Below are 72,089 nucleotides of genomic sequence, written 5' to 3' on the forward strand. Positions count from 1 at the left end.
AGAAGAAGGAGAGGAGAAGCTGGGTGATGAGAGAGAGAAAGAGAGAGAAAGAGGAGGGGGCATGGAGGCAGATGTTCACGTGTCTCCACCAGTCAAAGATAGTTGATATATCTAGGTATGGTATTGGGTTACACTTTTGATTGAGCAATACCAAACTTATAAAGCCTTTGTTTAACATTTTAAAAAAATTGTATAAAAGCAAAAAGGGAAAGGGGGCATGGGATAGGGGTTTTCTAGGGAGGGGAAATGGGGAAAGGGGATGGCATCTGAAATGTTAATAAAATAGCCAATAAAAAAAGATATTCCAATAAAAAGAAAGAAGGTAGCCATCTGTAAGTCAGAAGGAAAGACCTCCCCAGAATTGTAAGAAGATAAGTTTTTGTCTGCTTTGTAAATTGCTTAGCTTGTTTAATGGCTATTTAAATAGCTATTCCTATTTTACTATAGCAACCTGAGGCAGCCGATTAAAGCCAATGGACAGAGCCAATAATCCTGGAAATACCAATAAGCCTCCAAACATAATTAAGAAATAGTCAACATTTACAAACAGATTCCAGAAGGACTGTAGATTAAATATTTTTGACCACTCCCTCAATTTTCACATCCTCACTCTATGACAACAAATATGGACAGTACTTCTCCTGTGTCCATTCCACCATTATATGTTGACACATGAGAAGAAATTAGCCTGGATCCTGAGTCATGAGGTCCAGATCTTAAGAGACACTACACGCAGAGAGACCCCAGCTTCAGCATCCACACCTGACTCAGATGTTAAGTTTCCAAACTTGGAGCTAATGCAGGGATGGAATGAGACTTTGGGGGACTTTGGCAGGCCATGCATCCTCTTGGAATGTGAGAATGAGGTGGATTGCCAGGGCTCAGAGAGCAAATTGTGGCCCGCAGGCAATGATCCCCTGTTCTCAGGGAGTCTTAAATTTGCATAATCTTCTCTTTCGATGGCTGGGTTTATTTGCACACGGCAGACAGAACTACAAGTGGACAAGTCTAACATCTTCCTGAAATTAAGTGACAAGAGGAACATGACATCTATCTGGAGCCCTCCCTCTCCCACTGACTCTAAGGTAACCTCTTCCATGCTGTGGATTCACATAATGGAAAAAAATACATGGCAGTATTCGACGTCTTTGGTTAATAGCCGCTGAGGACCAGAGCTCTGCCAAGCACTACATAAATGGATTTGGAGGCAGACACTCAGCTGGACAAGCCTTGCGATGATTTGAGCCCTAGACAAAAGCTTCATTGCAGGTTATGAAAAATCTTGATCCAGAAAAATCCACCTGAATCACCTGGATTTTGGACTCACAGCTCTGGGATAATGAATGTTTGGTTATTGTGGCCACTAAGCTTTGGTACAATTCCTTGTGCTCCAGAAAATAACTCAGGCATTTGTCATCATTGTATTCCTTCTTAAAATGTTTCCAATGTGCCCTTAAGTTTGTCTTCTATCTAACATTTACTTCTGCCCTCCACATTTTAGTCAATTAGGAGTTAATAGTTAGTCTTAAATGAGTTAAAAGTAAATATATCTATGACTTATACAGTTATTAGTGGTATAATATATTATAATCCATATTAACTATTTATATACTATATTCACCAAAGAGAAAAATTAGTTTATTAACAGCACATTGGGTATACTCAAGAGGAGAGTGGAAAACGCAATTGCTTCATGTACCTGTCACCCAGCTTTAATGCTGTTGTCAGTACTGACATAACAACTTGTGGTCAGTGACTTTTCATCTCTACCTCTTTCTACCCTTCCCAAAGTGTGTGTGTGTGTGTGTGTGTGTGTGTGTGTGTGTGTGTGTGTTGCTCTCCACCGGTGCATTAACACCATCAAGTAACCTTGAAGAACAAGCTGTCCAACAGTGAAGGTTAGATGACATCAAATGTGCTATGTATTTTATGTAACTCTCCTTCAGGTCCCCAAGTCCTTCAGAAAACTCTGATAGGGAGGAAAGAGTTTGGACAGCATAAAACACAGTGAAATAGTGCAGAAAAATGCCCTGACGGATAGGAAGTGAAAGCTGAGAAGAACTTGAGAATTCAATAGAGCAAGAATGAGAAGCCAGAGTTCATCAAAATGGAAGTGACATCCTCTCCCACCAACAGCCAGCAGGAATCAATGCAGCCATTGGTAAAGGCTCCAGGCTTCCAACGACATGTGAGAAGCAAGGCCAGAAAAGTTGGGTTTTGTTGTTGTTGTTGGCTTGTTTTTGTTTTGTTTTTTGCTTAAAGTAATGCAAGGAAAGGTAATTCTAGAAATAAAGAGTACATATAATTATATTTGTAAAGGGAAGAGCCTCCAAGAGGCTGTTTGTTTATACACCCAGATGCAGACTCATTTAAGACACAGTTATTATGATTTGAGTATGGTCTATGGGTGACTTCCTTCTATAAAGTTTCTGTGTCATATTCTAGGTCCAAATGAGGCTATGTGAAGAAGTGATGGAACCTTCAAGACATATAGAGCCTAGTGAGGACTCTTCAGGTAACTAGGGATGTGCTCTCAAACAGGACTGACAGAGTAGTCTTGTGATTTCACCTTTCCACATACTTTTACCACTGCATGTCATCCACTTTGGCCCTCGCCAGAGCAGAGTCAGTGCCAGTACCATGCTACAGAACTGTGAGATTTTATTTATGCAACATGTAGACACAGGTATTTCATTACAGTATCAGAAAACATTAACACACACTTCCTGTGCTAGAGTCAAGAACAATACAACTGCTAATGCTTGGTACATTTGTGATGAGATTTGTAAAGGAAGGGAGGGGATAATAAATTTTTAGATCTGGTTTTACTGTATCAGAGAATATGATTAAGAATCCATCATGTGGCTGGAGAGATGACTCAGCAGTTAAGAGCACTGGCTGTTCTTCCAGAGGTCCTGAGTTCAATTCCCAGCAACAACATGGTGGCTCACAACCATTTGCAATAGGGTCTGATGTCCTCTTCTGGCATTTGTCAGTGACAGCATACTCATATATATATAATAAACAAATATTTAAAACATGAGTCTATCATGGTGAGACAGCTTGAAAGCAAGCAGTAGGCATTCTGGCTAGAGCAGCTGAGAGCTCCTGGCTTGGTACAATACTAGCTGGGAATGTTGCATGAGTTTTTTGAAACCTCATACCCCACCTCCAGTGACAGACTTCCTTCAACAGGGGCACATTTTCTAATGGTCCTTCCAAATAGTTCCAACCACTGGGACCAAGTCTTCAAATATATTAACCTTTGGGGATCATTCTAATTCAGACCACCATGGTGTTATTTCAGTTCCCCATTGCCCTTAAATTTAGCATCCATGAGAGAAATCGATAGTACATCAGATATGATGGCGCCTATTATATATGCAGAATATATATGTGACTATTTAGCCACAAATTTCTCATGGAGGACTATAAACAATACAATAATGAACCAAGAGTGTTGTATTCGACTGACATTATAGAAAGAGTGTTGATCTCAGCTTGTGAGCTGGTCCAGCTAAGTGAGGTTGAAATGAATTAATACAACATCTAAAAGTTACAAAACCCCACAATAAATTAATCTGACTCACAATGACTCTAATTATTGTTAAACCCAGGAACTGCACACACAAACACACACACACACACACACACACACACACACACCTGAAACTGCAGAGAACAATGCTGTTTTATGTATGAGCTCTGTATCATGGCTTAAGAAACCTGGCTTTGCCCATAACAGCACTCATGAATCATGACTACACCTCCAACCAGAGAGTTTTGTTTCAATCACTAACTCACTACACTGAAGGAATACTTTATTTTTTCTTAGCTTTTATTGCCAAATACAGAGGGACAATATTACAGAGCAATTTCTTCTCTGCTTCCCTCAGCAATGATAAACCAAAAGTATGGACAAGCAAGGGGAAGGTAGCTATGGTCAAAAGACAACCGACTTTACAGTGTAGAATTCCTTTTTTAAATAAAAGAAGTATGCTTCTCTGGAATCAGTGTTAACTTATTCTTGATTTCCAGATTCATGATAGTTCAGTGGACATTGTCCTATGACAGCCAATACCTTACATCTTGTTGCTCCCTCATGGATTAGTAACTGTAGATTTAAAAGTTATAAATCATCCACTCCCAGCAGCCAATCAGTTTTGAGCCTAACAAAACAAGAACTAAACAACTTAATATTGGTGTAAGATAAACACTATATGGAAGTACATCTGTGACTATATATCTATATCATATAGTTACAAACTATATGCATGTGTATGTGTAGGATATAGATAAATGTAGGACCTAGAAGTGGGTGTGTATGAGTGTGTGAATATGTGTGAATCTCTCTCTCTCTCTCTCTCTCTCTCTCTCTCTCTCTCTCTCTCTGTGTGTGTGTGTGTGTATACTGGAAGGAGGACAGAACAAGAGAGAAGAAAGAGGCAGTGTGAGGGGGGATTGAGGTACACAATGCTCACACAGTAGGTGTTTACCTTCTCTATCAGCTTTGTGCCATCTTCATCTTGGCTATATGAACTATAAAATCTTCATTTCCCCACTTCTTATCTATTTTCTTTCTAACATTTAAGAGCCTTTCTGACTCTTCCTGACTCTACTGGCCCTCAGCATTCTCCTTGTACTCTGTGTCCTTCTGGCGTGCCGCTTAACGCACCACATGACTTAGCATTTAACAACACATTTTAGTTGCTCTCTGGAGGTTTCACCTGTCAGTTTTGTCTACACGGGCAGGGACTCTCAAGTATCTTTATGCATTACATATCTTCCTTTACTGTCTCTCTCATGGATGCTAAACTAAAGGACAATGGAAACGGAAATAACACTGTGGTGGTTGGCTTGGGATTGACCCCTGGGGCTAATAATATATTTGAAGATTTGGTTCCCAGTTGCTGAAATTGGAAAGGAAGAATTAGTAGATGTGGCCCTGTTGGAGGAGGTCTGTCACTGAGAGTGGGCTATGAGAGTTCAAAAAACCCATGCAACAATCCCCTCAAAGGTTGGACCAAAATAGAAGCTCTCAACCACTTCAGCCAGCATGCCTGCTGCCTGCTTCCATGTTGCCCCGCCATGACAGACTCTTAACTCTCTGAAACTGTAAGCCCAACTGAACACTTTCTTTTCTAAGTTGCCTTGCTTCTTGGTGTTTTATCACAACAGTAGATGAATAACTAAGACACGGTCCTAAAATTGTAACCTAAGACCCTTAGACTGTTTCTGTGCTACTCAGAGGCCCATGCTATTTACACGAGACACACCACAGCTTAGGAGTTGGTGCCACACTCTGAATTCCAGCTCTCCAGTCCTCCAGTCATGTGATCTTGAGCGGATCTCCTCTGCCCAGGTTTATTATCTACAACACAAGGATAATTGTGGCATCTCCCTCAGATTGCTGTGAGAACTAAGTAGATCAAATTAGGGAGCATTGTATCCAGTATCTGGTATACGGAAATCAGATTAAAGATGATGACTATTTTTCTTTGGATAAAAATCATAGCATAGATGCCCAAGTTGGCATCTCACACAGAGAGTTGGCTCACATTGATTTAAAAAGGCCAAAGTCGTTTTAAGATCAGCCTCTGGAATACATGTGATCTGTTTGAGCTAACTGGAAAGAGAGGTCCTCATTTAAAAGAACAAGGTTTATTGTGAGCACAGAGCAAAGGTGATTAAGGTTAGTCTATGCCCAAATCCTCAAGTAATATCCTTCCCAAATCCTAGACTTTTTTTTTTTTTAGATCCCGACTGAAAAAAAAAAACTTTAGATGATGTTCCCATGGTCAAATTGGTTGTAGGAGCATTCAGCCTAAAATCTTAACCAGTGTTCTATGGTTAGTCTGCCTAACAGTGCAAAACAGTGTGTTGTTAAGTTGGCGGAAATGCAGCTTATACTAAGAAAACATATGTAGTAAGCGTACAAGCATACAATTATATACAGTGTGTGATTTCATATATTAATGTAGCCACAAATTTATTGATCTATGAAGGGTGAAATAACTGCCTATATATTCAAAATTTGGAGTAAAAAAAAAAAACAAAAATAAAACCTATTTATCACAGGCTAAGATGTGAATGTAAGAATAATCTTTCTGAAGAACATGCACCATTACCTTGCAATTGCTCTCCAGGCCTCGGAACCAGGATGACACAACCAAACCAGTTTGCTGTGCTGAAATGAAATGATCCTGAAGAGTGGAGTGTAACCAACACAATATGGAATTTCAGCTCTAAGTGTGTGAGTAGAAATTCCACTTCCTAATAAAACACTTGCAGGAACAAGTTTTTTTGTGAAGAGATGCATTTGTGCGTCTCAGAGGCTTAAGAATCAGACAGGCTTATTTGGAAGTAACTTATGCCACAAACACGATCATAATTTAATGTCCTATGTTAATATAACCCCTAAAGTATATTTTGTAAAGATTATTTAGCATGTATCTGAAATACAAGAACAAACAAGAGGCATGTATGAACTTCACCTGCTTTACGCATATAATTACATTGAAGACTTACAAATAGGAAGCCATTTCTCTGAGCTTATTAAATTATCAGCTAAATGAAACTCAAACTTGAACCTCCTAACCATTCATTTCTAGTTTCCTTATTAATCGAAAAATATAATTAGATTTATTATGGCATTTTATGCACATATATTATATATTTCAAACATGTATCCTCCTCCATCGCCCTCTCTTGACCCCTTTCTTCCTTGTTGAAACTTTTCCTCGAATTGGTTCATCTGTTTTCCTTTTTTCTTTTAAATCTACATTCTTCATATAAGACAAAGCTTACAATACTTGTATTTCTGAGTCTGGTTTATTTTGCTTAGCATGATAATCTCTAGTTCCATACATTGTCCCACAGTCAAGATCATTTCATTGCTCATGGCTGAATAATATTCTACTGAATACATCTATATTCAGTATATATATATATATATATATATATATATATATATATATATATATTCTTTAAATATATATATATATTAAGACTAATAAAAATGCAAAGCAAGATGAAATTTTGTTGGGTGGAAAGTCTTTTTTTTTCCTATTTGTATGTGTGTACATGTACATGAGTGTTTGGGTGTGAGGGAGTAGGGAGTGCACATGGGCTGGTGTGTATGTGGGGTTTGGGGGAAGATGTGTGTGCACGAACACTTAAAGGGTGAACCTCGAAAATTCATTTCCTAGCTAAGTATGTTGGCACACATTATCTATAATCCCAGGACTTGGAAGTCTGAGGCTTCCTCTGGATCAGTACAGATGTTAGCAGCTGGCCTTTAGGTAAAACCGTATATACAGAAAGCATCACTCTTGGCTTCTTTCTCCTTCTAGATGAGTGCACTCTGAACCTGCTCTCCTACAGAGACTTCTCATGGAGAGTAGCTGACTGGTCTAATGCTGAGTTTCCTGGTTTCTGAGGAGTCTCCATCAGAACCTCCACCCACCCAAGTCAAGCTTTTCTGAGGACATGTCTGTTTCTTCACTCCCTGTTGCCCGGGGGGGGGGGGGGAGCAGGTGGCATCAGGAACCTGGACACTGTTATTAAATGTACAGTATGAGAAGGCATTTGCCTGGAAGAACTAGAAAGCACCATCCACAATTTGTCCTGATAGTGGACCAAAAACCTTCGTGGAGACTCCAGGATTAAAAAAACAAAAACAAAAACAAACAAACAAACAAAAACAAACCAACCAACCAACTAATTTCACCACTTTTTCTTAAGGCATTCCTTTAAGAACTTGAACTTGTTTAATCATAGTAGAAACCAATCAACTTGTACTTAAATGATTGAGTATGGGACCCCATGGGTCCCTTTAAAATATGAACACCCTTGCAGTAGAGTTCACAAAGCCACGAAGAGCTAGCAAGCTAAACTGAAAAAGAGCTGGCCAGTCTTTGTTTGTCCGTGTGAATGTTTAAATGTAAAACAATCCCTCCACTCGAATGCTTTTGTTTGGGTTTGCTTTTAAAGTAAATGTTTATTATACTAAATTCCACTTCTAATTGGCAAGGAAGAAAAGAGGAAAGTGTGACTCTTTAAAAAGCAAGAACTTCACGTATCTCTCATTTATGGGATTATGTCAAAGGGAATAAAAAATTTTCCATTTTAAGTATATTTATATATGGGCCAAAGGAGGACTGAAAAGTAAAATTTAGTCTGAAAGAAAGGAAAAATAATCCAAGGAAAATTCCTCTGCGGAGAACCACTAGTAATTTTTAACATGAGAAAGGCTAGTTAAGAAGAAAGGAAAGGACAGATAAAGGGGTCTTCAGAGAGGACTCTGGGCTATGAGTGTCTGCTGACAAAGTATAGGGCCCTGAGCTCCAAGCCTAGCACCAGATAAAACCTGAGCATAAGCAAACAGTACTTGTAACTCTAGCACTCTGGGTGGTAACAGCAGGAGATAGCTGGGGCTTGCCAACTGCCAGCCTAGTCATATGTACAGTAACAGAGCCATCTCAAGGAAGTCTTACAGAGACCTGACAGAGCAGGACCCCCAGTGTCCTCTGTGTTTCACACACATGTATGCACACTTCACACAGACACACACAGACACACACAGACACACACAGACACACACACTCCCACCGTATAACCACACATTCCTCTATCTCCCAATTTTTTTAATTTACAAAAAGATTTTAAAGGGATGGAAATAAGCCTCCCATCTTTTCCCATAAGAGCTCATAGCCTGGGCGTTTACTCTAGCCAGACTTTATGGCCTTAAGGATAAGTAGATATTAAGACATCTAACGAGAGTCAGTTCATTTATGCTGTGCAAAACATAACTATTAAATATTTGACAAGTTCTGCTAGCTTGAAAATAGAAAGGCATGAACGTCGTATCCCCAACATAAGCATGGGTCCAGGCCGTATAGTTTTCCTGTGGCTCTGAATCTCTAAACATCTCAGCCAGGCTCCTGCTCAGGGATGAGGGGTTCTGAGTCACCAGAACAATGTTCCTTTTACTGTGTCCTTTTTAAAATTTCTTTAATTTAATTTCTTAAAATGATGTTTTTTTTTTTTTTAAATTAGGCTTAAATGAATGGATCTTATTTAAATTCATCTTAAAAGCATCCTATGAAATGAAACTTTGGGTAGCTCTAGAAACTGGATTTCTTTCTTAAAATGTTGATACATTTCAATCACATTAATTTGGCATTATACTTAAAATAAAACTAGACCAACAAAAGCTACTGTGTCTAGAGGGGAAATGGAAACCCGAGGCAAACTTGAAAGCATCTGGGGAAGAAAAAGTAATCTAAATGTTCACTTCTTCAAAAGTTATTAGCAGCAAATAGTTGGCATTGGAACCTCTTTTGCCTGCAACTTAAATGCAAACTCCCTGAAAGCAAGGAGTGTGTTTGTCATCTTGGTAATGTTTCCAAGGCTCATCATGGTGTCTGATACTCGTTAGGTGTTTATCCTGCATGCCAATGAATGGCTGAGTGAAGAAGCAAAAGAAAACTAAATAAATGTGTCCTCACCATACGGAAATGTCTGTCTGCTAAGTGGTACAAAAAAAGCAGCCAAATCTAGGAAATGATCAGGTTATATAGACTCCAAGATAACAAGCGTGCATTTGTCAGGGCCAAAGGGGTCAGGCTGCTGGGAAGGTGTCATACTCTGAATCTTAAATGTCCTGTGAAGCTATTGAGAAGAGATGGGGCCTACGTGGAGAAAGTTAGCTAGCAGAGTGCACACTCTGGACTTTTCCTGTCTCTGTCTTTGCTTTCTGGCTACAGGCCTCTTTTGTCATACGTACCCACCTGTCTGTACTGTACTTACATCCCTGGAAGAATATAGTCAAAACACCATTGACTAAAAACCTCCGAATTTATGAACCAAATATATCTTTTTCTTCTTATAAATCTATTATCTCAGGGTTTTTGCTTTTGTTTTTGTTTGTTTGTTTGTTTTGTTTTGTCATAACAACAAAAAGCTAGCACTGAAGACTGGCTGCCCACAAGGCTACTCCATTAAAACTCAAGTGATATCTTACAGGATGTTGCCATTAAAGGCACCTCTCCAGAGATGCTTCTCTCACCGAAACCTTACCACTAAAAGCTGCTGGGCAATAACTTGACACCGTGGAAATCTGTCCAGTGTACCAAGCTGGGCTACCTGATTCCAAAGAGTCAACGAGATTCTCATCGCCAAAGGTTCCTTTCCAAGAGTTAGAGGACATGCCATTCTCATAGCTTGCCCCCGTGGTGAGGGGGTTTAAATAAACACACAGCTCCAGCCCTGGCCTCACTGGCTAGGAATTCTCTGAGACTCCGGTTACAGATCAGTCAGAAGAGCAACTTGACCTCCAGGAAGGCTCAGCCTTGGAACTCTTTGAGGAGGGTAATCTCAAGATGAATGTTTTCCCCATTTAAAACAGATTTTAACTAAAAATAGCAGCAACCGCCCCTACTTATCCCAGAGCTGGAGGCTGTGAAGGGATTATGCTGCTGCTAAGAAACAGTGGCCACATGGCTGGCCGGCAAGGTTGTCGTGGAAGGTGGGGGACCACGGAGTCAGCATCTGCTGCTTGCGCGGTCTGTCTCCTTTTAACAGTAAAAGGTGCAATTAGTTTGACTCTTTGGGAACAACAAACAGAAGTTCAGTACTTTCAACTATTCATATTTTGGCATTTAATACTCTTGAAGGGTTTTAAGCACTTGAAAGGTCATTGATTCATGGGCTGCAAAATTCCCATTTATTGTTAACATTTTTTTTGTGTGGGGGAAATGGAGGGATTTAATTGACATTACCAAGGTCATAAGCAAAAAAGCAGAGAGCCTCGGTGAAGCCTATCTACTTCTAATTGCTTTAAAAGTTGGCTCGTATAAAGAGAAAAGACAGTAGGATGAAAGACGGCTTTGGGGGATGAAAAAGAGAAACCTCGTCTTTCAATGCCTAGAGGTTTGTGTGCACTCCAAAGACGAACATTTTATTTTAGGCATAGAGCTTACAGAATGATCTTCACTGTTTGCTAGTTACCTTCCGAACTTGGAAAACCAGATGGAGTAATCTCGAAAGTGCTATTTTGTAACATTTACCTGCATGAGTCTAATTTGTCAAAGGGAGTTTCGCGATTTGAGAGCATATTTAAATAGCAGTATGGATCTTAAGAGGCACCTTCCCCATCATAGCACTTACTGAGCCAGCATTTACTGAGATCTTGTTAGGGGCTAACTTCATCCCATTTAATCCTTATAAATCACCGGAGGGGGAGGTGCTACTGATATTAGGTTCAGTTTAGTGTGTGTGTGTGTGTGTGTGTGTGTGTGTGTGTGTGGTGTAGGTATGTGATGTACACACACAAGTCTCTGCGCAGTATACATAACGATGTATATATGAAGAGGCCTGAAGAAGATACTGGGTGTTCTGCTGTATAGTCCTTTGTCTTATTCCCTCAAAATAGAGTTTAAGCTGATGCTGGTACTTGCCTGGCAGTCAGCAAGCCCCAGTGATCGTCCTGTCCTGACCCCACAGGCTGAGGTTACCGGTGAATATGAGACCAAGTCTCTGTGTTTTGTTTTGTTTGTTTTGATTTTGCAGAATGTTTTTGTTGTTGTTTTTTTTTTTTTTTACATGAGTGTGGGGATCATAACTCAGGGTCTCCTGTTTGAAGAACAGAGGCTCTTACTCACTGAGACATCTGCATAGTCCCCACTAAGTCCATTTCATGAGGGAAGAAATAAATAGAAATAAAAGCGTTCATTGATTTCCTAAGGTCACAAAAATGGTGAGGGTTAGAAGCTAAATGCAAGCAAGCCGAGCACTTGTGCAAAACAAGAGAGCCAGACCAGCATGCCAATCAACCCCACAGTCCTTGGCGAAGGCTGCTCTCTAGTCCCTAAAAATCTTCTTCTCCTGTACTTTCTAAAGCTCAACAATGATGATAACAGCTTTCACAAAACATTGATTCAATTCTGTGTTAGCTTTTATTTCTTGAGCTTTCCTTATTTCTGTGGTAGTCTTCACTGGCCTGATCTCTGGGGTTGTTCTACAGCTTCATACATATTTGTAGTGACGTGAATTCAAAACCTTACGCTATTTCACATGGGGTTTGTTGAGGGCATATGTGTAATTCTTCCAAGCCTCCTTCACACTGCATTCAGTGAATGGTCCCTAAAGTCCGAGCTAGGAATGCTTTGTTGGAAAGTAAAAGGAATTTGGAAATTAGCCTAAACTTCTCAGTTTACAACTTATGGAAGTGAGCCTGAGAGAAACAATGTTTTTCTTCCTCTGGATTAAGTTCAGGGCCTTGAACATGCTAAGCTTGTGCTTCACCAGTGAGCTTACTACACACTGAGGTCCTTAAGTAAGTTCTGGGAGCCTCCCACTGAGTTCCACATAGAATGATGTATCCAGGTTGCTGCAGTCCCATGCTTGTCCTCAGTCACTGCCTGAGCTATACCTCAAGTTGATGCACATGTGGCTAATATCCTTTTTCCTATGTGTAACCAGAGTCACAGAGTGAGAACCAGGTAGGAGCGAGGCCAAGCTGATGTGGGCAGAAGTCCCTGGTTGCTACCAGTGCTGTCTCCCCACAGTCCAGTTTGAATCCATGATATTTTATCTGCACTCTAAAAGGTACATAAATGTCACTTTGGGTTTCCTTGCCTTCTGGTGCTTGGTGCAAGCTTTAGGTAAGCCTTTGTGCTCCTTGGGGCTCTCTCTTTGAGCATCCATCTTCTTCAAGTTTTCCTCAGAGGCAGTCAATCTCTCTCTCTCTCTCTCTCTCTCTCTCTCTCTCTCTCTCTCTCCTCTCCCTCCCTCTCTCTAAACCACACTATCATTACTTAAGTATTTAATCATTAATGTCAGTAAGTATATATATGGCTTGCTGAGCCAAACTTGGAGAAGATACACAGTTAAGGACACAACTAATAAATATACCAGGGTACATCAGGTTATGAGGAGTTCCGAATGACAGAGCAAGGGGGATATAAATTTTAGAAGAACTTTCATTTCTTGACTGGGATGCAGGAGTCTACACAGGATTGGCATAGAGCTACCGGGTAGGGTCTGCTACAGAATAGGGTGAGGGGGGAGTGCTAAATTTTTACTTCAGGGAGTTAGAAAATGGCTAAGGGTTTATGGGAATCCTAAGGAACTCAGCCAATATGTGACTCCCCAAAGGATCCTTTTATCTTGGTCAATGGTACAAGTGGTTTTCAGAGCAAAAGAATCGAAATGCAGCAATGGGAGGAACACAAGGATGATATTCTATTGGATGGACTATAAGGAATATAAGGTGGATGAGCACACTCTGAGTGTGTTATCGTACTCCTGTGCACGAAACTGTCAAAGATCAAACTAATTTGATAAAAGATTTTCACTTCATTGAGAAACAGACTTAATTCAACTGACCAGTGACAATTACGTAAAGACTTCAAACTCAAAAGATCCAAACAGAACTGAGAGAGGAATGGATGCCAGTTTAATTGCCACTTTTGAATAAATTGTCTTATTCTGTAATATCATGACTGCGTGGAGATTTTTTAGAGGCTTGTTAGATAAATGCCAGATGAAGCATCACTTCTCCAATCAGAAAACAAAATATAAAATAAAGTAAAAACCTGTCAGTTTTGGTTCTACTCATTCTAGTTAATTGTATATGAGCCTTTCTTTTCCTTTCTAAATACTGGTGTCCCCATGAATCTGGTGAGTATAAAAAATTTGGTAAAAAGAAGAGATGGCTTCAAAATATTTGACAATATGAAATGTTATTGGGGAAACTAGATGTGTTTGTTCTGAGAAACAGGAACTCTCAGCAAACACACTCTTCAGTCAGTGTGACCCACTCATGGATGCTGACATGCTGTGACTCCTGGGTCAGACACAAAGGACATGCAATAGCAGGATCTTCCTGTCTCTTGCCATGTTTTCACAGGACAACTCCAGGTTGGTGGGAGCTAAGCATGTACATACAGTGAGTTGCTTGATCGGAGAGGAATCTTAAAGTTGAGAAATACCAGTCTTTTATAATGGGCCGCAAGCAAAGCTGCCAGTCATTTTCCTAGGAGGATCAGATCCCATCTCAACACAGACCTCTTCACAAAGAAAAGCACCCTGCCCTTTGCCGGAAAACACTCAGAAACATGAGAGGCCTGTGGAGAGTGGCTTTCATTAGTAACTCCATCTTCAGAACAGTCACGTGAAAGCATAATAGAAATCGCCATCATTCCAGATGCAAAACAAGACCCAGTGATGAAAAGTGCAGGAAGGGACATACCAGCTGATAAGGATGTACTTTATACAAAACAGAGCAAGAGAGAATGTAATGGGTGCCTTGTGAAGTTAGGTGAGGTCAGGATGAAGCCTGCCTGCCCTTTGTCACTGTTCATTAAGGAAAGCGATGCATGTAACAGAGAAATCAAATAGTTCCACAGGTTTCTTCCTGCACTGGATTTAGCAGAGGGGAGAAGAGAACTAAGTATCGTAGTATCCTCTGTGTTGAAGAAGAATCGACCCCCCCCCCCCGCAACGGAAGTGTAAGATCCCAGATAGTCTTGAATCCCCCATGTATTGAAGTGTTTCCTCTGCTTCCATGCATGTGATAAGACTTCCATTAAAGGCTCATCAACAACAGAATAACTATAACAATGTGTGACTTTAAAAAAAAATGATGTGAATGTTATCTCTCAGTTTATTCCTGGAATTTTCCATTTAATATTTTCAAACCGTAGTTGATATCCAGCCACTCAACGGCTGAAAGCAAACTTCAGCTGAGATGGCAGGGGAGGGAGTGCTGTTGCAAAGAAGAAAGGCAGAACAGAAAAGGATAAATTCTGCTTTCAAATGCCAGCTACTTCTCGGATGGTAAGTCTTCTGAGTCTCTGGGTCCCCAGAGCACACAGGCTTCCCTTTGATGACCCAAGGACAGGGCAGTATCCAGTCTCTGTGAACACTATTGGAGGCTTCCTTGTCTGCCATGCCCCTTCAGCTAAGAAAAACAGCTCAGAAGTCTGGTTCGATTAAAGAAAGCTTGAAGCCTTTTCCTAGATTGATGAGCCTGTATTTCGAGAACAAATCTTTGCTAAAAGATCTCTTGCAATCTAACCGGAAGCAATTCTGACATATAAGCTGAAACTTCAGGATATTTAAAAATAATACATCAGCACAGAGACTTCTGTTTTCCAAAACAAGTGTTTCCGTGCGGCGGAAAGAGACTAAAATTGTAATCTTTGGGTCGGTCAGCAAATAGATATTTAGTGACATGGATTTATTAGCTGGTCCCTTTAGTCTGCTTGCCCTAGATGACACACAGACAAACTGATATGATACAAAGCAGTGAAGGCTGACAGACTCAGATGTGTGAGCAAAAGTGAAGGAAGAGAAACCCGAGATAAGGACACATTTTATATCCTATGCCTACGGTCCTGCCATAGGACCCGTTCCTCTGACTCTTCATGTGTAAAGTGGGACACCCAGCATGGGCAACAACCATCTTTCTTTGTGGTTCTGGAATCTGCCAAGAACTCATGAAAATTTGCTTCCTTGAAAACAGAAATAATCTAGGCATCCTGGGGTTGATGGTAGGGCTTGGGAGAGAAGGGGTGTCTCCCCTGACAATGCTTTAAAGGAGAGTCCTCTTTCTAAGCAGCGTATTTGCTGTACCATCAGTCTGGATACCCTGAAAGCCTGTGGGAGAGAGGATCCTAGAGGACTTTGTGGGCTTTTAGGATGTGGCATGGGCGTCCATTTGAATCAAGAAGCTGGAACACACTCCTTCACTGCAATAAATCCAGCAGAGCACTCTAATACTAAAGTAAACATGCAAACAACAATACAAAGCTCCTTGGAATGAGCCTCAGACTGGTTGGGTCCTGGCTCTTCCAGTCAAAGCCAACTGTAGGAGAGGAAGAACTCCTGTCCACAGAGTGGATGTTTGCCTGGAAATTTCATGTCTCCTTTCTCAGAAACAAGATGTTCAGACGAAGCTTATGGGGTTTCTTTTTTTTTTTCTTTCAGGCAAATAAATCCCTTCAGGCACAGGCCAATTTGACCCTGGATTGTATGTACCCAGTACTTTGAGCACCATTTCTGGGAACCTCATTAGAAATCAATAAATAAGACATCCACCTCAGACTTTACACAGTGCTTTGGGGCTTAAAATTCTTCTCAGAAGTATTCAGGTTTCTATATGTTTTACACGCCGATTCTGAAAATTGACATCTCGAAGCTAACAAGGCTCATGTTTTAATTATTTTGGGTGAATTTTTTTTTTCAGCATAGCAAATGCATCAAGGTACTTGTAGTCTGAAAGCATTTGCATATCACACTGTGCAGTTAGAACAATAAAAGGGAAGCTCGGATAGATTTGGTTTTTTTCTACATATGTAAGTATCTGTAGGACCTAGCTTCTGCCTCCTGAAATTATATATCTTACCTCCACTTTAACCCTCAAAAATAGAATTTCTTGTGCTTATGAATCCAACAAGAGGAGTTGAGTTCATCTCTTCCACACCTCAGGTTAAACATGTTTTGTGCCTGTTTATACTTTAAGAGTTTTCTTGCAGGAAGAGGGGTTGATGTAAAAACTTGGGGGTGTCTTGAAGGATATAAACCAGGGACTTGTTATTTAGAGCTCAGCCAACAAATGACATCACTGTGTTTTTCTGAATCAAGAAGCAGATCTAGAGTGAGTGACCTTGGGAAAGATTTTTTTTTCCCATCCAGAGATGCAGATCTACATGATAAAGGTCAGCTGAACTCATTATAAATATCTTGTAAGATAGGCCGTGCTGCCCCACAACTCCTGCAAGGAGAAAGGCAGGAGAGGGAGGGCTTACCTGACATTTTGAAAATGTGCTTCTCACCCCAAGGAGCCAAGAGTAATTATGAGTGAGCATGTCTCAGAGGGGATCGATTTACTCTGAGGAGGCCAAAGCTTTTTATCACTTGTTATGGTATTCTTGCTCTGGACAGAGGAGGGGGGGTGGGGACACAGTGGGGGGAGGAGAATAAGAAGTTGTAATCTGGGGGTAAATAGTGTGGAGAAGAAAGGGAGAAAGGCTAGAAGAACAGGTCTGGGGAGCCTTAATGAGTTTACAGCCAATGTCTGGACTCAGAGACATCAAAGCTGATGGATGGATATTTCTCTCTCTTCCCCTTATAGAAATTGAAGGTGGGGTTGCCTCAAGGAAGGGGGTAGAGGCTGAAACTACTGCCAAGGTTCTTTGTGTCATTTCCTTCTCATGAATCTACAGTGACTCCCACTATCACCAGGGTGCCCCGCCCCACCTCTGTCCTTCATGAGGACAGCAACCTCTCTCCACTGTTCACTCCAGCCAGGCTATCCCACCCCAAAAGTTCCCTCTCTCATCATCATCCCCTGATTCCACAGCCTGCTCTCCTCTTGAATACATCAATGACACCTCTGTCCTCAAAGGTCAAGTTCTAGGCTCTGTCATGATAATAACACACTGCAGAAGGTTTTGTACCACAAGCTCAGATATGAATTACCACATGGAAACATCTGTCCCTTGGGGTATTGTCTTCACTGACAGTTTTAAATCACACTCATCACTATCCATGTTTTATCTCCTCGGTTGTTGCTCCTTAACTCACATCTATAGACTCAAGCCTGAGGATAGAAGACCATGGTATATCCCGAGGAGAAAGTGAGGAGCCGGGAGAATCTCAGGTGGAATTCTGAGAGTTATTCTTTGTTTATTTAGGAGAAGGTATCATGGAGTCCAGGCTGGCCTTAAACTTACCATGTGCTTGAGACTGCTATTTCTTCATATATTTGTCCACACTGCTTGACAGATTCTTACCATGGTCTTGTGGAACATTTATAATAAAAATCGGAATATATGTTAAGCTCCACAAGATGATTTTTGAGGTGGCATTTCAATAGTAGGTCACAGAGTTCTTTCACTTAACTACCTCTCCAGACTTGTGACATCTTCATGCTTGCATATTGAGAGTATCGATCTTCCTCCCTTGTACCCTTCCCCTTCCCTGCTCCCCTTCCTTTATCCTACATCTCCCTTTAGAGCAGGCTACCTGGGCTCTAAATCCATAGGCACCTTTCGTGAAAGCAGAGGGAACGTGATGGCCTCTCCTGCTCTCTCTTGTCTTTGGGAAACATGTTACCCATTCAGTACCACACACTGCCACCATCACTTTATCTCAGTAAAATTAGAGGACAAATTACTACATCTTGAAATTTTTATTTGGTAACCATATGCACATAAAAATGCATACTTCTCTTACAGCCATAGACTTCTCATTAAGCGATCATCTTTCTTTCAAAACATAACCTTGAAGTTGTGCTTGTAACCCATTAGTTCCATCAGAAATATAAGTACAATAGGTTCAAACTATACACCAGTGCATTTAAATGTGTTAGCTATAGGAATACAGAGATTGGATCAGGATTGGTAGTTTCAAAACTCTGTGAACTTTGAGTTTAACATTATTTAAAAATGAAAATGACAGCATTCTCATCCAGAGTTACCAAGTAAATAACTTTTTCATAAACCCACCACTGCTTCCTAGTGCTCTCTGCTTTGTATGAAATAAGTAGTCCCTTGAGAAAGGTCTCTACACAAGCTTCCTCACTCTGCCCAGGACCTAAATGTGCACAAAGTAAAATTGAGAGGCGTGATTTGTCCTCAGACTCATGCCTGATCTTCTCCATTTATTTATTTTCTGTTCTGAGCGAAGAATGCTTCATTTGACAGCGAAGTCTACACAAGTGTTGGTGGTGTGCTTGATTTTTACAAAAGAGTCAAGAATATTCATTCACTGAGTAAACACAAATGTTTGCACCTTCCTATTTGGGGGCTGTAATGTAACTTTCCATTATCCTCAAATAAGACAACTTTAACACAATAGCATGTTTATGAAATTATGGGTTGTTGTCCTAGGGCCAATTATGGTTAAAAGTAGATTTATTAAGAACATTAACGAAGAGGAAGCTTTGTTCAGACATAAAGCACTTTGCCTCCTTGAGAGGGCAGCCTACTGTGTCCCTGCTAAGCTAGGGCATGGTCAAACTGCCCTTTCTCTAGACCTTCAAGCCCGTCAGCCCAGGTTGAGGTTGGCATGCTCCGATATGGGTCTAGAAGAATCCGGAAGCACCTGACGATGAGGATACCCAAAAAGATGAACAACAGAATCACAAAAACAAATGTTGTTTTCTGTTCCAGAGACATGCTATAATCTGATCCGTTCCCAAGGGGTACCAGGGGTGAAGGGACAGGCTGTCCTCCATCCATCATCCAGGGAATCCAGAGCACAGTATCTTCTGGTTCCCCTTTCTTCCATCATCAGTTTGCAGAGATCATGGTGGCTGCTCCCTGGAGGGGCTGAGTTATCTTCAGGAAGAAAGGAAAGAAGAGGAAGCAACTATCAGAATGGGACCTGGTTCTCTAGAGTCACAGCCTGTTCCTCGGGTGCAGTTTATGATCTGATGTCTCTTTAAACTAGAGAGGCTTATTTCTGTATAATTACAGAGAATATGTATCCCCTTTGCACAAAATAGCCAGATTATCTTTAGGATGGCCATCTAGGACCAGAAGGGATTGGCAAGGAATGCAAGTACAACACAGAAGATAAGAAGTTGCAAAGCAACCCTGGCTTCAGAGTGCTCTTAACTTATGTATGCAAGGTTTCTGCGCCGGACTCCTCCTACTCTATCCAGCAATGTTAACTTTCACATCAGTATAATACTGTTGCCAATCAAGGTTGAAAAGCAGCTGTTTACCAGCACTGAGATACCCTTGACATCCAAGAGTCATAAAAGCAAGGACCTCTACAACTCCAGTGAGAGGAAACCAAGACCAAAAGGGGGGTATTTAATATAAAAACTCTCAGGGAAGCTTTGGATTCCGGGCTCTGGAGTCTGGTTTCCTCTTTGCCACTAAATAAATGTGGGACCTTAGAGACGTCAGTGAGTTGTATGCATTCACAACTGCCTGCATATCTCTCAGTACTGAGATAAAGATGAATGTCTGAAAAGCATCTGAAAAGTATACAAAGAGGAAGAAAAGACAAGAAAGTGTTGCTTCACTTCAGACAGGACTGAAGGAGAGACTCTGCTTTCTGCCGCCTGAGCTGAGGGGAAGGGACCATAGACTCCTAAACCATCAAGGAAGGTTTTTTATCTTTATTCTTCAAAAATAAAGCCCAGGTTCAGTTCTTGACCCAGAGAAGAACCTAGAAAGTTGAGCAAGGGGGAATGGATTTGATCAACTACAGCTAAAAGAACAGATTTCTCAACAATGGCTTCTTTAACATTACATTGAGGAAGGGAGAAGGAGAGAGAGAGAGAGAGAGAGAGAGAGAGAGAGAGAGAGAGAGAGAGAGAGAGAGTTTTACATTTTAGTGTTAAAAATGAGGCATTTAGATATTGCTATTTGCTTTGAATGGCAAATACTAGAATATACACAAAGGTCATTACAATCTTCTGGTACTGTGCTAAGTCAATTTATATTTTGTAAAGAAAAGCATACATACTAGGCATGACTGTGATATGACATGCTGTTTGTGATGTATCAGAAAAGCTGGCTATAGAAATTAACGTGACTCCAGAAAAAACTATGCTCAGTGGAAGTAAGCAACTGAGTAAAAAGAGAAATCATGATCTAACCATCAACACAACCCTTCTTCAGTTAACTTCAGAACATCACCGTCTGAATAACAGAGTGCATGCAGTTTGACATGTCAACAAATATAAAATAAAATCCCCATTAAAAAAAACTAGTTTAACAAAGGGGATAGCTACCAGTGTCGGAGAGGATGAAGTCATCAGTTTGAGGGTATCGGACCCTTTGTTCACTCTACCACTTTGATGTTTTCCTGGATGCTGGGATACTTGCCTACTTTATGATTCATGCTCCTTTTGAAGCAAGGCTGAGATAAAAGTTAACTGTATTTTAAAAACAAATACACCCTTCAGAAATATAGGAGAAAGTGGTGGATTGGGTTTCCCCTGAATTTGCTTATCTTTAAAGCATCCTCCACCTCAGGTGTTAGTGCTCACTGGGCCTCAAGAAGAGGGCAGGAGAGTGGCTAGAGCCTCCATTGCAGCTAGAGCCTCCATTGCAGTTAGAGCCTCCATTGCAGCTAGAGCCTCCATTGCAGCTAGAGCCTCCATTGCAGCTAGAGCCTCCATTGCAGCTAGAGCCTCCATTGCAGCTAGAGCCTCCATTGCATTTTCCTTCTCACAGCAGACTAGGGCCATCTGCAGCCACTGAAGATATCCACATTGGATGTAATCACTTCAAATATAAAATTATCCAAGTGCAGGGATGAGGGAGAGCCACCCGAATGAGGGCGAGCACACGTCTCCACTGGCACTTTCTCTCTTGCCCTTTCCTGTGCCATGGTCTCCACTGCCTGTGGTCCTTGTTCTCCTTGCTCTTCCCTAGAATCCCAGTCTGAGCTTAGCTTTCCTCTGGCCCAGAAGAAGCCAGAGTCTTCTCAACAGAGCTCAGTATGCATTTCTAGATTTTTTTTTTTAAATGAAAACAATGCATAACCCCAAAAGTAAATGTAGGAAAAGAAGGGATAACTAATTATATACATTTTCAAAATTAAAGGTATCTGGGATCTGTGAAGTCATATCAATCAAGGGGGACCAGAGAGAGAGAACCCATAAGCCTGGGAGATTAACAAGACAGCTGAGCAGAGCAGCAAAGCTGCCTTTATGCACCCCCCCCCATTTTCCCTACTGTTGGTGTCTGAACAATGGGAGCTATTTTGACACTGGGTCCACTTTTGTTGATCTTCTCCAAATGGGGAAAATGACAATCAGTTTTCCCTGGATCAGTGTTTTATAGTGTTTAGGCTCTACCCATAACTCAAAGAATACTGTTCACTCAGTGTCTGCAGCAATAAGATGCCCCATGGAATCCCTAGGATTCCCTCATCCTTCATCAGATTACCCACTCCTCCCTCATCCCTTTCAGTTTCCCTGTAAGAGACTCTGGCACTTCACTTCTCTACAACCTACCTGTTATAATGGCTTAATAATCAGTTTTAATTCATGGTTTTACTACACTTTGCTGGTTACAAAGGCAGAACGCAGTTGGAGATGTGGTTCAGTGGCAGATCGCCTAGAATATGTCAGGTCCTGTTCTATCCCTAGTACCTCTATCCTAGGTATCCTTCTAGAGGATACCTAGTATCCTCTAGAAGATAGGGGGTGTTGAGTGGGAAGGAAGAAGGGAAAGAAAGGGAAAGAACAAATGCACAGAGGAACAAAGGCACAAAAGAAAGGAAGAAGAGAGGAAAAAGAGGAGGAAGAAGAAAAGGAAAGGAAGAAAGGAAAGAAAGAGAGAAAGGGATGGAGGAAGGAGGCAAGATGCAAAAATCCAATTGATTCTCTTATAAAGCATGACGCCCACTTTGTGAAGCCTGAATATAGATGGTGACAGACAGACAGATTGATACCAATTCAGTAAGAATATGCAAGAAAAGGAATTTTGAAAATTGTATATAGCACCTTATAAATTGCTCTTTTCAGAATACCACAGTGCCCAAATTCTTCCTAAAATAACACATTTAAGTCAGAGAACTGAACTTTCTTACTAAGTTAATATTTCAGTAAGGAACATGTTACCTTAACCCTATGAGCAGTGATTTTTCCATGAGATCTGGCCCCACTAGGAACAGGAAGAGATGCAAGAGACAGGATGATAGAGCAAAGAAATGCAGAAGGTGGGGCAAAGGTCCCCATGGGACCCATGTGCATGTGAAGGGCAGGGGGAACAGCCGGTGCCATGAACAAAGGGATAAATGCTGGCTGGAGAACGGATGGATACAAAAGGATCAGGAAACAGAGAGATCCGAACAAAAAGGCCAACTACTTCACGAATTCATGTAGAATCCGTTGAAATCTCTCAAAGAGGCTGCTTAATTTTGGAGCCTGGGATCAGCTAGTTGGTAATTTACAAATCTAAAATGTTCAACAGTGTGCTTAAGTTGAAGGAAAAAAAATCAGATTAAAAAAAAACAGAGAATGAAGGAGTAAACTTCATCACTTAACTACCTCAATGCACAAAATTCAGACACATAAATTTTAAGAGCTCATCTTAAAGTAAAATGTTCCTGTTTTAGTAAAAATTACAAAATGTCTTACAAAATGTTCAACAGTACTTTTAACTATATAATGAAATATTCCTTTTAATAAAATCTTTTTTAAATGAACAAAAACGTCTGAGAAAACAGAATTTTGGAACGATCATCCTAAGTCTTACTAACAGCACATGGCAGTTATTTTAAGTATAAAGAAGGACCATGGTTACTCACGGCAGCATCCGGCCCTAGCGGGATTTCCCCATCATGCAGAGCATCTGTGTTCTCTCTCTGCCAGGTCCAATTGTGTTTGCTTGGGAAATAAAGTCTAATTTTAATACTGAAGCAACAAGAATCAATTCAAAAGATGCCTTTAAAAATTATATAACATACCCCCTTTCTCAAGTCAAGCTCCATGGAGTCTCTGAAAATGACAGAGTGGAAAGTATCCTGAATTACTCTGGCAGACTATGTAAGTAACCTATGTAAGCAGGGCCCATTCTCACTGTCCTCCCCCTTCTCTCTCTCATCTTAATAATTGCAAAGTGTCCTTCTTTTTGTTCCCCCATCCTTCTTCTACACTGCATCCTGTCCATCCTAAATCTAACTCCTCCTCCTCCTAGAGACTCCAGTGTCGGGCCATTGACTCCCTGGGATGCGATGTTCTGATGTTTCCTGGACCACAGAGCAGTAATGTTACAGCAATGGAACCTTCTACGCTATTAATTTATCTTCCTGTTCAAAATAGAACAAGTGTCAAATCTCATTTGACTTCTAGTAAAACGACCAACACACTGGTCAAAATCAGGTGCCAGGTGATGGAGTTTAGGGACACCAGGGGACAATATTCTGATTTTGCCTGCTCACCGAGAACACCCCCAACACCTCCACCTCCAGATCCTGTTCACAATGCACACTCCTCTTTCCACCTGTGTATTTTATCTCTGTTCTCGGGGTCTTCACCAGCTAAGGCCTCACAGGGCTTCTTTACCAAAGATAGCGTCTCCTACTCTGTCTGCAGATACTTCAGAGAACAATATCCAGGGTGTGTGCCTTCTTCCCTAGGAAGCAACAAGCTGAGAGGAATGCATTGCTGACTAAGGGTCATTGCCTATTTGAGTATACATCGGATTGAACATCTGACCCCTTTATAGTCCAGGAAACTGAATTTGAAATGCAAGGTTCCAGCTAACTGAGTCCATGAAGGCATGAACAACCCAAGCCATTCAGCCAAGCTGAGATATGAGATCGTTGCGTTAGAAACTGATCAAGTTTCAGAAAACCGCAGACAGTTCAAGTCACCATGACATGTTAATCGTCATAGATCGTATACAATTTGAAAAGCTGGTAGTTATTGGTATGTTCAGTTTTTCTTGGCTTTGGGTGCTAATGGGTGGGGTCCAAAGTATAATAAAACAACCAGCCAGACATGGGCAACTACCCTTCTAGTGAAAAGGTCATTCTTACATAATCTGCCTCTTGAAGAAGAATTTCAGCCCTCTAAAATATACTGAATCCCTATGTCTTACATGGAGATTATTAATGTCAACAGGCACCCTTTTCAGGCTGGGCGCCCTTGGACATTTTATCTAATTTGCATCTCATTATGCCATTTCACAAAAAGGAAAAATACTTTGTTATGAGCAAAGTATATCTTAGAGCCACAACACATTTCTTACCACATTTTTAAAGTGGCAGCGACACACTCAGCCGAGAGCATTTGTTACCTCGATTTTTGTGGAAAGGCATACAGACCCCTGACTTTAGAGCCTCACACTTAGGTCTCAAATGCCTTCCCTCCTGGAACGCACGGTGGTGGTGGTGGTGGGTGTGACAGCTGTAGACCTTGGCAGCTCTGCTTGGCACATTCAGGGTGTTCAATAAATAAACAGTAGGAAAAACGCTTTCCCACTTTTCCACTTTTGTGCAAAGTGAGATTTATTTCTAGTTTGTGTTATGTAAATATAGCACACAAAAGCACATCCAATTACCCAAAGAGTAGCCTCTCCCCTCCCTCCACACAACGGGTTGGGATGAGTTAAAAGCCTCATCTCTTGGCTCTTAATGCTGTGCTGGGCAGAGCAAAGCAACACTATGTTTTAGGCACTCCTAAACCGCATGATTGCCATGCCTAGTTTTTAAACCTTCTAGGTCAGAAACCTAATTTCGTAAGTTGACATGTTTTTAAAACTAGGTGTAAACACAGTCCGTCCACTAAACAGGAACACTCATGGGTTTGTCCAGTTTCCATTGACGGGCCACTTTGTCCTATGAAGGGATCCTGTGTACTTCATTTATATTTATCTGGCAGAGTAGGGAGACAGCTGTTTAGACAAACAGAAAGGGAGCTGGCTAGGTAGGCAGGGTTGAATTTGCAGTGTCTGACAGAGGTGAACTTACCTAAAGGGTTGCAGTGTTCTCCAATAGCCCAAGAATTGACTACAGACACAGGACTGTGATTTTCAAGGACCTGAGGAACACATATCCTGAGACTGAGGCTTAGTAAACTCAGTCTCTACTTTTATGCTAGAAAAAGCCTCAGCCACATTCTGACTCTCAGAGGTGAAGGTTCAACGCCAATGTATCTCTGACACACTTCTCCCATCCCCTCCAGGCAGATGAACCTCGAAGTTTCAACTGTCCATCACCCCCTAGAACTCTGAGTGAGCCCTCTATATGGGCCTCCTCATTAACTCAGTAAGACTAAAGAACTAACAGCTTTTCAAGCAGTAGGGTATGTAGCAAAGAGAGCTTTTGTGTAGTGTCTGTAGAAAAGACACTGTAGAGGAAATTCTTGTGAATCTTTCAGAAACCCTGCATATTAGCCAAGTAAACAGTATCCACACAGATGTATAAATACATAGTGATGTGAAATATTTCATATAAATTCAAATAATTCATGGCCCAGGCAATCAGCTAACAACTCCAGGTAAAAATGTCCTGAGACACTGGAGTGCTTCATAGATTTTAAATCCTCCTGTCCCACCTTTACTTTTGGTTGACATAGATATGTGGCAACATACATATTTTTTTTCTAAACATTGCCTTCCTGTTCCAATACAATACTCACCAGTGCTTAAAAATTCACGAGACAGCTGTGGGTGATTATTATTGTATACTCTAGGATACTAGAACGCTCACAGGCAATATTTTAAAAAAATGTGAAACTGGTTAGCTCCAAACGTCAACAGGCAGTTTCTGCAGAGTCTTTCCACTACACTGCTGTGTGGAAGGTTTCTTTTCTGCTCATCCCTGCAGAGTCAGTCTGCAGATATGCCTGCTTGGATTCGGGAGTGGAGTCTGTTACTGCTGCGGTTGCCTCTGGGCTATTGGGGGACATGGCTCTTTAGCCAGAGCCCCAGTCTCCTCTGTATTTCTTTCTCAACATCATCTTCTCCCTAACACCTGCTGAGAGAGTTTTAAAGAGAGTGAAAGGCAGGGTTGCAGCCCAGCCAAGAACCCTGCGGTACCTAAACTTTAACTGGGCAAACTGAAGCCACAATTAGTAAGATGGCACCGTAAACTTCAAATAATGAGCCCTCCTGCTCCTCTGGGTTTTCTGTCTTATTCTTCCTGAGTTTTGTGGTAGAAAAGATGTACATAGTGACACCCCAAAAGGCTGCTGCAGCTAGTGCTCACCAACACGGATTAGGATGCTCCTGAGTTCTGAGCCCTTGTAAACAAAACAGAACACTCTTGTCACCTTTTCAGAAGGTCCGGTGTTTCACATGAGGGGGGAGACTGTAAGGAACAAACAGTTTCCAAGAGTAATTTACTACAGCTTACGAAGGGGGAAAAAGCCTATTTTCCTACTTTAAAAAAATGCAGTATCAGAACCATGACAAACTTAAATGTGCTGTAGTGGGGGGGAGGGCGGGGTAAGAGCATTGTTACATTTTACCTTCTTGAACTAACTTTCCCTAGCAGCTGATTAATTAGACTTCCACAGTCAAATTTAAATTCAGAACTTAGACCCGAAAGGTACCTGTGATTATCGCTCATGCATAAATTACAAAGTTACAAATAAAGCATCTAATTAGCTCAAAGACACAGTTATGATCGAGTACCTGGATCTGGCTGGGCAAGCGCTTGATTCATCTCCTGGTGAAACAGTTACAGGTAGTTAAAAGCCTGTCTGGTTTCCATTCTTCCCGGCTAGGCTGAGTTCAAGCAGGAGCCAGAGAGGTAGCTGCGAGCAGCTGATGGCACACCCCAGCTCTAAAGCTGTTGTCTCTCAGGCTCAGAAACTTCCCATTAAAACCTCTAGTTAAAGGAGCATCGTCTTTCTGTGCGAGGCGTCATTAGCAGCCAATACAGCTGCTTCTCTGAGGCAAGCCATGATTTCCGTTCTGCCTCAGCAACTCTTCCGAGGATTCTGCTTCAGTGAGTAGAGGCAGTATCCTCTCAGTGAGTCTGAAACCGTCCTCAAGAAAACATTAACATTCAAACAGAGTGCAGGGGAGAGCATCACTGGGCATTCCGAACCCTTTCAAAATCAAAGCTGTGAATCTACCTATGCTGTGTGTTTCTCTCTATTGATTGCTGACACTGTTCTTGTTAAGGGATCTCAATTAGCACCTTGCAGCAACCAGCTTTAGTATTGATTATGGTTTATAACCTTCAGACCAACTCAGTCAGTGGAAAGTTTTTTTAGGGAAGGGCATCACAAAGCACTTGGGGGACTAAGACTTCTTTCCCTAAAGAAAATAAAATGACTTACAGAAAACAGCATCTGTGGAAGAGAGAGAGAGAAAGAAAAAAAAAGAATCACTTAAAAAAAAGCAAATCAGATTTTTGCTGTATCTGTCAATTTGCTAGCAGGTGGCTGGACATCATATCTCTTTGGCCAACCCCAGACAACTGTGGCTTTGACAGCCCCACGTCCACCCCCAAACAGACCACCCAAGACCACATGATGAATAAAATAGGATTTCTGTGGGGAAACTTTTGTCAAATTTAGACTCTAGCTGCACGGCACAATCCTCAAATTACGTTCTTTCATATTTTACGATGAAATTCCTGCTTTTAAGGGGAAAACATCACTTCTCTGGAAATACTTCAGCATAATCCTTGAGGAATATCCCTGGGCTTCGTTTTGTTTCGGGTTAATTTTGGCCACTCACCACTTTCTGTGTTGAAGTGGAAGTCCGATCAGCAACAAAACACCCAACTGCCAAGTGATGGGTAAAGGATAGCCAGGCCCCTATGCCCTTCAGCTCAGCAGCCTCATCCCTGGGGAGACAACACCATTACTAAGCAGCCCCAAGAGACTGAGGTGGAGCTTCTGCCTAAGAAGACAACCTTATCTGTGAGCATCAGGCAATGAGCAGCAGATGCCCCAGACCCCAAGGCTCTCAGAATCAGGGGCTGCATTTTAGAGCCCAACATTAGAACCAGTGTGTAATCTCAAGAAGTCATGAATGTTATTTCCCCTGCTTTTAAACTTGTTTCTTTTTCATTCATTTTACTTAACCCTCCCCTCTTTCTCCTTCCCACCCTTCCTTTCCCCCTCCGCCTCTCATATATACACCCCAAAAATACAGGACTACTTAAAATCTAACAGAGAGCTACAAGTCAGGCTGGTGGTTTCTCCTGTGATTCAGCCCACTGACGCCGGGTGGTGAGGGTGTGCCCTGTCTCCACAGTGCCAACAGTATGGTGCAGGGAACATTCTGACCCATCCTCATTCCTGTATTTATCATTCCATGTGGTCAAAACTACTGGATCAGAAGTAGCCTGCATTGCTGTGGCTTGCCCTGCCAACCAGGCCTTGTCTTCAGATACTGTTACAGCCTCCAGACTCAGAGGGGTGGAATCTGAAAGGACCCAGGGCTCTCCGCTGGCAACTCCACAAGCGAAAACCATCCCTGTGTTAGAGAGATGAGCACTTGACCTGTGTTTGCAACTCTCCAGGGGAGTCAATTCTCCAATCCCCTGGGACAACCTTAGAGTAAACCAACTGCCTCACTGCTTGCTTAGTCTAAGTGAGTCGATACATTTCTTTCCTCTCTGTTCTTGCTACAAAAACGGTCAGGCATTAACCAAACTCTGAGGTTCTACTTAGAGCCAAGTTTAGCTGTTTTGGAAGATGCATATAACTTGAATGATTGGAATTAGCTCTTCTTTTCTCCATGCAGCTATGCTGTATGAATCATCTCGAATTCTGAGGCTATAAGAATTCATACAATTCCATTTGAATCGCTCATAATAGGCTCTATGCCTTTCATCTTTAGTAATCTCTAAGCTCTTCTCTGAATTCTTTCTAATCTTTATGTTCCCTAAGCTGTTTTTTTTTTTTTTTTAAATAAGGACCTCAGGATTCGCACAGCCATGTGTGGTTGTAAGGTGATAGTCTAACTTCCTAAGACATCATTATATCTGGTAACCATCGGTTAACCATTGGAACTTCAAGGCTTCTACCTGAGATCAAATTCAGTCTCTCAATAGCCACAAACATCATGGGCTCCCAATAGTTAAAGATCTATGTTAAGGACATTCCCCGTATCCTGATGTTAAGCATCATCTTGAAGGGTCTTCAATCTGCCCTCCTCTTCACTCTGTCCTATGAAGTACCTTTCCATAAAGATCTAGGCATTTGATGTGGAAAAAGAGACTTTATAAGCCATCGGACGTATATCCATATAACAGCATTAGTAGTTATTATTGCACTCCTTCTTGGCCATGACTAATTTTGTAAAAGAGATTTAAGTAAATTATTGATTTTTCTTTAAAATCTTCAAAATGCAATCGTTGTTCTTGTTATCAAACTCTGTATTTAAAAAAATGTTTACACAGCCAAGTGTGGCACATGTGTGAAATCATTGCTCTCGGGATGCCGAGACAATATGGAGTCTAGGTTCTTGTTGAAGTTTATTCAAGCTGTACACTAGACAACTATGGAAGGCTAGTTGGTCAGAGCCCAAGGAAGTCATGTCTAGCTATAGTCCCGGAAGCTCATTAATGGAAGAACAAACCCCAATGCATTGATTCCATTTTCTCACTTCTTTCTGTGAGGATCCCTCAGACACTGGCATTCAGTCCTCACTTCTCTGCTGATCTTGATTTCACAGGATCACAAGACTCCTTGCCTCGAGCAAAGGAACTCCATTAGTGTCCATTTTCTTTGCTCATGGCAGCTTTGAGCATGGCTAATCACTCCTTGCAGACTAACATGGGCTAAAGTGACTGGCAGGATCAGATGTCTGGGCCCCTGGGGGTTTCTCCTTCTGTGATTCCTCTATTGGTAGCCTCATTTTTTTCTCCTTTCTGGTGCTCAAGCCAAGTGTGTCCTGTGCAACTCCCAGTCAATGAGGCATGAATATGGAAAGGCAAGCATGGGACACACGCTCACCATTCCACTTTTAACCCACACAAAAGAAATATGCCACTTTGTGAGTGTGGTTTTTCACCTCCCTGTCTCCTTGGTTTGAAATAGCAAATAAATAAGTTTACCATGTGGTATAAATGCTTTTATTTTTAAGACTATAGTCTCCTTCAGTTTCTAATACCTGTTTAATCTGCACAGCGAAGTGTGAGTTTATACAGCCAATCGCCTGTCTGCGAGCGTTCAAAGTACAAGTTAGGGTTAGTTTAAGAAAATTTACTTCATCTTCATGAATTAGGGTCCATTTGTGAGCAATTAGCAGAAGCAAACCTCCATAGTTTGATGTTTTCTTGAGTGCGGTTCTTGGGCACACCACACCCATATCACTCTGTATGCTCAGTGAGTAGCTGGGGCATCCACTGCAGAGAAGGGTTCTAAGGATGATGGAGACCATACAACACTGTAACTTGGTGGGAATGTACCTGGTGGAAGTAAAACAGACTGAATGCCCAGCGATGTTAAGTTTGCTTCCCTTAGGAATGCATATAAAAAGGAACTGTGACATGCCAATGAAGAGGCTGTTCTATTACCCAACTACACAAAATATACATTACTAGTTCTACCACAGATGATATTTGCAACATCTTAGGACTACCACTATGGACTATATATTCACTGTCCAAATGGAAATGCCTCACATTTAACAGCTTTGTGGGTAATTTTATTCTTTTTAAAAGACTTTTAAAATAATAACAATCTTCTTAATGGCCTTGAAATACTTGATGCCTTTAAAATGTCATAGAAAGTGCCAATTAAAGTTTTATCCTAACTGTCTGTTGGCATTTCCAGGCCATCCTTGTAGACCTGTGCTTCCCTCCTGTCTGACTGTTTGGGGATGTAAGTGCAGTCGTCAGAGCAGTGAGCGCACCGAGAAGCCGAGGGCATCAAAGTGACTGTGAAAGTGAAATATTGTGACCCCGGGAGTAACTGACCAATTATCTCACCTTTAATGCCTGACAAAAAAATCTGGAAGTGAAAGTCGTTTCATTGAACAAATCAATTTGAAAATACCCAGAGGGAGAAATACCATCTAGAGTAGTTTATTTTTTTTTTTTTAAATGATGATAGTTAAAAAATTTTGTGAAAAACCAATAAAAACCAATCTCTATTCCTACCATTCCACCTTGTGGAAAGGGTGGGAGAGGAGACCGAGGAAGTGTGATAAGCAGAAGCAGGATGGGTGGGCATTGCTGGGCCATACCAAGGATGTGCTTAGGGACGGCCTGAAAAATACCGAAATTACAAGTGTCTTGATATTACAGCAAAAACAATAATGAATTTCGGTTATGTAACACACCTTAAAACAGCACCTTTGGCTTTCAGTTCTGTCTTATAAATTTGAGCCGGAGGCCCCAAATAGTATAAATTATGTATTTATATAAATAGTGTATATTATGTACTCACGGTTAGAATGTATATATATATATTATAAATCATATATATGTTGTATTAGCAGAGTAAATTCTATCATAAAAATTTTAGGAACAAATATTTGGGAAAAATCTACGTGTAAGTAACATAATTCAGCAAGGCCAAGAGCCCGTATTTTGAATTAGATATCTACATGATTGCTGCTGTGGGGCTTATCCAGGAAACGCTTTGAATAATGATATTACTGAAGTTTTCCCATTCTTGACTACCTGGTCAACTCTTTTGGAAACAGTCTTGGGTTTAAAGTTTGGGAAATTACAGACTTTGAAACACTGATTAAATCCATGGACCTGTAATTAGGGAAATCTACATAATTCCTCCACTGTGGCCTCCACCTAGATCCCCATTCAAACATAACCCATCTCCCTGCCTCTTCTCTGTCTCATCTTATTACACTGGTACTGTCAAGCAAAATAGCCTAAGCTCAGAAAGACAAATGTTGCATATTTTCATATGCAAAATTTAGATATAAATATGTATACCCACATGTAAGCAGAGAGGTAGAGGCCTAAAGGAGAAGAGAGGATAACGGGAAGACCACCAAGTTTTACTCATCCTCATCCGAAGAGTCTGGATTCAACTCTATGTGCATATAAATGTGTGTGTGCCACCGGATCAGAAGGAAAGCAGTGGTGGTGAACCATGACAGGTGTTGGGGGCATGGAAAGGAGAAAATAAGTACAAGCCAATACAGTGCTTTATACATATAAAATATTAAATTCTCAATAAAAAGACAGCAGTGAGTCCCCGAAGTAGCTGCCTGTGTGAGCACAATCCCTTGCATCTTGAAAAATCAAAACAAAAGCAAAACTTCCTTTTTCGCATCAGCCCAGAACCAGGATGCTCTCCAAACCATCTGTTTGCTCAAAATAATGAATTGCTGTTCTCTCTTCAAGGATTATCCATTCAAAACCTACCTGGCTGAGGAAACAACACATGAACAAGAAAAAAAAATGAAGCCTAGTTTTGCAACTTCAATAAACAGCTTTCTGACATATAGTTCCACAAAACAACAAATAGTTATCACCATGACAAAGCTCACAGAGAGAGCTCTGGCCTTTTCAGACTTTGAGCTTTTAAAACGGCAAAAATTAAAGTCTTACATGATTTATTCAGCAGAAGTTGTGTGGGGGGTTCATTTGTTCTGACTCCCCGTTTTGGCTATAAAAATGAACAAGAATAAAAGACTTGGGCCTCCGGTTAATTTATTTTTTCATTTCACTGGTAATGGTTTTAGGAGAGGTGGCAAACATATCTGCAGCCTCCACTCTCTGTTATGATTTCTCCTAAATGAACCCTGTAATTGGATTTTCTCCCATTTTTCCCCTCTTGCAACATCATTGTCATACTTTGCCTGTCACAGTAAAATAAATCTAAGGAGGCGTAACCACTAATTACTAACTTCTAACCAGCAATCTTTATCTGTATCAAACAAGATAAACTGCACCATTCTGTGATTTTAAAAAGAAAATCTTAATGGCATAAAATAGTCAAAGTCTCCTCCTTGCTTTGTGTTTCTTGAAGGCCATTTGGAGATCCTGCTCCTGGGTCATCACCATCCTTATTCTGATAGCCAGATGAGACATGGGACACTACTAGATATGAATACAGACAGAAATAAGAAGATCCCCTTAAATAGTTCAGACTGTTTCGAACACACCAGGACTTGAGACCCTACCTCAATGGAATGGAAGAGTTATCACTCTTTCATAGAAAGCAGGGACATGAATGGTTGCTGAATAGTCATTCTATCCTTGCATTTGACAAGAGTTTCACTCACTACACAATGCACATCTCTGATAGTGCCCCGTAAAATATTCCTTTAGTATAATCCCCATCCCAGCATCCTTGAGCCTCCTCCAATCCACCATCCAGACTTTATGTCATCTCCATCCTCTCTTGGCTGAATCTCCTGCATCAGGCTCCCTGCCTTTCCTCTGCTTGGCACTTCATCTTGGTTGTCAATCCTTTGATTTACTTGATTTATTTCCAGTCCTAGACTAGGACTGAAAATAGTAGGTCTTCCTTTGGAGTAGATCTCCTTACCTTTGTAGCTCAGCAGAAAGCAACTACTGATCAGTCTCTTGAGGTTCTGAAATCTTCTCAGAACTCTGGGATTTTTCTTACAGGAAGAAAGCACAGTCATACATTCCAGGATGCACTCCCAAAGCTTGGCTCCAGCCAACTTAATGAGCCAGTTATCACACCCAGTATCTCACAGGAGACATGGCACACTAGTGAACACATAATATTATTATTCCAACTTGATAATCACATAGTCAAGGTTTGGAGAGGTCAAGTTATTTGTTCAGGAACACAATGATCACATTTAAAATATTTCTTCCCACTTCCCACTGCTCTGCATTAAGCCCTGCAGATAATAAGCATGTCAGGACGCCAAGAAAAATAGTTGATAAGGACTTCTGGAAGAGAATGTAACTGTAAATACCACAAGGGGCCACATCAGATGCGGAGGTGGAGAACATTTCCTCTGGTGTGCTGGACCACCTTGCTCCAGTAGGTGGCTAAGTCATGGTGCCTGAGAGCTGAAAAATGAGTGGAAGAATGGAAGAGAACTCAATCTCCACAACTAGGCAACCAACCACTCCTCAAATGTGAGATCTTAGAGAACAAAAGATTCATTGTCCCTTCCCCAAATTCTGACCTGCTGGTAGAAAGTAGACAATAACTTATACGTATCTTGATTGAATTATTTCCATGTGTTTTTTTTTTTGCCTATTTTCTCTTGCTGTATTTTGTTTTTGTTTGTTTTTCTGCCTTGTTAGTCTGAAACCACAATGACTCTGAACTCTTTCTCTGTCATGACCTTAGGCAACTCCTGTAGACACATTATAAAGTCACTACCCAGCCCTCACAGTATGAGAGTTGAAGCTTCTCTTGGAGTAAAAGTGATGCCTGAGCAGTATCTAGATCATTCTGAACTGAGCCTAATTCTGAGTCAGTGGTTGCTTGGGGAATAAGTTGTCTAACTTTTAAGTCCACAAAAACCAACGCAACTTGATAAGAGAGAACTCCATGAATGTTTTCCATATTCATATTTTCCATTATAAAATCAGTTTTCTGAACTGTACTCTAATTAGTGTAGACCCTGGAGAGCTTCACACTCCTCTCTGATGCTGGACTGTAGGAGGCATTGATAAACAAGGCAATCAGTGGTGTTTTTTTTTTTTCTTGAAAAATCTGAGTTCTTTTACTTCAGAGACACTTTGGAGTTTCTAGTCATAACTAGAAGGCATGATAACCACAGTCTGGGGGAAATCTGCAGTTTTGTACATAACTCATTCAGAGTAATGCAACTTACTAAGAGGATTGAGAGTGGCACAAGTATCCTAGGATTTGGGGAAATAATCTATGGGATGCAAAATGCTGGCAGGACCCTAGGTATCGGAATTCTCTCACTGGTGATAAGACAACTCCATCCTTTTGGAGACCCACTTTCCATACCTGTTAACACAAGGAAAGAAGTCCCAACTACATTTAAAATTCTACAATTCACACCTAGATTATGCCCACAAGAAAACATCACCCTTCTCTACACATGCTTGAATGAGTTGTCCAAAGTGTTCATCATGTTTGTCAGGATAATGAGAGAGAATACACACACACCTTCTAAGACCTTCACTTTGTCAGCCTCGAATGGTCCAGGAGTACTTCTGGAGGAAAATTAGAAAAATGATTTCCCAAGTTCACATGGAAGTAGTTAGGATAATATTTTACAAAGTAGTTAGGATAATATTTTACAATAAGTTTCTCTCCCAGAGAAAAGGAGATAGGACTGACAATACCATTATTTCCCCAATCTAACTCTCAAAGGCTGAGTTAGCTAATGACCAATAGAAGGGTAAAGACCTGCAGTCTGATGAGCACCAGGGTCGGGGGTGTTTTCCTTGCAGGAACTTCTGCTTAACTCTAGAATGTGTGCTTCCCACTCAGAGGAAGAAGCAAGGACTGTGGGTGAAGCACAATAGAAATTTTCTCACACAATCCCATCTTTCAAATTGAAAACCATCAACTACCTAAAAATACTTTAGACTGTCCATGGATCAAAATTGCTCCATAATGCCTGTAAAACTCTCCTGGAGAAATTATGTGGCTACCCTGAAATATTTGAGCATCTTCTTGCTGATGAATGATAGAAAACCCTAGAAGCATGTTTTCCAAAATTACACACACAAAAATAAATCTCTAATTCAGATCCACTGTGATTTGAGTAATTGGTTCAATTCAAACACAGTGGCTGGTAATAGGAGTGGTTATACTCCCTGTTTTTAAAATGAAATAAATTCGATGGGTATGAAACATACACAGAGATCTAAATAAGGAGTCCTTTCAGGGGTAATTATAAACCATGCGACTTTCTTGGAGGCTTCCAGTGGAAAGTTCCGCATCGTGCTTTGCTGAGTGGGTTTTCGCCATTAGTTTCTCCAGACAGCAGTTGACTAAAGGCCTGGCTATTTAGCATTTGAATTTTGCTTATATTCAATGATAATTCAATTTCTAAAGTTTGCCTTTCGTCATCAACTGTCATTTGTGATGGCTAGTTCACTGACCCCACTCTTACTACATCCAGAAACCACTCATCCAAGGCAACCCGGGTTCTCAACCAAATTGGCCCTGTCCCAGAATGACCCTCCATGGAATACACAATCAGCAAAAAGTTAATATAAATAATTCATATCAAGAAAATTTGCTTTATAATAAAGTGACTAGGTAATAAACATGTAAAAAGGATGAGATTTAATGGAAGGCCAGGAGTCCATAATTACTATCAACATGAGACATAAAGCAATTTAGAAGACTGCATTCCTCTTTCTAGTGTCACTGTCTGTATTCTTGCATATGTAACATGACACTGAGGAGTGTAATGGTGCCTACTGATGCCCTAGGGCTCTTATAAGAATTTAGTTAAATTCCTACAGAGGTCTTAGATCCGTATATCAAATTATATGTTGCTTTATAGCCATGTATCTGATGGGACTAATAATTACAGCATAACTCCCCATGATAAAGTTAGTTCTACTGTGTTGAGTTCTGTATAAATCCAACAAAATTTCTAGAGAAAAATAAAATTTTAGTATTTTGTTGATATATAATCATTATGCAATGTTGTGGTTCTTGTAGACAATTTCTTCCAACTATACTATCAATTTGAATATATACACCCTCTCCCACCCCTCCCTTTACTCTTTTACCCTTTGCCCTTGCACTAGTCTCCTCCTTTCTCTGCATTCCTCCTATTTCTATGCCAAATATACACACATGAATATGCATATTATATAGTCATATAAGAAACATACAAATATGCATACATAACTGCTTATTTATCTGTAAAGAAATTTAGAACCTATAATGAGAGAAAGCATGTGGTATGTTTTTAATGTGTCTGACTTATTCTGTGTACTGTGATGACAGCTGTGAGCATCTCCCAGCCAATGGCATAATTTCATCCTTCCAAAGTGAATGTCCGATTATGTGCATACACCATGCTTTCTGTCTGCTCATGGACATCCAGTCTTGTATCATGACTTGACTATTGTAGATAGTGATATAGTAAGCATACCCCACATCCTTACCCAGAATGCATCGTTGTTTGTTGAAAAAAAAAAAAAAACCATCATTCTGAAGTCTACTGCCTCTGCTAGAATTAGAGTTGGAGTCGTGAACAAATGCCTGTTTGGAATCATGTTCATATTTATTATCATGACTTTCACTGAATTTCTTCATAGACACCAAAACCCTTAATGACATTTTACATACAATTTGAATAATTCTCATAAATATATTAAATACTATTTTCATAATTTTATAACTACCAAAACTGAGACAAAGTTTGGTTACAAAGCTTTCCTGAGGCTGGTGGCACACATCTTTCATCTAGCATTCCCAAGACAGAGGCATGTGGATCCTTTAAAAATCAAGGCAAACCTGGTTTAACTAGCGAGTTCCGGGCCAACTAGGGCCATACAGAGAGACCCTGTCTCAAAAAAAAAAAAAAAAAAAAATACAAGAACAAACCAGAACCCCCTTGTCTGGAATCACACAGGAGAAAGTAATGACTGAAGGACTGAGATGGAAGAGGCTTAATCCAGAGACCATGTGCTTATGCTCCATCCTCCTGTTTCACATAGACAGAAACCTCTATGTTGCATTTGTGAGCTGGCAGCTGCCATTTTCCAGGGATGGACAAGTCACTATGAAATGTTTTGTGATCTCTAAGAAAAAACACTCAAGTTTAGATAAGGGGCATGAATTTGTTCAAGAAACAACCTTTTATGTAACATATATTCTATCTCCGTAATTATAATTTAACCTCTTATACCAATCCAAAAGTCCACAATTGGTTATGGCTGGTAGAAAGTCTTCATACAGGTCTGGATGTATGCAACACAGGATTCAGTTGAAGTGAGGTTTTGTTTCACTCTGAGCTAGTACATGATATTTGTGCTTCAACATCTCTCTACCTACACATTTGAACAAGTCTCCCCTACTGAGCTGGAGAATTCCACCCAGGAGGTTTTATATGCCATCTTCTGAGAATCATATGGTTTTATCTTACCTTCAAAAGTTATCTCTCATTTTTTTTTACATAAACATGGGGATCTCTGGACAATTTTAGATTAGATTAAGATGACGTGAGTTTACATTGTGGGTGATGTGGATTGCACTGTGGATCTCAGGGAACTTTCCTGCTGAGAAACAATGCAATGTTTAATGTATTAAAGGAAGTCCAGATAGATCTAGCTGCATAGCTTTATTGTATTCTACAGCACAAAGACAGCTGTAAAATCATAGCTTGGGCTTTATACTAAATGGTGAGCCTCCAATTTTGCCATTATTTTACATTCTATAAACCTTAGTATCTGTAAATCTCTGTGAGACTGCATGTGTTCAGGCACAAAATGGAGGTAGCTGTGATATTTCTCTTCCCACACCTGCCATACATTTGTGTGTGTGTATGTATGCATGCGTGCGTGCGTGCGTGCGTGCGTGTGTGTCTGTGTGTGTGTGTGTGTGTGTTTCTTTATTTTCACTTCCAGGAAGCACTTTAACACACATTTGTCTTAAAAACACACCATGTGGGGAGAGAATAAAGTCCAACCAACCGCCATGATGGAATATGACTCTTCTCTCCATTTCTCCTCAGTCTGAAAGCCTCTTTTATTTGAGAATTTTATTTAAAAGAAAGGAAGGGAGGGAGGGAAGGAGGGAGGGAGGGAGGGAGGGAGGAAGGAAGGAAGGAAGGAAGGAAGGAAGGAAGGAAGGAAGGAAGGAAAGAAGGAAGGATCATGGAACATTCCCATCTAAAATCATGTACTTCTGTTAGGAGATCACGACCCTATCAGTGATAATAATACAATGATAGGAGTAAGACATGATGGTCCCTCCAGCTCAGAGATTGAGCTGTATCCTGTAGATGTAGAGATGTAGCTGTTTATCCTGTAGATGACTGAGCTGCCAGAGTGGGCGATTCTGAGCACTTGGAAGCTTGCCGCACAGAGGGACCATTTCCTCACTGCCCGTTGTTCTTTCATAGGTGGGGGCCCTAGGCTCAGGCTCTTCAGTCTCACAGACTTTCCAAGCTCCCCCATGCCTATAGGGCTGGTATCCATATCCTATTTGCAAAGTGTTTATATTTGTTGAAACTAGGAAGAAGGCTTTAGACATAAAGCAATTTTTTCCTCTTCAGTGGATTCTGTTTTCTTCTTAAGCCTCATTCACTGTGGGAAGAGCAATTTCCCTCTGACTCACTGTAATTGTAGAATAATCTTAGCTTGCCCTGGCTGCGATGGTTAAATATCAGCAGTGGAAAAGAACTCTACCAATATGAGATATCTTCAAATTATTAAGTACTAATAATAGATTGTATAAAATGCAATGGCCCCGGGCAGTGAATCAGGATGATTCTTTCTTCACATCTACACTTAGAAATGTATGTATGATTCTAATTCAGAGATCAATAACTGTTTCCTGTAAAAGGCTTTGTAGCTAAGTGACCTTGGTATTCTACTCAGCTTTGTTATAGCATGAAACAATCATAAATAAAACACAAGCGAATGAACAAGCTTGTGCTTGTGTTCCAATGAAGCTTTATTTATGAGCACTAATATATAATTTCATATATATGAAATTATATTAAATGTTATTTGGAGGACAATGTAACCTAGGCTGGCATTGAACTTATAACTCCTCTACTTCTAACTCTCAACTCGAAATATTTCACCCTTGTGCCACCACAGCTGGCTTAGATTTCATATGAAACATGTGTTTTTATATATTATTAAGTAATTTCTTCTTTTTTCTTCTATGCAAAACAGCAGAGCATCTATTGCTAACAGGCCTTATGAAGAGACATAGACTGAGCATGTCTTATAGGTTATGCACCTCACTATTTGCATTCATCCATATACAAGTTCATTGTGGAGAAGCATAGTCTCCTCATAGAAAAATTTGCACTAATAAAAATTAGTGCTAATGGCACACTTTTAGTATCAGTAAGTTTTATGAGTCCTCTGGTCCATGGAACTGCAGGATTATAGATAAGTACATGAAAGGAAGGGAGAATAAAAAAGTAACTAAAAATGTCATGTTCTTGGGATTTTTCTGAATTTGGGCTCCACTATCTGCAAAAAGATTTCTTGGTAAGCTATCTAGAAACATTACCTTTAATGTCCACATTTAAAATTTGGGTCATAGTTGAGCATGGATTGCTCAGCAGTGCTTCAAGAGGCTGCTGGGCTTTTCTGAGATTAGCATCAGGACCAAAGAGATGGGACATGAGCCATGATTGCTAGCGGGAGCAATGGCTTCCTTCTGCTATTCTGCATGGCCAACAGAGAGATGTGTGTGTGTGTGTGTGTGTGTGTGTGTGTGTGTGTGTGTAGATAGATAGATAGATAGATAGATAGATAGATAGAGACACAGATAGAAAGATAGATAGATAGATAGATAGATAGATAGATAGATAGATAGATAGATGGTAGATAGGAGGGTGCTCATGCTTTCTATGGTTTTGATGCAAGCCTTAATGATGAGGAGCATTTTCAGAGTCATTCACAGAAAGCTACATCTTTTTTGTAACCTAGGAAACACCTTGGGATGAAGAGGTTTCTTTCACACCACATCATACTGCTGAAGGCCAGTTACACAACTCTAACCACAAACAGTTATGTGCTAATAAGTACTGCTGAGCTTTTCTGGTGCCCAGGGGAGAAAGAGTCTCAGCAGCAGGTCTGAAATTTTTCAGTATGTTACATCATCCATGATCCCCACAGTCACTTTCTTTTCAAGTAGCAAAATCCCTGGAAAAGCTAATACAGAACATAAATCTGGTCATCTCGCTTTCAATACACAGCAGGAAGAGGGTGTTAAGGAAAATGATTGTCCATTTTAATCCTCCAGGCCTTCAAATCTTGAGCAACACCAAAAAAAAAAAAAAAAAATGTAGCCTGTGAAACCATTTTTCATTCCAGTGGGGAAAGGGATCTTAGAGTCTCCATGTTGGGATAACCTGATGTTGTCCAGCAGTCTCTACACAATCTCTAGTGCATGTGGTCCTTCCCCCACCATATCTTATCTGTGTGGCTGATCTATACCTTGGAATAGGCAGTTCACCTGTTATCAACTCCTATTTTCAGGCACCCCACTGATAATTATGCCACTTTACAATACCAATAACCAAGGGAAGAACTGTGGAGATGTTAGTGTGTGTGTAGAAATTGTTTATCTTCTGCTTTGGTGATTGCCAACAGGGTCGGGGGAGGGGCATGCTAAGGAAAGCCAAGATATGAAGATGATTCATAAAGAGCCAATCAGAAAGCCAGGTCCTGAGACACTTCTTTAATCAACGCATTAGAAGGAAAAGTAAATTCCGTCGAGCGATGTCATTCAAGAGCAAGCTCATTTCTCTTTTCTATTCATCAAAGTTCACATTTGACCGCTCACAAAGATAGCTCTTATTTTCCCACCCTAAACCAGGCATTTCTATTTCCTCTTTCCCACTAACACCCCCTTTGAGAGGACACCTGCTCTGTATGGCTTTGTCTGCTATTTGTGAAAAACAGGTGGGTGGGTGGGGCTGTTTACTCTGAAGGGGCAGGCGTAACTGATCTTTATCTACTCAGAGCATCCAGCAGGCATCTGCTGAAGTTGGTTAGCTCACATCTGTTGATAAATGTGAACCATTCATTTCATGACAGTGTTAAACGTGTTTATCCGGATAGAGTTTTTATATCTTTAAATTGAAATGTAGTGTAAGGCAGGGCTTGCGTTTAATTTATTTTGTGTCCCTGGGTTGTCCTTAAGCACTGTCCTCAAGGATGATCCCTCCGAGAGAATCTTCTAGATTACTCTGCAACAAAAAGTAGCAACTTAAAGCCTGTTTCCCCCAAAGTCAATTCAGAAAGAGGTGTAGTTGAGTTCACTGACATTCGTGAGCAGTAATGACAACAATCACTTTCTCTAAAATGCTGTACTTTAATCAAGAGAGTGGGGAAACAAGTCAGAATGTCAGAAATTAATTCCCATCAGGGCTGGAATTTCTCGCTATAGATTTTTTGACCTGACAGCCTTGTCAAGACTCAAAGAATCTCCTCCCACCAAAGCTGGCCCAAAATAGCATAGCCAAGAGAGCTACTTAATACAGAACATTGACAGTATATACCCGTATGTATGTATGTGTGTGTGTATGTATGTATGTATGTATATGTATGCATGTACATTTAAAGATTATATATGTATATAAATGTAATATATGCAGATTATACATACTGATTATGAATGGCAAAGAGTAGGTGGCAAAACGTTGAAGATTATGATTAGAAAGGAAATCAAATCACACTGATAAATAATCAGAAATTATAATCCACGTGGAATTTTTCCATTAATTCATTTATTTATACACCTTACATCCCAACTGCTGCATCATCCTCCCCTCAAACAATCTTTCCCCCTCTTCCACTTCCCCTTCTCATCTGAGAGGTTGAAGGCTCCTCTTGAGCATCCCCCCACTCTGGCAGATCAAGTCTCTTCAGGGCTTGGCACATCCTCTGACTCTGAGGCCAGGCAAAACAGCCCAGTTAGTGGAATGGATTCCACAGAGGCATCAGCTTTAGGGACAGCCCCCTCTCCAGTTGTTGGGGACAATCCACATGGAATTTATTCAAACAATATTATGCTCAAGTTTTGCCTCATTGGTTGCATATTTAATTAGCAACATGATCAGTCAACTTGTGAATTGCAGACTACTTATACTGCTAATGTCAAAACAACTTAAGATAATTTCCTTACTCCAACAGCTCAACCTTAAATTTGCCACTAGATCCAGAGAGCAGAAACGTTTGCGATCCCAGGAGCTGATATTTCACCAATAGGTTTCTGTCCATGATCTTAAGTACAGATAGAAGCAAATGAGATTTAAATGTTCTCTAGCATTAAAAGTCAGGAAAAAGGATCCTGCGAGGGGAAAAGCAGTCAGCAATTCATAAATCAGTGCTTGCTGTGTCTCTCTGTGGCTAAAAGAGTGAATAATGTTCAGGTTAACAAGACGATTTGCTTTCATTATAGGAATAAGTATTTTAGAGCGTTAACCTTGCTTGGGTCACCACTACTAAATAACCATGCGCAGTCAAGATTTAAAGAATGCAGAATATTTTAATTAACTCATTAAATAAACAAATGATGAACAGCGAAAAAACAGGTATTAAATGAATCCTAATATAAAAAGTGTTATATCCTAGCAAAGAATTTATTTTCCTTCTCCTTTGACATAAACATATACTTATTAGTATCTATCTTTAAGAAAAGACATAGAAATGTCTTCAGAAAAGGTTCAATCATAACCATATCTCAATATATCCACACTATGTAAAAGAGACAGTTCCTTGCATTTTAATTACACTCACTGATTAGCAAAGCTATTTCTGCCAGAATTCACTGTTTATTACTTGCTCCCTTCCTTTTCAGATTAATTTAGGAAGTAATTGTGTTAGTAATTGTTTTCTAGCTCAAGGTACTAAACTGGAAGAGTCTACTAACCCTCCTTCCCTCCCTCCCTCTGTAACAAAGCAAAACAATTAGCAAAGCAAAGAAGACCCAGACTTTCCTGAGACAATGCCATATTGAAATCTGCCAGGAAGCAGGTTTTGCCTTGTGATCCATTCTTGGGGTCCTTATGTCCAGTTAGAAGGGTTGTTTCTTGTTAGTGGGTCCACTTGTAGATAGAAAACCTAATTCATAGAGATCAGAGGAAAAGAAAGAGTTCAGACTTTAACATGGCCATCCATGCTTTGAGACTCTTCCTCAGAAAGAAGGCTGAGAGTCTGTAAGGGAACCCAGAGCTGGAACTGACAAGCACACAGATGCCTTCAAGGACCATGACACCAGGGTAACATAGTGTAAATATCAGACATGACCATGTTTTCTTAGGGAACAGCAACCTAGATGCTTATAGAGCCATGTGAAGCAGCTTGTTCTAACAAGACTGGTGGAGTTGATAAAATGTCTACATCTATATTGCTTTAATGAGAGCAAATAACTCTTTAGTCTTTTTAAGTGGGAGTAGAAAAAGTCCTATTTGCACAGAGTGCCTATGAATTACACACAGCAGGAAGTCAGGTCTCTCCTCTGCAGAATGCTATTAGATTGTTTGGGGAAGAAACTTCTGTCAACACGCAAGCTCTGGATGCTGGCTACCACTCTGGATTTGATAATTCAAATGGATTTGATAATTCAAAAGCCCACAAAGACAGTATCAGCAGTGCCCTCTTTCTCCTGATTGTGTAAGATCTAAGAAGGAAGTCACAGAGCCCAGGGGATAGTGTATCACCTCTCCACACAAGGCATGCTGGGCGTAGGTTAGAAGAAAAGGTGACTGCTACACAGGGAATTTTCCACTGCAGCTGGCTGTCACCCCTGCACTAGGGTTGGATCACTCCAGGTTCTTTTGTCCCTCTGAATTCACTGGTACACACATGATCGTAGAGAAAAACAGAGAAAGGCGTTCATGTTTGTACAAATTAAGACACAGTGAGCGTGAAATATGTCTCAGAAGACACGAAGGATGGGTGTGTTGATGCCAAGGACAGCGGAGGGGTCCAGAAGTCACACCTCACAGTACTGTCTCCATCTGAAACACCTCAGCCTGAGCGGGGTCAGGAATTCAGCTGAGAATGCTATAACACTTCATTTGCGGGCTTCATGGCTCTGCTACGTGGATGAGAAAATCCCATTCCCAGGAGTCTTGCAAAACTTTCTCCCTGACTATTGTGTTGCAAGGTCAGTCCTCCTGTCCATGTTTGTTGATCACTGAAGTGTCAAAATGGATAGCCTTAGTTGCTTGTGTGTACGTTATATGTGCACACATGTAGAGATCATTCTATAAAATTCTAAACATATTTAACACCATGAGTTTAATTATCAGAAATATCATGTGCACTAATGCATATTAATACTTAATATATGTGGAATGCTCAAACAGCAGTTGAGAACTTCCAGTCTTCTCAGCCTCCTTTAATACTCAGGAAAGTTTTTTATTTCCTAAATTTGTATTCTAAGGAACATCATCATTTCATCAGCCTTTGCGGATTGATGCAGTTGCTGTCAGCCAGGTTGAGTGGTACTGCTGAGACCAGTCAGACAGTAAGCCCGTGGATGCTCTGCTCCCTCGGGGTAATCACAGACTGACATTCACTCAATTTAGAGTAATGTTCAAGGGCCTTCCCACACTTGCAATGAAAACCCCCACTGCTCCTACCACTGGACACTGCTCATCTTGGGGGAGATGGAGAAGAAAAATGCCATGGAAACCCAGTGTAGCCCAGGCTGTACTGATACTCCAAAAGAAAGTGGGAGTGGATCTATAAGTTCCCTAGACCATTAGCAGTGACTAGAATCTTTCTGCCATTATAATGCAAACCAGAAACCATTGTATTCTGACTTCAGAGAAAACTAAATAAAAGAGCATTTATTTTGCATACCCTGTGCTTGTGACTATTAATTATATAGCCAGCTCAGGGATTTCTGATACCATTTACAGCATATAATTTAAAAAGAAACCCTAGGAATACGAAATGATACTAAAATTACTGAGCTGTCCTTAGTGTGGGATTTTTTTTGGAATAATTTATTTTTAAGAGGAAAATTGAACATTGTTTTAATGTAAAGCAGACTGTATTAATATCTTATGTCTTTTAAACCAAAGTTGTGTATATAAATATATATACATATATATTTACATATATATACATATATATGTATGCACATGAATTTATAGATAGATAGGTAGATAGATAGATAGATAGATAGATAGATAGATAGATAGATAGATGAATTCATGTGCTTGAATACATTCTTGGCTGATAACACCATAATGGCCTTGCTTGTATTGTTTATTTCTGAGTAAGTAGAGTACAAATATTTTTTTCTAGACAAATCAACAAGACGATATAGAATCATATGTGACAAATATTTTTTCTTGAGGATAAGCCACAAGTAAACATCAACTAAGAAATTCATCTTTTAAACCTGATATTGGGATTTGGGAAATACAGAGCAAGTGCACTTGCACGCGCGCGCGCACACACACACACACACACACACACAGGAGTTACTCTGTTATAGGAGAAATGCATGTTTTCTGCAAAAGCAATTAATTCTGATAAAATGGAATATCTCTGATCTTTCTTATCATGTGAAAATAAAAATAACAAAACTGGGGAGCTGGCTGATCCAACATCAGGAGCACCTTGCTTTTGCTCAGTAAAGACAACTCAGTAACACACTTGCCCTATAAGGCCTCTGCTTCCATTCCCTACGCAGGAGGGAAGATTCCCCACTGAGCCTCTTATATTCCCAACATCCATGATGGATAATTATTGTGACCTTTTCTAAAAAATAGATGGTAACTAATAAATACATTTTCAGGGAGCAATCTAATCCCTACTGGTAGAAGGAAGAGAGTCTGAACAAGTGTTTATAAAGCAAAGTGGACATATTCTCACAGTCAGATTTATGTTTTCTTCTTTATTTATGTTTTTTCTTGTCTATGGTCTATGGGCACAAGAGACGTTGAACAAGATTGAGAGAAGGAGAGAGAGAGAGAGAGAGAGAGAGAGAGAGAGAGAGAGAGAGAGAGAGAGAGAGAGAGAGACTTTAATATAACCATACTTTAAACTCTCTTTGTTTATTCTCAATCATATTCCATTGTCCCTCAACAATAAATATAGCAGTTTTGTTAACTTACACAAAACTTTTCTGTTCACTTTGGGAGGAGGTAGGCTATAGACAGACCTTTACACTGCCTTTGGGTATGTATTTTCTTGCTAACACCATGGATTTGGGGGCCCCTGTGATCATGAAGAGCAACCATCTTGAATTCCAATTTGCTGCAATTAAATTAATCCTCTACCTCATATGGAGAGCTATGTCAAAGGACACTGAACCTTTGTTTTATACTGTAATAACCCAGAGCTTTGCAAATGAACCTGTGATTCTCAGCCCAGTCATTGGAGTTTTATGCTATGGAACTTATCTGTACAAACGAACACCAAAGCATGCAGCTATGTATATGAATTTTCTTAAGTATAAGTTTCATGACTATAACAGAAATGCACAGGTATTAGGTTGTTTTTGGAATAATTCGGGTGTAAATCAATGCTGCTTAGCTTAAATATGGTCAATTATTTAGAGTATATAAATGTTTAAATGGCAGCATCATTGAGGAATGCCTTCCAGATTGTCATGGACTGCATAGTCTCCACACATGAAAAATGCCTTCTCAGTAGGTAGATATGGCTCCATCCCATCCTCGTGGGTATCCTCTCTTCTTTCCTAAGTATATCATCCATCCCTCAAAGTTAATCTTGTTTCTCTCTCTGTCTCTGTCGTCTCTGTCTCTGTCTCTCACTCTGTGTGTGTATGTATGTGTGCGTGTGTGTGTATACATGTGTATGCATGCATATACAAGCCAGAGTCCTACGTCAGGTATAGTTCTCAGGTTGCATTAACCTTGTCTGTTGAGACATTGGCCTGAGGCTTGCTGAGTAAGCCAGACTAAATGGACAGCAATGGCACACTACCATGTCCAGCTTCTGATGTAGGTGCTGGTTTGAACTCAGGACCTCATGTTTATACATCAAGCACTTTACTGACTACACAATCTTTGCAGATCACAAAGTTTATCTTTTTAGTCACCATCCTTTCTCAGTTTTATACTGAGCTTTGACAGATGAAAGCATGATGACCAATGAAAATGAAATCATTTCTTCTACATCTGTTTAGAAAAGCTACTCATGGAGTTTAAAATGTTGTTGCTGCTGCTGCTACTGTTATTTTATTGGAGGAAATTAAAGGGATTCTTTGTGCTTCTCTCCTGTGTTGAACTTGTTTCTCTTTCTTGGTTTGTTCCATCAGTTGGGGTGGGGGTGGTGGGAATGTGGTGTCTTAGTATTTCTATTGCTGCAATAAAGCATCACTACCAAAAGCAACTTGTAGAGAAAAGGAGATGATTTGCACTTGAATCTCTCCTGTCATACTCCATCAATGAGAGAAGTCAGGAAGGGAGCTCACAGCAGGAACTTACAGGCAGGCACTGAAGCAGAAACCTTGAAGGAAACTGCTTGCTGGCTTGCTCTTCATGACCTACTCAGCCTGTTTTTTTGTAGCACCCAGGACCATCAGCCTGAGGGATGACACCACTCACATTGAGCTAGGCTCTCTCAGATTAATCATTAGTCAAGAAAATACCCATAGACCAATCTGGTAGGAGCATTTTTCTCAATTGAGGTTCCCTTCTTCCAGAAGTCTCTAGCTCCTGTCAAGTTGGCATAAAACCAACCAGCACAGTGGATTATGTTTGTCAGAAATGCTCTGGGAGTCTTGCTTACTTAGTAAAACCTGTATTTTGTCTTTCTACTTGACTGATAGTTTGGATCTGTATGGAATTTTACAAAGATTTTTTTTCTCCTTTAGTTTTAAAGGAATCCTCCATTCTCCTAGCTTACAGGGTTACTTTGATTTTCAGTGCTTTGTGTGTGACTTGTCCTTCCATCTAGAAGCTTTGAGAATCATTCCTTTGTAACCCAGTTCTGAGGTTCTGCCTTACAGGAGTCTATTTTCATTCAGTGTTTATGTTTCCAGTGGACCCTTTCAATCTAAAAGCTCATGGCCTTCGGTCTGGGAAATGTCTTAAAAATTACCTTCTTGATGATTTCCTATACTCACTTTTCTCTGTTCTTGTTCTTTTTGAACTTGTATTACTGTGCATTAAATCTTTTTCAGACTTTTTTCCCAAGCTTATTATCTCCTCTGATCTATGTTTTCTTTTTTTATCTTTTTGATCTACTTTACTCTTCTGTGTTTTCTGAATGACATCCCTGTAGATTCTTATCCTTGGCTCATGGGTACAGTATTTTCCTAAACTTTCTAGCTAGTCATGATGAGCTTTGGGAGATTTCTTTATCATCGGTGGCATCTTTACCTGCAGTGTTGTTTTTCTGTGAGTTCTAGTTGTATCTTCTTCCAGGTTGAATTGTCTGAATACATGTGTGCGGCTGGTCAACACTGCACTTCACTGTGGTGATCTACATAGGCTGTTTGCTGGAGTCCTTACTGTCCTCTGTGCTTGTCTCTTAGCCTATACCAGTCCCTAAGAGAGAATCCTCTTCCTTCTTCATGAATGATATCAGCCTGTGTGGACATCTAAAATAGTAGTGTTTCAACAAGTATCTTAGTTTGCTTTCTGTTGCTGTACTAAAGCACCATGACCAAAAGAAATTTAAAGAGAAAGGGGTTTATTTCGGATTACATTTGTAGTCCATCATGAAGGGAAGTCCAAGAAGGAACCTGAATGACAGACCTGAAGGAATGTTTGTTGCTGGATTGCTCTCCATGGCTTGCTCGGTTTGCTTCCTTATACTACTAAACACCATCTACCTAGGGATAGCAGTGCCCACAAAGGGCTGGCCCTTTCACATCAATCATTCATCAAGAAAATGATCCTATAGATTTGCCTGCAGACCAGTCTGATAGACACATTTGCTCATCGGAGGCTTCCTCTTTCCAAATGACCTGAGTGTGTGTTGAACTATTTTTTTAAAAAAAAAAAAAAAAACATCTAACCAGGATAACAAGCAGAAGCTCACCTAACCCTTTTGCCAGTGCCAGTGATGTTAGCAACATCTCCATTTGGGACCTGGTGATCTGGATGCTTATGTCTTCTCCCTTCCTGGTTTTTCACTATGTTGTAAAATCCATTTGAAATTTCTTTTTAAATTATTATTATTATTGGTGTGACTTTTTCTGGGGATAAAAAAATAAATGTCTATTCACCCGATAAGAGAACCAATGGCAGATCAAACTAACGATTATATGTAAGTCTATCTTGGTGAACCTAGGAGTGTAATGGAGTGTGCAGGCTAGTTTTTATGTCAACTGAACATAAGCTAGAGTCATCCAAGGGGAGAGAAACTCAATTTGGAAAATGTCTCGAAACATTCAGCTGTATGCAAGTTCTAAGGCTATTTCCTTAATTAAGGATTGATGTGAGAGGGCCCAGCCCATTATGGGTAGGGCCATCCCTGTACTTGTTGTTTGAGGTTCTATAAGAAATTGGACTAAACAAGCCATAAAGAGCAAGCTAGTTAGAAGCAGTCCTCCATGGTCTCTGCATCAGTTCCTACTTTAAGTTCCTGCCTCAAGTTTCTGCCCTGATTTCCCTTCTTGATAAAATATGGCTGAGACATAGAAACTGAAATAATGCCCTTTGTCCCCAAGTTGCTTTTGGTCATAGTTTTTCATCACAATAGAAACCTTGCCTAAGGCATGCAGTAATTTACAGGAGCCTAAGTGAGGAGGTCTTCCGAGGAGTGAATGACTCAGGACGATTGCATCACTGGACATGCCCAACACGAGTGACCTCTTAAGAGAGCATTCTTGGAACTACCTGTACAACTTGCAGGCTACTCAGTAGATTCGGGCTCCACTCCAACAATTGCTAGTTGTTTGTTTAATCCTGGAGAGAGGCCTTGGTTTTTCTATTATTGATTATTTTGTTTATTGACTTTTCAAATGTTATCCTCCCTCCCAGTTTTCCATCCACAAGCCCCCTACCCTCTCCTCCATCCTCCTGCCTCTATGAGGTTGCCCCCACCCACCACCTATTCCTGCCTCAGCACCCTAGCATTCACCTACCCTGGGTCATAGAACCTCCACAGGACCAAGGGCCTCTCCTACCATTGATGCCCAACAAGGCAATCCTCTGCTACATATCCAGCTGGAGCCATGCCCTGCCCCCCGCCCATGTGTACTTTTTGGTTGGTGGTTTAGTTCCTGGGAGCTTTGGGGGTCTGGTTGGTTGATATTGTTGTTTTTCCTCTGAGGTTGCAAACCCCTTCAGCTCCTACAGTCTTTGCCCTAACTTCTCCATTGGGGTCCCCACGCTCAGTCTGATGGTTGGCTGCATGCATCCACATCTGTATTGGTCAGGCTCTGACAAAGCCTCTCAGGGGACAGCTATACCATCTTGTCATCAGCAATAGTGTCTGGGTTTGGTGTTTGCAGATGGGATGGATCCCTAGGTGGGCCAGTCTCTGGATGGCCTTTCCTTCATTCTCTATTCTGCTGTTTGTCTCTGCATTTCCTTTTGACAGGAGGAATACTGGATTAATATTTTTGAGGTGGGTGGGTGGCCTCATCCCTCTACCAGGGTCTGTGCCTATCCATTGGATATGGTCTCTGCAGGTTCTATCTCCCCTTTGTTGGGTATTTCAGCTAATGTCCTCCCTGTTGGGACCTAGGAACCTCTTGGGTCCCTGGCATCTGGGACTCTCTAATGACTACCCCCAGTTTCCCCTCCCACACTGTTAGTCTCCTTCTTTCAAATTCCTGACCCTCTCTGTACTTCTCTCCCATCTCCTCCCTATCTAAACCGGCCCCCCTTTCCCCTCCCCTTCCGAGAGAGGCCTTGCTAATCTCTTAAATTTCAGGAGATTCCTGAGATTTGTGAGTTTTGTTTACTTCCTGTGCATTATTAGCCTTAATAGGCTTCTCTCTAGGAGGAAATGTTTCAATTCAGAATACTTCATTACACAGCAACTGTTAATTTTTAAAGTAGCTTGAAAATTGTTGAGCTTTATAACAACATACACATCTATCTGTATATGCATCTATATGCATGTATATGAATGTATACACTCCATCCACTCCTACACCAAATACTACTCACTGACCTGGGAAGTCATTGACTCAGTGCTCAGGTTCAGTAATGGACATATGCTAGTATTCCTATATTTATATGAAAACACTGAGTCTCTTTGATGTCCTAGAGTCTTTTAAGCCATAAAAGCTTCCTTTTCACCTAGGAACTCAGACAATCTGTTACTCAAAGTGTTACCCTTATTGGATTTCAGATTTAAATATTTAAGCTAAAGTTCCACTTCTTTCAGTGTTCTTACAAAACGGTAGCCTTTTTGTCCTTAAAAAAAAAAAAAATGAGCTGGGAGAAGAAGCATGAAGAAATATAAAAGCTAGCTGGAGTTCTTAGGAGTTCTCATAAGTAAATGACTGTCCTTGAAGCAACTGAGCTTTAATTCCTTGCCACAAACAAATGTTCACTTTTTATGACTTGGCCCAATCTGCAAGTTTTCATTTACTATGATTTTCCTTCTGTCTTGGAAATTTTCTATTACTAACTTTTTCATTTTTTTCTGTTATTTTCCAAACTATTTTCTCTTAGATCGTATCCCCAAGAGATTATATTTAGCCAATTGATATTTAACAAAAATTCAACCTTAGGGGAGACTCTGTATGTGTGTATGTGTGTGTGTGTGTGTGTGAGAGAGAGAGAGAGAGAGAGAGAGAGAGAGAGAGAGAGAGAAGAATGGATAAATTCAGGAAGTACAGCATGAAAAATATAAAAACTCACCTTCATAAATATTCTATGATTGTCATATTTTCCCATGCAATGCATTTTAAATATACATAATATACAACATTTAAAAGTGGAAGATGTTCCCCCGATTAAATTTCCTCCAGCTGGTGCTTTGCCCTGACATTGACGTTGTTAGGGATGATTAGCTATCCATGACATCTGAGTTCACAGTACCTGCGTGTTACTGAATACAATGTCATTCTAAAGCTATTAATATCATTAACAGGTATGAAGCTGGAGAGACTTGGGTTTGAACTTCTGTCGTTTATCTGCTAACTTTCCATTTTAAATGTAATCAGAGCAGACTTGCCTTTGAAGCTGAGAGGACATCAGTAACAGCCAGCATTTATTGAGCTTTTGCTACAGACTGTGCATAAGGAACACACATTATCATGTCTGTGTCATCTCCTAAACTCTGTGAGGTGCTTATGATTACTCCGCATATTTTACGAATAGGAAAATTGGATCTCCGATTAGCATTGTTCTCAAGGGCACATAGCAGGAAAATAGTAGTATCTAGGTTCCATGACTCCAGGGTCCATGTTCTGTTTTCTTGTCCTCAATAGTGGGTAGAATACTTTTCAAAATTAGTCAAAATGAACAAAAACACTACACACCAAACCAAACCAGACCCAAAGTCTATACAAGTCAATAAACTGCTATACAGCTAGAAAATAAGGATTCATGAGGGGAGCTGTGGAAGTTCACACCGCATTCTACACTTTCGGGATCTAATATATTTTATGTACTTGTTCACCACAAAAAAATTTATGACAGAATCAGAACTGAACAATCGATAGTTTCATATCGCATTTTATAACTTATGTCCATTATCTGTATCCATTTTTTTATTTGTAAGGATTTTCTAATAAAGTTTATTTTAAATTTTAATTAAAAACTTAGTCTACTGAAACTTAAGGTAATAGTAAAATGAACTCCCTGAGTGTTATCTTGTTAAGAAAAGAGGACCAGAGAAAAGGTGAGAAATATAGAAGTCAACCCAGGTATGATGGCTCACACTGTTTGTCCAGTACTCAAAAGCTGAGGCAGAAAGATTTCTATAAGTTTGATGACAGCCTGGAGTTCCAGGTCAGTCTGTCTGGGATTTTATGATTGTGTCATAAAATAATGATAAGGAAGGGATGAAGCAACAGGAGGAGGGAGGAAAGGAAGGAAAGGAGAGAGAGGGAGAAAAGGATGATAGAAGGAAGGAATGGTGGAAGGGAAGGCAGGTCAGTCAGTGTTACAAACCCTGCAGCATTGTGAACAGCACTACTAATAGAATCACTGCTTTAATCAAAAGTGTATTAATAGAGCTGGAGAGATGACTCTGTGGACCAGAGTTTGCATCCCAGCACTCATGATGAACAGTTCACACCTGCCTGTTACTCTGCTCCAGGAGATCGGACCTCCTCTTCTGGCTTCTGTGGGTATGCACATACACATAGCTTACACACACACACACACACACACACACACACACACACACACACAGATACACACACGTGCACATAAATAAAAATAAAACTATCCTAATGTGTTCACTAAAATAATGTTTCACCTAACAAGTTATCCTCAAAACTTAGTCTTAAAATAATAACCACCATTTTTTATCACTGTTCCTGTGAACTAGGAATTTTAAACTGACACTGTTGAGTCATCTTGGCCTTGGATCTCCAATGACCAACAGTCTGTCAGTGAAGATGACAGTTGCCTGAAGCTTGAATCACTTCAAGATAGCTCAGTCACTCCTTGGTCTGGGCCCAAGCACTGAGCAGATCACAGGCAAGCAGACACCAGGTGGCAGCTCTGCCCCCTATCTCACAGAACCCAGAAAACGCAGGCCTCCCAGGAGCTCTAACTCAGGCAGTATCTTAGCTAAGGAGACAGGCAACACCCACCCCAAACAGGGAGTAACTGGGACCCACTAAGACCCAGGAATTTACTCCTGGCCCAGAGCATTGGCTTCTTCCTGTCTGCCCCTGAGCTCTGAGCAGATCTTGGGCCCCATCTCTAACCCCAGTAGTAACACCCACCAACACAGTTATGATACAACCAAGATAGTAAGAAAGACAGGCTCCAGTCAGAGACAGGGTAGGTAGCACTAAGATCCAAATGGCGAGAAGCACAAGAACATAAGCATCAGCAACCCATGGTATTTATCATCATTAGAACCTAGTTCTCCCACACTAGAAAGTACTGAATTCCCCATATCACTAGGAAAGCAAGATTCAGATTTAAAATCACTTCTAATGATGATGATAGAGGACTTTAAGAAGGCTATAAATAACATTCTCAAAGAATTTGAGAAGAACACAGGTAAACGGGTAGTAGCCCTTAAAGAGGAAGCACAAAAATCCCTTAAAGAATTACAAGAGAACACATACAAACAGGTGAAGGAATTGAACAAAACTATCCAGGACATAAAAATTGAAGTAAAAAAAATAAAGAAATTACAAAGGGAGACTACCCTGGAGATAGAAAACCTAGGAAAGAAATCAGGAGTCATAGATGCAAGCATCACCAACAAAAAAACAAGAGATAGAAGAGAGAATCTCAGGTGCAGAAGATACCATACAAAATATTGACACAACTGTCAAAGAAAACACAAAATACAAAAAGTTCTTAACAAAACATCCAGGAAACCCAGGACATGATAAGAAGACCAAACCTAAGGATAATAGGTATAGATGAGAGTGAAGATTCCCAACTTAAAGGGCCAATAAATATCTTCAACAAAATCATAGAAGAAAACTTCCCTAACCTAAAGAACGAGATGCCCATAGGATCTGTCCAAATACATGAAACCAAATAAACCATAGAGGGATCTCAAAAAAAAAAAAAAAAAAAGATAGCTCAGTCAAATGGCTGTCAATCTGAGTGCTGGCTGTTTTTAAGAAGTGTCTGCTCCTTTCCACATGGCTTGCCATAGATGGCTTGAATATTGTCAAGGTTTGACTTTTCCAAAAGAAAATTACCCAGCACCAAGTTGGAAACTGCAACACTTTTCATATCTACTTAAAAGCACTATGCTGTGTCATCTCGCTATACTCTCTTCATCTTGTAGTTTTGTCATAACTCACTGGAGGTGGACACTCCACCAGCTGTGACTATTAAGTATCAAGAATCACTGAGGGTCAATCTTGAATCTTTTTCCTGAAAAGGAGAAGATCTTTCTGTCTGATGACTTTCTGGGAAGCCTCAGTGCCTAGAGGAAGAGAGCTTCCCCACAGGGTATTTTCCAGGTTAGGGTATGGTAGGTCAGTTGTCCAAGGAGATGGAGTCCACTATACATAGGCTTGTGTGCCTATGTATGTTGAGCTTGCTCTGGGTAAAATAGTGCTACTCCAGAAAGTGTGAGGTTGAGGAGGGGAAGGGTATGTACTCTAGAAACAGGAAAGATTAGTAGGGAAGAAAAAAAGGAAGCAAGAGAAACTACAGCAAGATTTTGACGTCTTTGATAGAGTTTTAGTAAGTGTGAGCTGATTCAATGGATGGCATCAACTGATTTCCGTGTATGTCATCACACCTTTTCTTAACAGCCATAGAAATCACGATATAGACTTTAATTTGTTCCACTCCATGTAAAAGATGCCAAATGATGTATCAAAGGGGGCATAGACTGAAGCAAGGATGCCTGTCGGGATCCCACTGCATCTGAGGCACACAGTTTTCTTGTCTTCCCTCTAGCACTAGAAAGTACCTCTCTCTGTGAAGCTAGCTCACAGGTGATTTTCAGAGAATAATGTGGGTGTTGACTTTATGGTGCTATCACAAAGACTCTAAGGAAATTAAGAACAAAATTCATATCATGGGATATTTGAATGGTGATTTGCAAGCTCATGGAATCCAGGTAGCAATTAGCTAATAAGATATAAGCAAACAGTCATTCCTACACGTCCACACCATTTTCTTCCTCTCCCTATTAAACCACAACCAGAACTGCCAGTAATCTTTACTCTGGCAGGAGCCAGACCAGGTAATCACATTTCTGTCAGTGTTACATTCTCATGCTCCCCAAGTAACAATAGGTTAAATATTTAAAGCTTGGTGAAGATGAAGAAACATGTCCAGAGCATAATGAAAATTTGCCATCCAGGGGGTACAATAATACACTTTTTATTCCTATGTCCATCTTGACTAAAACTAAAGGCTTTTCTTTTATTAGTGTTTGCTCTGTCTCCTGCTCCTTCATGACTCATGCTTCCTGGAGCATCTAGAACCTATTGTCAACAAAGTTTCTATACATTGAAAGTAAAATTAGTATCTTCCTCAAGTGCCTTCATCATGTTCAACTGATTTACTCTGTGTTTGAAAGTCATAAGTAGAGTCCTGTCCCACATCACAGCAACCTTGGCAATGGCTCTGTCTGCCATTCCCAATATCTACCTCTAGTTAGCTAAAGAATCTCAGCAAATTCTCAAGATTGATTTTGTGTCTTCTCATTAACCATGCAGACATTACAAATCAAAATTACACACATTACTCTATAGCATAATAAGATTAGTATAGAAATGACAAGAGGTTTCCTACAATTAATTTAGGGGGGAATGAAAAAAAGCTTGGAGATTGGTCCATGGAGCAGGTTTTCTCCTTGCTTTCCTGATCTTGTCTGAGACATTATACCAGGAAGAAGAAACAACTGTCATTAGATAATCACCTGAAAGATGTGGTCATCAAAAGTCTTTAGAGTCAGGGATGAAATTCATGGTTAGCCCTTGTTCACTTCCTCAAAGTTTTGTCTCAATTAGCACCTATCAAACAGTGTTTCATGTCTTCTTTTACATGACACTTAATCATCAAAAAGATAATTCAATAAAATAATCAGCAAGGAATTTTAACTAAAAGACAACCATACCAACAATTTGATAAGCCTTCTTTTTTGTAATCCATCATTCTCCTATAAATCTGTGTAAACAGTACATAGCAGAGGATTACTCAAACCATGACAGCCTTGTCCCACTATAAAACAAAGACCATCATCATGGCAAAAAAAGCCCTGTGAACAGGATGCTCTTCAGTGGGTGCACTTCAGTATCTCAAATACAATGATTACAGGTGCTGTGCCAGGAAGATAGAAGAAACTGCTCATGATTCTGCTCTACTGGCTCAGATGTGTTCAGAGAAAAGAATGGTTGCTTCCTCAGAACAGAATGTGTTGACCACTAGAGTTTTTCTTTGTTATGAATTCCAATCATGTAGACATTGGGAACAAAGAGTTTGTTTACTCACCCCATGTTTTGATTTCCCTCACAATACTAAGGATGATGCTTCCAGAATGCTAGCTATAGTATCTACCAAGGATCTATTATTACTCTGAAGAGTTTACATAACTAATAATGCTCTTTTAATATAAACCAAGGATGTTAGAAGACAACTAAGAGGATTTAATACGTTTTTTACTAGCTGTCTAAGGCAGGGCATGAAACATTTGGTTTGGCAAAACATGCTTAGATAGATATTTGAATATTTTAAAAACTCTTCTATGATTAAAAAGCACAAACTGTACAGGTCATATGCTTGTCCAATGATACAACACACTTAAGACAGTTTCTTTATGTCTATGAACACTGATATTTGAAAAACTCCTTTCTCAATGATACAAAGAAATACAGATAGAAGCAGAGGGACCATTGCCCCCCAAACAGTGATGTGTTCTAATGATTAAAGCAGAAGAACTGTGCAAAAGGAGTGAACGCACGTACATATACCACAGTGGAGTGTTTGCCGAAGATGACCTTTTCAGTGAATGAGGAAGAACATATGGCCCTCAGCAGTTGTCCATCTGGAACAGGAAGTAAAATTGTAGCTCCTTTCATACTATATGTAGAAATTTATCTAGATTAAAGTCTATGCTTAACTATAATAACATTAAGAGGAAACCTGGGAGACATGACTCGTATGTCATAAAGGAAGACTGCCTTTTTTTTAAAAGAAAAACTCTAAATCTCTGAAATCACAAAGAGAAACCGACTTGACCATGTGAAAATGTAAACCTCCAACATGAAATGTTACAGACTGGGAAAAACTCTTGGCAGTGTAATGGAAGATGGGATCTTACTCAGGCCCGCATGACTAGACAACCTAAAAGATCAGACCACATATAAAAATAGAACCCTGGTCTATAACTCACAGCAACCAGCCTAAGAAGCCAGCCAAGACCACGTAGCAAGTCTATCCAAACAGCCACTACTTGATAAGCAGTATACACACTGGTTTAAAACTAACCAGAACAAACCAAATATGCACCCATAATGCAGGACAAAAGATGTCCTAGTTACAGTGAGGCCACCCACAACTTCTCCATGGCAACAGCCTCCAACAGGGCACAGATGAGCCTTCCCATCTCCCCCATTGAAAACCTTTTTGGCCTGCCTCACCTATTTGTTAAATGAAAATTATGGTACCCAGCCCCTCACTACAGCAAATTCTGGATAGACATATTTGTTCTCAGTTAAGCAGCATGTGCTTGTTTCTACAATGTTAAATTCATTCATAAAGCAAGGATTAGAGAGATGTGTTTCTGGTGGCATACACACACTAGGGGTGAGAGGTGAGAGGTGACTGGTATCAAGTTGGAGACTGGTTCCTTTTCTTTCCTAAAGACACATGTATTGTTTTAAGAAGGGCCCAGGGAGGGACTTTGTGTGAATGTGTGTTTCCTTGAACTCATTACCATTAACTCCAATGTTACAGTTCTAATGATCTTGTGGAGTCTTTCAAAAGTATACAACAACTACACATAGTCTTTATGCATCCAAACTGTATCACTGTGATTAAGTACCTGAGGCAGGTAACTTTGTAAACTGAGGTTTCTTTTGACTCATAATTAAGAAGATCCAGGGCCAAAGAGTCACATTTGATAACAATCTTTTTTACTGGTGGAGTCCCGAGGTGACACAAGGCATCACTCAGCAAGTGATAGCACGTGTGGCTATCTGGCTTCTTTCTTCCTCTTCCTCCCCATCTCTTCCTCCCTCCCCCCTCTCTCCAAATGACCCCATTTAACCCTACTCAATTTCAAAGTCCCCTTTTCTACCTTTTAAATATACAATGAGAATTGTATTTGAACATACAAATCTTTGGTGGACACACTTGACTCACATCTAAATTATATAACATAACCCAAAACTATGGTGTAGACCATATGGCTCTCTCTCTCTCTCTCTCTCTCTCTCTCTCACTCACTCTCTCTCCCTATCCCACTCCCTCTCCCTCTCCCTCTCCCCTCTCCCTCTCCCTCTCCCTCTCCCTCTCTCCCTCCCTCCCTCCCTCCCTCCCTCCCTCCCTCTCTCTCTCCCTCCCTGCCTCCCTTTCTCCCCCTCTCTCTCTCCCTCTCCCCCTCTCCCTTTCCCTCTATCTGTACCCCCCCCTCTCTAATATTATTAGCTTGATGCACTCAGTTTTTTGTCATTTTATGCTGGCTAAGGCAATCTATAAGCTGGAATAGTTAGTGCCTGTTTTAAAAACAAGAAAGCTAATGAGGAGAGGTACGAAGGTGGTTTTGCTTTTATGTGTTTCCAAATATACCAGACTACAGCCCTCACTGATTTCACTGATTTAGAATAGCCACAACTATTCTACAAGCATCTAAAAGACCTTCCCTCAGAACCCAGTGAGTAAGGGAGGACAGCAGAGTCTGCACCATTGGAGAAAGTTTCAGGCAGGGAAAGTTCAACATCTCCAGAGGACCATGAGTTTGGCAAACATGATGTGCAGATGATGCTCTGACATAGGCATGCTTCAGGCATTAGTTCCTTCAAGAAAATGAATCCACTTTTGCTTATTGGAGAAAGAAAGAAATGCCAAAACAAGGTTGTCAGCCATTTCTTGTTCAGTACTGTCTATAAACATTTGTTGCCAAAATGGTTCCAGTTAGGGGTAATGAGGGATAAAAGAAGCCTGGACCTTGGACAAAGAAAAGCAGTAAAGTTTCCCTAGATGAGAGTCCTATTGAATGAAAGGAAGGAGTGCCCTGTGCTTATACTTAGAAGTTATCTTCTTAATATTTTCTTCTAAGTAAGATAGACTTTTTATATTATTAATAAGAATGAATTAGTAGGGGCTGGGAATGTCAATCAGTTAGTTGAAAGCTTCCCCAGTATGGACAGAGCCCTAGGTCTGTCCCAGAACCTCATAAACCAGGCATGGTAGCTAACAACTGTTACTCCAGCACTAAGGAGATGAAGCCAGGAGAATTATCCAAAGTCCAAGGTCACCCTCAGCATCGGCTATGCACAGGACTTCAGGTCAGTCTAGGATACATGAGATCCTGCTCCACAAACAAACAAATCAAGGTGAATTATCCCCTTCACAGACAGAATACTGTGAGATCAACACTGGCATTTTTGTATGGTTTTTATTTCAGTTTTCAGTGTCTATGCTTCTTTCTGTCTGTCATCCACAAATGCCGTCACCTGCATATCATTCTTTATCACAGGGTGTCACCCTCCTGAGCAATCAAATTTCATACCTTAAAATGTGTTAAAAAAAAATCACAGATAAAATTTGAATTGCCTCAATCACCGTTTTAGCCTAATGACTGCAAGCAAATTGTACTTGGTTCGGGTCGTTTGCTGAGTAGAAATGTCAGATGGTACATTCTATTTCCAGAAAGTTACTACAGATGCCCGGTAACAGAAGTTACCAAAAAATGACTATCAACCTGCAGAAGGCAAATTCAAATGCTTCCCTTAGAGCCTCCCATAGACTCTCCATGAATTTCAGGGGTAATTTATGAAGGTGTTTCCTGCACCAGGGCACAGTACTTTGGTAAATAATATTCACTTGGCAGAAATATTTAAAAAAATAGATTTAAAAAAATCATGCAGAAGGAAGCTTCTAAAGACTCTTACAGTGAAGGTAACTTAGAGGCTTTGTAGAAGCTTACCATAAAGCCTGGAGAGTTGAATTTTTTAATACAATAACATCTGGAAAATATTTAATGAACTAATTATAATAAATTCTAAGTGGTGTTCCTTAATTTCCATATATAACTAAAGGTTATGTCTAAAATGTGATATTTTCCTGGATTATTTCAAACTGAAAGTAATGGGAATCTGGAATAGTTTTTTTTTTTTTTAACAGAAAAACATTTCAGATTTTCTTTAATTAGTACTTGTTAGGTATTTGTAGCTAAATTTAGTCCTCTGCTCAACCCAAGCACACAGTATTTAACCCTTAGTACCTTAAAATATGACTAGATATAAAAACATGGTCTTAAGCCTTTTATTACTTTAAAATGAGATATTTACCATAGAATTATCCCATATGTTGTGGATAACACAGAGGGAGATCTAGACAAACACAGAGGCAGAAACTGGCATCTACAACTCAAGGACATAGCTTCAGGAGAAAGAGACCCTGCTGGCCCCCTGGGCTGGGATCTCCGTGAAGCTGTTTCAGTCAAAAGTTATTGATAGTCTTAAGGTTTTAACATCATCTGTTTAGCCACCACTTAGTGACTAGTTCCCTAAGCCTACTTTCAAGGCCCTTCCTTCGTGTCTCCACCAGGTGGGCTACATTTTATCTCAGATTTAATGTGGTCAGACCTGGCTGACTCCTGATATTTCCCCCTCAAAATTCCATCTTCCCAATAAGTGGTATCTCCAACAATCTCCTTACCAAGACCAAGTATCTTAAGGATTTGTTTTTGTTTTATAACCCCTTATATTAATTATCAGTACCTGTTAGAAGTACCTTTTAAACAAATCCAGGTACATGTAGTGGTTTGACTAAGAATGGGCCTAAAGGCTCATGTGTCTGAAACCTTAGTCTTCAGGGAGTATTTGAGAAGGATTAGGGGTGTGGCCATGTTGGAGTAGATGTGGCCTTTTTAGAGAAAGTGTCACTGGAGTGGGCATGGGGTGTCAAAAGCCCATACAGAGCCCAGTGGTTCTCCCCACCCATCTCTCTCTCTCTTTCTCTCTCTCTCCTTCTCTCTCTCTTTCTCTCCCTCCCTTCTTAAGCCCCATCAAGCAAACAGGAGAAGTTGACAACTTCAGCTTCATGGTTCTTGATTTAAAGTCAAGAGTACAAAAAAGGAATGGAATCCATCTCCCTCTCAGCAACTAAGGAATGCCACTGAGTCCAGGTGTGTATGTGTGGTGGTTGGGGGGGGGGTTGTCCCCTGCATGGAGGCCTAAAGAGGCCACTGCATGAAATGTGAAGGTGAAGCCTTCGCTTAAATGGTAATTCCAAGTCTCATTCTGGAGTTTTTCCTGTCTAAGGGCGTGAAGGTCACCTACTTAGCATGCTGCACAGTTTAGCAAACTGCATTTAGAAGCAGCTACTAAGGAGGTATAAAAGTGAAGATGAATTGGAGTTATTTATAGTCAGGAAAAATACACTGAGGAATGAGGTAAGAAAAATGTGTTTCTGCAGAAGGAATGCTTTATACATGGTTATGGAATGCCCATGGGCACAAACCACCAACCAACATGACTCACTTCTTCCATCTGGCTGGACCAGGCTGTGGGCAGCTGAAAGATGCCTAGGGCACTCACAAAACAGGCACCAAAGTGGTAGCAGAAAGTTCTACACCATGTTACTCAAATGGAGCCACCAAGGTGGTAACCAATGGAAAGAGGTGATTAAACCATTATACCTGCTGTATAATTTAGTCTTGTTTTAATTTTGGATTAGGGCATTAAGAGGCATCTTGATCTTGTTGGAGCTTAGGCATCTGTAGCTGACTGTCAGCACATCTGCTGATGTAAACATCATCCATTGGGCATCTTCCATTGGGAAAAAATGTTAATGATCTCTTCTCTCTCAAACACCCTACTTGGTGAAGCTTCTGCCAGCTGCAAATAACTTTCCTCCAAAATAAAAACTCTTCAGCCCTTGAAGCTTTTTTTTTCTTTTGGGTCACAACACATAGAGAAAAGGTATAGATACTGAGATTATCTGGACACATGCATTTAGCTTGTGTTGATGCCCTTGATCTGTGTGTATCTGTGTACCTTAACTAGGCATGGTAATGGCGGGTGGGGGTGTAAGACAGACAAGATGGAAGATAGGTGGTGAGGAGGTGGGGAGGGATGTAGCTTAGAAGACATGAGGGAAACTCACCACAATAGAGAGATAAACTACCTCAGCATCTCTTTGAAAATCTGATTTCTATTGATAGAATAAATTACCAAATATCATTAGTCTAAAAGGCATTGCAAAGTCACCAGGATTAATCCTCACCAAAACTTGAAATATAATCTTCATGATTCAATGAGTTAACTTTTAATCTTTTTTATAATTGAGTATGTTCAGGCAATTAATTTGGGTTGCCTGAATGTTCTTTTCCTCACCTGAAATAAAATGAGTTTTCTGTATCATGTTTTCTCTTTCCATATTAAAAAATAGGTTTTTATATTACTTATTATACAATTTATTTCATACTTCTCATCATGAAATAAATTTAGTGGCTCCTAACAAACAGTTACTACTTTTTAAAGATTTATTCAATTTAATTTAATATGTACAAGTATTTTGCCTGTATGTATATGTAAGTGGTCCATATGTATATGTATATGTATATGTATATGTATATGTATATGTATATGACATGTTCAGTGTCATTTGAAGTTAGAAGGGGGCTTCAGAGTCCTTTGGAACTAGATTTACAGATGGTTCTTAGTTGTCATGTGAACACTGAGAAATGAACTTGAGTCCTCTGCAAAGAGCATAAAAGTACTGTCAACCATTAAGCCATCTCTGTAGCCCCCCACCCAACAACTAGTTTCTCAATGAACTCCAATAAAGAGCTAGACAATAATCTATGGCAACTGGAAAGAAAACTAGTTTATATAAAAAATTGTGTTTGAAAATTTATAAATATGTATTTATTGTGTGAATCTCTCTTACTTTTGCACAAAATTAAATAAACCATTGATTAAATAAATGGATTTTCAAAAAATTAGCAAACTAATATGATCAGGCGAAATAGAATTCTTAGGCTCACTAAAATGGAAATATTTATATCCATGTAGTCTCGTGTCACTATAGACATTCAAAAACACTGATGGTTCTCAGGACACAAATGCACTACAAAGAAAACATAGTTCTACTTAAAATTTACATTCCTTCAAAGGGCTAGTGAGAGCTCAGCCCTGAATGGGGCATCTACAGCGACCCCTTCTAAGGCTTGGGAAACAGGGAGCAGAAAGAGAAATAGGTGAGAGGAATACTGTGAAAAACTACCTCCTAGACATGACATTCTGCTGCACCCATGAACTCCCAGAAATAGTGGTCACATGCTCGATACATTCTCCAGTTCGAACCCATCATGGGTGAAGAAAGAGACTCACTCAGCCCTTCCTTGAGAATCTATAGACAGTTAGCAGTTGCTGGGGGAGGAATAGTGACATTCCTCAGCAATGTAGCCACTGGTAAGTTACCTTGCCTAGGTAAATAAATTTACTCCAGGTCAACCTTAATTAAATGTAGTATCACACACACACACACACACACACACACACAAACACACACACACGTGGAGAGGGATTTGGGAGAAGAAAGGATTTGGCTGGGGTTGGGGGAAGGGAATAAGAGGATAATGGGAAGAGATTATCAAAGTACTTAAACATATATTAAAACATAAAAAAAATTAAAAAATACATTCCTATCTCATTTCACAAGTTTAAGGAAAAAACAAAAATACAAAATAAAAACCTTATTTGCCTTAAACTTTTATATTAGGACTTAGGAACATTTTATTTTTTTATGAGTAAATCTGGTAACTAATTTGAAGATGATTTGTAAGAATGAAATGTTGACGTATTTACTGGGTATTAAAACTCTTACAAGAGACCTTCCCAAGAATAATCTCAGTATGACAGGAAACACAATGAACCATCTCTGTGTGTGTTGGGTGGGTGGGTGTGGGGGGGATCTTTGGCAGCTTAGTGAGCAAATACTGTCCTAGTCTGGAACCTTATTCTGAAGATGTCACTGGTTATGTGTTATGACTCTATAGTCAGGCTGTGGAGGGAGAGCAGATCGAGAGCACACAAGTGCAATTAGTCTCCTATGAGCAGGTTCAATGAAAACCCCAGGAACCATCAGTGGTGGTTGACTGTACTTCTTGAAGCTCTCTGGTGTTGCCCCCAGATTGAAAAAATAAATAAATAAAACAACCTTGTACCTACTGTCACTGTCTTGCTAAATAGCTACATTGTTAAAGTATCTTCTAAAGATGTTTATGCCCATAGATTTGTGTTGCTGTCAACTTTGGTCAGGGAAGATACTTTTTTTTTGTGGTGAATACCGAAATTTATAACTGGTCAAAATGCTGAGTATACATAACTGAGTATTCACCTGTGGGTAACACATCTACAGCAACCTCCTGGAACCCAAGGCTCAGAGAACATTGTATTGTCAAAACCGCCTCTTCAGTAGAGGTTGGTATCATCACCTATGAACTGTCTGGGATGCAGAGTGGCCACAGTCATGCATACTGCTTTGCTCTTAACAGAACTAGTATTTACCCGAGTTTCTGCAAGTTGCTTATTCTCCTTTCTTGAATCCTTCTCTTTTTTCCTCCTCTTAGTATCAGCCTTGAAGGTGGGTCCGAGTAAGAATTGAACCATCTTCATCTTGATTTAATGTGTTTGAAAAGGTGGGCATAAAATTAATCTAGTCAACTCGTAAGGATATTTGAAATTCATTGACCATCCCCAAGAAACCTTGACAAGTCATTTTCAAAATGGCACAGACTATAAATGGAAAATGTTGTTTTTGCTGGGAAGAAGTCCAGAAGAAGTAAAACTCTCCTAAGATTTATGCCACAGCATCTAGACTTCTCTGCCCTCATCTTCTCCTGCAAACAGTAGTATAAGTTTAAAAGCCAAAGTCCTAGATCCAGACTCCATAAATAAACCATGTGGACAGAGACCCCTGTGAAATAGGGTGAATTACAGCAGTGGTTCCAACTTAACCTTTCTCCCCCAAACCCCTTTCCTCAAGTATGAGAATGGAATCTGCTAACTCTAGTGGGTCTGCCCACGCTTTTGACATCGTGAGAACAAGTTGTTACCTAAAAAGTTCACACTGGAGAATACACAACCAGGTTACACATAATAAATAAATAAAAATAAAATAAATGCATAGTTAAAGATCACATGTTTTAAGTCTATAATTTTCTGCTGGGATTCTTAGCTCTCCTGTACTGAATGCAGCTTTTGGGTTGGACATACCTACAAGTGACAGTTTGTTTTAAATTTAAAAAAAAAGAGAGAGAGAAAGAGAAAGTACATAGCTTTTTTTATTTTTGGTCCCAGATGCCCACATGCTAATCTGTAGAACTTGTGAATGTTACCTTACAAGACAAATGGGTCTCCGAAGATCTGATTAACTTAAGATGAACGGCTATCATTTACAAGAGAGAGAGAGAAGTCAAAGAAACAGAAGTGAAGACTGACTCAGGGGTGAGACAGGAGAGAAGCCTATGAGGCCAGCTGGATCAGGAAACAGGCAGCTCTAGAAGCTGGAAACCAAGGGGACTGCCCCACCCTTACAGCCTCTGGCAGGAGCAGCAGCCTGGCTGGTACCCTGAGCTTAACCAACAGACTGATTCCTTTCTCCTAGGATCCCAAACAGTGACACTATTATTATAAATTTATTATTATAAATCACTAGGCTTCTCCAAATGTTTTTATCCTTATTTATTTGGGGGGGGGGTTGTTTATTTCTATGTCTATGTGTGTGTGCCTGTGTGGATTCATATGCACTTCAGGGGTGCAGGAGCCATGGATGATGCACTAGATCCCTTAGAGCTGGAGTTACAGGTTGTTGTGACCAACCTGATGTGGGTTTTGGCAACCAAACCCTGGTCTTCTCCAAGAGCAGTAATTGCTCTTAACTGCTGAGCCATCTCTCCAGCACCTTCTTGACGTTATTATAATTTCCAGGAATCTTCTTTTTTTAATATCTTCCCTTGGTTTGTATAGAAATTTCTAAAACAAGAAAGAAGTTATTTCATTCAACGTCCCTTTCTCCCAACTTAAATGTTTACTTTCTTTATTTTCTATATCAGATATATGTTTTGCTACTTGCTTTGGGCTGAATTGGGTTCTCTGGTGACAATCATGGAAACTGAAACTTGGGAAATGATGTCCCCCTCGCATTAAAACTCCAAGGTCAAGTCTAAGCCTCAGAGTCAAACTTTCTTCTACACTATTTTCCCTTCTCAACTCTTTAATTACTTATCCAATCATTTCAGTGCTCTCTAAACCTGAGGAAAACCACAAATGCTACATAATGTTGAGTATCAATGAAAGTGGACCTTCCAAGGTACCAACGAAAGGGAGGGACCTATATATGGAGGGCATTGGATGTCAATTGACATTTCTGCAGGAAGTGCCGTGCAGCAGATGTATTTCCTCCAATTTAGTGAAAGTGCTTATAAAACAGAAAGAGAAATCCTAAAACGTTAAACTATGTGAGACTTGAAATACAAAAATCTGAATCATAGAATTAATTCAAGAGTGCACAGGACATCCTAGCAGGTTATTATTTTATCTCGTCCTGGCTGTAAGTTCTTTTTTCACCAGGGACATTTGTCCTCATAGTAAAATACAGCTGGCGGCATCAGAGCTCATGTAAGAAAATGTTCACCCTTAAAGCTTGCAAGAAAAAAAAAAAAAAAAGGGCACACAGAAAGCTGGCAGAGAAATGAGAAATGACCTCCCAGAGAAAGGTCAATAGCTGATGTGGAGAGAAAAATCTCCAGGGAACTGTCACTGTCTGAAAAGGAAAATGACCAAAGTGACAAATTTCAAAGCTGAGAGGATGGGCTCATAACAGAATGGATCCTCCTACCGGCTTCCTTTGAGAGACCATGCTGAAGGTCACATCTCGGGAAAATCTCAGGCATGCTCCTGTAAATAAAACAAGAAGAAGCCTGGGCTCCAAGGTCACTGTTAACTGTATAGAAATGCCTGCTTCTGGAAGGTGAAGAAAGGAATGGCCAAGCAAAGCTTTCTATGCTGGCAGCTGCTGGCCCCAGACTTATCACCTCACTCCTTGAGGACTTTTTCTTCAGTATTAAAAATAAAATGCATAGATGTGCCATGATCTCCTGAGTAATCATGACCATGCTTTCTCTCTCCCCTCTCTTCCTCCCTCTCTTCCTCTCTCTTTCTGTCTCTCCCTCCTCTTTCTGTCTCTCTGCTCTCTTTCCTCCCTGTCTCTGTCTCTGTATGTGTGTGTGTGTGTGTGAGAGAGAGAGAGAGAGAGAGAGAGAGAGAGAGAGAGAGAGAAAGAGAGAGAGAGAAAGAGAGAGAGAGAGAGATAGAGAGAGGGAGAGGCTATGGACATCATGGGAACTATTCTAGTTATTGATGTGATAAAACAAAATAATGGCAAAAAGCAACCTGGAGAGGAAAGGGTTTACAAGGATTTTAGTTTACAGGAACTCAAGACAGGATCTGATGCAGAGGCCATGGGACAGAGACCCTGTGACAGCATCATGATAGAATGACAGAAGGGTAATTGAAGACATGAGGACCATTATGAATTTTCAAACAGCTTCCTTTAAAAAAACTGAAGAAGTGAAAATGTGGCATTCATATTAACAGTCTTTTTATTAACCCAGTATATTCAGATGTGATTCTCAAACTATGGAATTGGACTTCCCACAGTTAAGTATCCAGCCCACTCCCTGTGACTGGTGACTCCTGTGCTAAATCATGACCCTTTAAAGGATGAGAATTTCTAGAAAATTTGAGGGAGAGACACATTCAGGTGTCTCCAGGAGCAGTGCTTGGCAAGGAGAAGTGAAGTGAGACTTGTGTATAATGGTCCATGCAAGAGATGTGGGGAATTCGAGCCAAAGCAACAGCAATGACAGCAGGCTGGAGAGACATCTGAAAGACTGCATGTGTTTGGTGACCAGACGGGGAGGTGAAATGAAGTAGCTACTGTGGCCATATAAATAGTAATGACATCTATCGAGTCAGAGATGCTAGAGACGGAGCTAGCACAGGACAATTTAAGATGAGAAGCAAGGGTACTTTACTCCTGGGTGAGCTACATTTGGATTGCTCGAATGGCAGCCACATAGAAATGCTTACCAAGCTGTCAGCCATGACTTCTGAACCTCAAGAAAAAAGATAGGTCTAGAGATTTAGACATGTAGATTTAGAAGTATTCATGGTATTAGTGAATAGTGTTTATGAGGTATCCGGGACAGCCATGAGCCAGAAAACAGAGAGGGAAAAGTCAGTCTACAAAGAAACGAATAGAGGGATAAAAGAAAAACCAGGGTGCATGGTCTCAGAAGTTAGGAGAAAACGAAGTTTTACAGAGAAGGAGATAAACTTACCATATACACCAAGAGGATATGAAGTCCTTAAAAGTCTCCTGTTTGGGGGAATGTAAAATCCACCAATATAGTTTTAGGAAAGACAGCAGAAGTAGCAACCAGACCACTAACGATTGAAATGCAGAGTTTGACACCTATCCATCCAACACATGTGACTCAGGAGAGGTGGGGAACCAAAGAGGGGGTTGTCAACTAACGAGAGCGATCTACCTCCATTTATGAGTCAAAAACAATGACAACCATTTGAGAAAACCAGGAGTGAGGGCAGTGCAGTTTTAGAGAACGTTCTAGAAAGGGAGACAAGAGGGTTGAGTCCTAGAAAGGGATTCTAATCTGTAGGAGAGTTCCATCACCATCTCAGAGACAGAAATAGGAGGAAGGGGATGAATTCAAAAAATAAATAAATATGAAACTCGGAGATAGATGGCAACTGGCTGTCTCCTTTCTCGGGGAAACCAGAGGCAAGATCTCCTGGGAGAAGAAATCAGGTCCAGGCAGCAAGCACAAGGAAGAAACTAACATTCTGAGGTCATCACTGAGAAAAATGAGAGATACTGGGGCATGAAAAGACTTTTTCCCTCCATTGGCTCATGGCTCTCTGGGGCACCTCATAAACACTATTCAGTAGCACCGTGAATACATTTAAATCTATGTCTATATCTCTAGACCTATCTTTTTCTTTATCTGTGCCCCAGTATCTCCCAGTATTTTTTATTATAACAAATATAATCAAAACAGAGTTAGAGCGAAAGTTTTGGTTAGAAAATAGGACCAGGGAATTCTAGGTAGCTTACTGTCCAAAATGACATAACCAATGATTATTAGTAGTGAAGAGTCATTGAAATATGACAAAACATAAATCAAAGAGACAAAATTTTGGTTTTGTGGGCTTTCCTAGGGCTCCCATGATAGTCCCCCAAGGCAGAGTGTCAGAGCATGAGCGGATGGAAGGCTGGAACAGAAGGCCACACGTTTTCGATTAGTACAGAACAATGAAAAGATGATATGAAGATAAAATAAAAAGGCTGACTACCTCACAGACTTCACACAACATGGAGACGTAAGGACTCCTCTGTGGCGACAAAGGGAAGCTGGGATCCTGCTGCCTCCTGCCCTCATGCATAGTGGAAGCCATGAGCAACTCTGAGCTTCGTGAGTGTATTGAGGAAACAGAGAAGTCAGTTTTGAGGTGGGAAATAAATGTGTTTCCTGTACTGTAGCTCCAGCAGTATAGTGGGGAAACCAGGGAGGGGAAGAATTAAGAAAGAGAAGCTGGTGACAGTGATGAAGAAATGAACCACGCAGAGAGTCCTTGGGAGAACCTTGGGCTTCTGGGACAGGATAACCATTGTTGCCACCGATAGCCAGATAGAGGGGGTGCCAGGGTCAGAAACGTGAGGTTCTGGTGGGTCCCAGCCATCGTCCTGCCCTCCTCCCTCATCTCTTTACTTTCTTTTTCCCTCTCCCCTTTTCCATTTTTTCCTCCCGTTAGACTCTTTAATGTACTACAGGGCGCGTTCAAAACACGTTAGTAACACTGCTCCTAATGTTCACAGATTTAAAAGATCCCCAAGACTCATACTTTATTGTATATTCAAGCTCTGTAAGAAAAAACAAACAAACAAACAAACAAAACAGCACAGCAACTCTAACCAGAGTACAACCCCACACACACATTTTGGGTCATGTGGATGAAGAACTGAGAATAATCTGAAGCTGTTCAAATATTCAAGCATATCTTCGCAGTGATCCCCTAGCTTCAATAAGATGATAAGTTGAAAAGCATCTCTCTTAAAGGTAAAATATGTAAAATCTGTGCAACACTTCTTTGCTCTTAACACCTTCAGATTTGGAATTCAGTTTGAAATATGCAGATATTCATCATTTCGCTACTTTAACTTTATCTTTTTGAAGTTTTAATCACTGCTTTTAAAAGTTCCCTTTAAAAGACCTTCGCTTTG

At 40.4% G+C, this 72,089-nt stretch overlaps 1 protein-coding gene and 1 long non-coding RNA gene across 13 annotated transcripts; one reads left to right on the plus strand and one right to left on the minus strand.

The window, feature by feature from the left end:
• The first annotated feature begins 2,381 nt into the window (after window positions 1-2,381).
• On the plus strand, window positions 2,382-7,524 carry LOC117719532 (uncharacterized). Its single transcript, XR_004608214.2, has 3 exons — window positions 2,382-2,515; window positions 6,147-6,253; window positions 7,353-7,524. It is a non-coding gene; the product is annotated as an uncharacterized LOC117719532 (long non-coding RNA).
• A 10,660-nt stretch (window positions 7,525-18,184) lies between these two features.
• Window positions 18,185-33,930, minus strand: Ctxn3 (cortexin 3). Of its 12 annotated transcripts, none has more exons than XM_076912619.1 (6): window positions 28,176-28,284; window positions 27,120-27,784; window positions 25,453-25,522; window positions 23,446-23,476; window positions 23,287-23,365; window positions 18,185-19,349 (listed from the first exon to the last, which is right to left on the minus strand). In XM_076912619.1, the coding sequence occupies exon 6, from the start codon at window positions 19,251-19,253 to the stop codon at window positions 19,008-19,010; it is 246 nt and encodes an 81-aa protein (XP_076768734.1). In that variant the 5' UTR covers window positions 19,254-19,349; window positions 23,287-23,365; window positions 23,446-23,476; window positions 25,453-25,522; window positions 27,120-27,784; window positions 28,176-28,284; the 3' UTR covers window positions 18,185-19,007. The 12 variants fall into 12 exon arrangements, 11 of the variants coding, with proteins under 11 accessions (XP_076768734.1, XP_076768733.1, XP_076768738.1 ...); XM_076912618.1 differs by lacking the exon at window positions 23,446-23,476 and adding an exon at window positions 26,692-26,793; XR_013103705.1 differs by lacking the exons at window positions 23,446-23,476; window positions 25,453-25,522 and adding an exon at window positions 33,914-33,930.
• Window positions 33,931-72,089: the final 38,159 nt, after the last annotated feature.

Source organism: Arvicanthis niloticus, chromosome 14 (assembly GCF_011762505.2).
Source record: "Arvicanthis niloticus isolate mArvNil1 chromosome 14, mArvNil1.pat.X, whole genome shotgun sequence".
Classification (NCBI taxonomy): Eukaryota; Metazoa; Chordata; class Mammalia; order Rodentia; family Muridae; genus Arvicanthis; species Arvicanthis niloticus.

Bases quoted from the DNA above. Each gene is read 5' to 3' on its own strand.
- Ctxn3 (XM_076912616.1), bottom strand. From the start codon at position 19,253: ATGATGGATGGAGGACAGCCTGTCCCTTCACCCCTGGTACCCCTTGGG.